At 38.0% G+C, this 62,434-nt stretch overlaps 1 protein-coding gene across 1 annotated transcript; it reads left to right on the forward strand.

Moving 5' to 3' along the window:
- The first annotated feature begins 5,084 nt into the window (after window positions 1-5,084).
- On the forward strand, window positions 5,085-39,489 carry LOC139736579 (MOB kinase activator 3B-like). Its single transcript, XM_071647325.1, has 7 exons — window positions 5,085-5,218; window positions 17,180-17,330; window positions 19,880-19,973; window positions 20,807-20,940; window positions 21,558-21,673; window positions 22,622-22,708; window positions 38,890-39,489. Exons 1-7 carry the CDS (start codon window positions 5,186-5,188, stop codon window positions 38,917-38,919), a joined length of 645 nt encoding a protein of 214 aa, XP_071503426.1. The 5' UTR covers window positions 5,085-5,185; the 3' UTR covers window positions 38,920-39,489.
- Window positions 39,490-62,434: the final 22,945 nt, after the last annotated feature.

The raw sequence follows: 62,434 nt of genomic DNA on the forward strand, positions 1-62,434 counted from the left end.
AGTGTATAATGTCCACCTACATACATACGTAGGTTGTAGTTTATTCATTATAAATCTAAAATGATAACCAGCAAAATGCTATCACAAAAAGCCTTCTAAAGTTCTATGCTCACATACATGTAATTGTAAAGATTGAATTGACAGTACCGGTAACTGATGAAATTTTCAGTAACAATCTCAGCAATTGTGGTGGTGTACTGTTACCAAAAATAACATTTATTCAAAAAAAAAAAAAAAAAAAAAAAAAAAACCTGCACCAAGGTTCAACCTCCCATGCCAAACACTGACCGCATGCGGTCAAATTTCAGGCAGTGTTATGGTCAAATAATTTATGGGCAGCTTGCTTACCCCCTGACCAGTCCTGACTGAATCTTTTACTTCACTGTAGGCTAATATAGTAATGGCATTAGAACAGAAGGCCAAAAAGTAATACACTTGTAGTCTTGTACTCTTGTAGAATTTAGATCAGATATCTAGGCCTAGGCCTACCTACAGATAGTGACACTTTGTTCGATGATTGATAGGCGGTAAAACATCGAATATTAAACAAAATAAATCAACATTTGCAGCAGAGAAGGATTGCTGATGCTGTTTAATGTTAAGTGGTATGCATAGGCCATAGCGTTAAAAGAATAAACATTGTGAAACATTGATAAATATCATCATCCAATATTAATTTATTTTTTAAATTAATTTGATCTGACTATTATATACAGAGGCACTAGATACTACTAGGATTACTTCACATGTAAAAACCAATTAAATTAGACATCTACATCAGGATGGTCCACAAGGGGTTTTAGCATGTCGCTGCAACATGCTAAAATTCTTGTGCAACATCCTAAAAAGCCAGCAACATGCTATGCAACATCCTTAAGAATTTGCAACAAGCTCAAAGCAAAAGTATTTAAAAATGTGCAAAACATGTGCATAACATAAGAAACATCAAACTACCAGGTACCATACTTTAGATTATATTTGTGTGCAAAACATGAGAGAGAACATTGAATGTAAGCAGCACAAAGAGAGATAAGCAGCAAAATATTGCGTACTACGTACTCATCGTGTGCGCTCCGCGTATTCAATTTCTGCAATATTCTCAGATTCTGAGCTTGCAACATGCTAAAATTTCAAGTTGTGGACCACCCTGCTACATAGGACTAGCGTTAGTAGTCAACTACCATACTGTAGCTGTTTAATAGGAGAAAGAGGGGGTAAAGGGTGGCTCCAAGAAATTCCATAAGTTGAAAATTCAAAAGAGGTGAGCAAAAATGACTTGCTCAGGTTAGTCAGAGTCAGGGCAGGCCCAAAAAAAAAAAAAAAAAAAAAAAAAAAAAAAAAACATGACACGGCCATGGAAAAGGAAATTTAAGTACTGGCGCAACGCTGCGTGCACAACTAACGTCAGATTTCTACATACAGTAACATGCCCCGGCCCCGGCACTGCAGCCAGGGCCTGGCCAGCCCACCACTGCGCTGCGAACATGGGTTTACGTACTAGTACACTATTCGGTACATCATCGTATGAATGTGTTGACTCCGCGTACTTACGATCAAATTCTGATGAAAGCTCGCTCCTTTTTTACCGCAAAATCCTTCCCTTCAGACGTCAGGGATACATCAAATGTCTGTTCACTCCCGTTGGGGTTACTGTCTTTGAGTGCTGCTGTTTAGCGTAAATAAATTAAACTGTCTTCGCGAAAGAACGGGCTTTTCCTTGGTTAAGAATCAGAGTGACAGAGTCCCATGACCAGTGTACAAAGAAGTGCTACAACACATCTCTCTAGTTATTTGACGTGGCACGTTTATTACGCTGCTCGAAACTCAACAACACGGCAGAGATAGTTAAAAGTGCAAATTGATGGGAGTTGAGTACGGTACCCGGGCGTGCGTGATCATTATTCTGGCAAAACAATAGTCATGCATTTTCGTTTTTTTTTTTTGTTTTTTTTTTCGCTTTTTAAGTTAAAGTGCTTGCTGTTTTTCATGCAACAATATACAAAACATGGACATGTTCCATAACAAATAGTGAACTTAATTTTTTTTTTTTTATGTAACTCAAGATTCTGACTAACTCATCACCAGCTGGCAAGATAATTATAGTTTCAAACAAAATAGTTTTGGCAGATTAATGCTGACAAATTAAACAACTTGAATAAAATAAACTGGCAAAACGTATACTTATGATTAAATAGAGGGGTTCACATTGATACCTTTGGTGCCTTTGTTGCTTAAAAAATGAAAAAAAAAAGTGACGATGATTTTGTTGAAGCAGCTATCTTTGTTTTCGTTGATGTGTGCATTGCAGCTGCTGAAGATAATTGTTGTTTTGGATGTTATCATGTGATGTTCCTTTTTTCAGTATGCTTCTGTTTTATCATTTCAGTTTCAGTTTTATCCATTTCCACATCGTTGTTGAATTCAGGTAAGGAATAGAAAAATAACCTTCAGTGGTTGTATTTTTTTTCTTTTTCCTAGCTCACTGTTTGTTTGAGTCAAAATGTGCACAAAGTTCACACACACAAACCTGTGGGCAGGTATTATGGGTGCACGTCACGAGATCGACACCCACGAGTCATACAGCCCACTTAAATCATACAGCTCACAAGTCATACAGCCCACGAGTCACTGTGACAGCTCACAAGTCATACAGCCCATGAGTTATACTGCTCACGAGTCATACAGCCCATTAGTTCGACACTAAACTAACAAGGCCCACGAGACCGACACATTAAGCCCCGTGTTGTGTCTGTCGAACTCGTGGGCTGTTTTCACCTAGTGTCAAACTCATGGGCTTTATTTGCCTAGTGTCGAACTCATGGGCTGTATATGACTCGTGAGCTGTATGACTCATGGACCTGTTTTCAATGTCGAACTCATGGGCTGTAGGCCTATGACTCGTGGGTGTCGGTCTACGGTGGGATGACCCCGGTATTATGATGTGGGAAGCAGGGGGGGGGGGGTTAATAGGCTTTTGTTTTTACCTTTCTTTGGGCCGGAGAGAGCACAAAGGACAAACGGAAGAAGACATGAGAAGAAGCCCTTGAAGAAGAAGAAGAAGAAGAAGAAGAAGAAGAAGAAAGAAAGAAAGAAAGAAAGAAAGAAAGAAGAAGAAGATAATAGTGATGAAACAACGATCTCAGTAAGAAAAACGTTTCGAATAATAGAATCAATTCCCACAGTTTAGCTGTGGATGACAATACTATGATAATTAATTTTCACTCACATTAGCTTGTCATCAGTGAGTAAATAACACGCTATTAATAGTTAGCAACAAAGTGATAGTCAGAATGCAGGACGCCTAGTGGAGGACTGGACGTCCATCTACTTTATTGTGCGACCTTCTTTTGATTTCTGCATGACATTTTCTTTATTCTCCTGCAATTTTTGTTTCATTATTCTTTCTTCATCACTATCTTTTTGTCTTCTTTTTTTTTGTTTTCAGATAGCAGCTCTCAAAGCTTATTGAGTCAGCTGTTAGACCTTTGCAGACAATGGGAAAAGAGTGACATGAGAATCACAAAAGCATACATTATGATCTATAGATCAGTGAGATAAACAACAAATTGGCACCACCTATAATACAGTGTATTTTGTTCGTTTGATTGTTTGTTTTGCCATCCATGTGCAGATTGTTGGCAATATTATAGGCCAGCCCCTTAAACGGGTTGTATAATATTTTGGTTACTGAGACCTAACTTCAGATTTCGAACATTTTTGTGAGATAATGAGAAACCTATTATGAATAATATTTATGAAAGAGCATTGTAATTCCAAGACCGATTCAACGTTTATCGATACTTAATGATTGGTTTTGAAACTGCTGAGATAAAAAAAAAAGAGAGAATAGAGCAATTCTAATACTAGTGAAAGGTGGGACCCACCTTTCATTAGGATCGCTTTGTTTTATTTTGTTTTTGGATGTCTCAGTCATTCCAAAACCGATTTCAATCTAACAAACTTTGAATTCCTCTTAAAATGGTAAGACTATGCTCTCTTTGAATCCTCATCTCAACCAATTTAATTTAAATACTTTGGAAACACAAACAGCTTCACACCATTGCACCGGCCAGCCTCATCTCCCGCAAGTAGCAGCTGACGATTCGCTCCCTCCGAAAGTCGCACAGCCTATACCTACCTATCTATTGAAACTTTTTTTTTTTATTATTCAAAATGAAGAAATGTTGGTAATTGTATTCTTATAGGGGATTCAGAAAAACAGCATGCAGTGTATGCAACCCGGAACAACACAAAGCTGAGTTACCGCGATTTAGCCATTCGCAGATTCTCCCTGAATATCCGCTTTTCTCAATTTTTTTTTTCCATAGAAAAAAAAATTTCACAAAATGTGTGCACCAGATCACCAAATTTCAGGTCTGAAAATACAAGAACTTCCTCGTGTATGTGGTGGGGGTGGGAGCCTGGGGTACCGGACGCGTCATTATACTCAACTCATTTTTATTTTTTTAATTTTTTTTAAGTGATTAATAACGGTGTCATACGATCTTTGCTGTAATCATCGACACTCTCTGGCGATGTCACGTTCGGGTGTAGCTGATGCTTATCTCAGTAAAAGCTTTAGCGTCTGACTCATAGACAATTTGACCTTTAGTGCCCTACTGGAGGTGGTTAACTCTAAGAAAAACTTATATCCTATAGAAATTATTATACATTTCAGATAATTATTATAACAGGTGAAGTACCAGTGGCGGATCCAGAGGGGGGCGCAACCGGCGCATGTCCCCCCTTAATTTTAGTTAAAAAAGAAAAAAAAAGAAATGGAACCCGGAAGTAGCACCAGAAATATTAGTTCCCCCCCCCCCCCCCCCTTTACAGAATTCCTGGATCCGCCCCTGAGTACTGTATCACACACCAAAGTTGTCGAAGAAATGCTGGACAGGTTGGAGAAAGATACAGTACCGTAAAATCCAGACTACGCTAGACGAGGGGCAGCTAGCTGCGAAGTCATTTAACTATAGATGGCGCTATCACCCAAACGTGAACTCGGCGCACACTGCACACTAGAAGGGGAAATACGTGGATTCTCTACGCGGTTGTGGTTTGATATCATTGTGTGAGACTTCCGTGTACTAATTACTGTGTATTGTGCACTGACGAAGATAAGGATTCACTCTGAAAAATCAACTTCATCGGTGCTAGTCCTAGTCGAGTTAAGAACATCGTCATGGAGTTTTCAGGATTTTTCGCCAAGAACAAAGTGAGTATGACATACCAGTGAATACACCCACATCTTCTATTTTTATCTCATTCTAGTAACATGCAGCATGATGAAGTTAGGGCAGTTAAAGTGAGACCTCGCACCAACAAAACACAGCGATCACATCACGATGGCTGTGGCAGTTCGAAGGGGCCCATGTGATTCAACACGCCAGTACAGTAGCAGTGAGTCTAGGCCCTACGCTGTTCGACACGATTACTAAATTGTAGGGTCTATTGTCTCTACAGTGCATTCTAAAGAGGCAGATTTGACCAGAATAAAGTTGACATAATGCCGAATGGGAAAATTGGGAGCGATCACAATCCAAAACCACTCTACGTGGTTGAGTGCTGCAATTATGTGAATGAGTAAACGTTTTTGGTTACATGTACATTGTAACGTTAGAAACTACATTGATTGTAGACGAAGACCGATGTTCCAACAAAACCAACCAAACATATTATTGACGGGCATCCTTATTAACAATAACATCGTGTAGGGCCTAATATAAAGTTTATTTAAATTTAATCTAACACCAATTGAACACATTACATGAACGTGGACATGAACGATGGTGTAGAAATAGCCTAATTCTACTATTTCTGGATCTATCTGTTTGTAAACTTATCATTACAATTCTAAAGTTAATGGCTAATATTTCAATCAAAATTTATTTATTTAGTAAATGTTAATTACCATGATGAATTTACCATGAGTTCCTGTACAAAAGGATCCACCACTGACTGTTATTGTGGGGTTAACCGTGGCAGCTAAGGCTTAGGCTAAGGGTCAGTATGAGTGTACACAAACTTTGAGTGAATTACATGATCGTAGTATTACAGTGATCAGTGTGTATGTGTGGTACAATTGTAACTCGGACTTGACTGAAAGATCGGTCTGTATCTGGTCGTCGGGATACGTGTACATGTATGTACACTGTATGTTCCACAGAGACTGTGTCTGGAATCCCCTCTTCCTAGACCTGATAAAGTCAAAAAATTTATCAAAGACTCCTCCGGACAGACAGATTTTTCTGTCTACTCTCATATCTATAGATGGTACATCATTGTAGAGTAGAGTAGAATTACAGTATTGGCCATCGGTACATACAACTAATTGTAATCTTAATTTTTTCTTCACTTTTATGTGTTACAAATTGTATAAGCAATTTATAACGTACAGAAATGAATAAAGATTTATTACTTTGTCTGCACACTGTGCCAGTCCGAAGAGAATTTCTCTCTGCATAGTTAATATCTGCTTGGTGTTAATAGAGGCAGAAGTTAATACGTGGATGGTAATCGCTGCACTTTTAATCATTCAAAGGTCATGCTGTTGGCTGTGCGGCGGTGCACTCTCAAGTGGCGCGCTATGGAAACAAATGCTGTAGCACTAGCAGATGATCAAAGGTGATGCACATGCAGCGCTTGCTGTAAAGTACTTTGAATTTACATAGTGCAGCGATGGACAAGTTTTGCTGTCAAAAATTGCAAATTCTTCCCCATGGACATTACGTTGTGGCTCACTGTCGATTGTTAATACCAAATTTTAGTGCAAGTAATCAATTTCATGTGATTGCTTATAAATCAAAAATTATTAATCCTGATCTTGACATCATACAACATTTCTCCTTTCATTGCTGGACTCCGTGATCATGAATATAACCACTCACATAATTGTTGTGAAGGCCTGATTCACATACTGTCATTTGACTAGACATTAAAATTAATGTACAATTTAGAATGTAGAAATGTTTAATGTTTTGGAGCTGTTTATTTATTGTGATGGGTGTCACTATAAAAGTGTTTACCAGGTACATGGATACATTGATTTTATTGTTGTCCGTTTAGAATGGGTATGTACATTTTATGATCAAATAAATGTCATTTTACTCTTTTTATTTTCAAAGCTGAAGGCATAACCTTATGTACATGTTGTATGGCTCTTTTTTTTATTGCTTGCAATTAGTGTGAAAAACTTTATAGTGAGTTTCAATTACATACGTACATTGTACACAAAGCACCTACATACTGTATGTAGGCATGCTTTTTACAGGAAGTACAACATAAAGCAAGAGCAAATTGTGATATCTTTGGAGTATTTTTGTACAGTTACAATTTGTAAGATGACTCATTTTCTCTAAAAGATTTTTTCTTAAACTCCAGTTGAAGCACAAGTTGTAGTTTTGGGACAACATCAGTGGACGTACAATCCTGTACAGAAATTTGTTCATGAAATGGCCTGCTGTTTTGATTTGCGTAGGTATGGGGTATGAAAGCAAATGTTCCAAGTTGCAGCTTTAATCCAATGTTGCACCCAATAGGTGATTCTGATGTGAAATTAATCATGAATGCTATTGACTTTCACTGTACATGTACTTTGTTTGCCAAGAAAGTACTTTTCTTCACGGATTCCCACACTACATTGTAGAAAGTCTTGTATTTAACCACTCGTAATCATTGTGATTAAAAGAGATTTTCTAATACCTAAAACCTACAATGTATTAAATTTCCGCAGAAGCATGGTAGTTACTGTAACTACATTTGTACATTGTAATCATTGTCAGTGAATAGAGATTTGCCTAATCCCCTAAGATATAAATCCCTAAATATTGTGATAATATCAAAATAACCTTTCCTAGACACATTGCTATACCTGAGTGAGCTACAATAAAGTAGGAATCTCAAGTTTGGATGGAATACTCAATGCCAAGGAAAATGCATAGCAAGTTTAATATTTAAAACTAAAACTACAACGTACACTCTGCATTAAAGTGCACTAGCACATAAATGGTTATTAACCCTCTCCGTGCCAGGGAAATTTGGACTGTGTATACAGCTCTATAAGGTTTTCAGTGCTGATCAGCATTCAAAAAACACAATTGGTTAAAGACGCCTTTATGCATTGTACAATATGAATTTTCCCCCTACCACTGTTGGTGTGGGTCTGACTTCCTCCTTTGCCGTATTACATGTATGATAAAATTGTGTACGAAGTCTAGAGGATTTGATTTCAGTCCCGCGGAAGTGGTGTCTTGTCCGTTTCCCTTTGTCGTTTCCTGATCCTCATCGCGATGAATAAAACTCCTTTGGAGCAGGACGGGAGCCTGTACATGGTAGTCGCAAAAAATGAATTAAAAAAAAAAGGAAAAAATTGTAATGAAACGACTCTCACTCTGTCTGAGTTTGTTCAGGGCTATAAATCTTGATTAAGGCGGCATCAATGTTTACTAGCCAACTTGACAGGAAGTGTGTATTTTGAAAGTATTCTTGACTTCGAGAGCTCATGACTCTGTAACGTGTACCTCATGGATGTGATCTGTTCAATTTTTTTATTTATTTTTTTTAGATACATAGCACAGGGAATAGTTTTCCAACTTTCATAAATTTGATTAGCAGTTTTGGCTTATGAATAATACCCAATACAATAGGAGGTTAACAAAACACAAAGGTCAAAAGGACAAAGTGTTAAAGTGTATTAAACATTATTTCCTGAAGATTCATGCCTTTCCTTAATCAACATCTTCAATGTGAACACACAAAGTTAGAAAGTGTTTGCAATATTTCTCGGAAGAAATGAGTTTCTGGTTTTGTTTTTTGTTTTTCCTGTTTTTAAGCTTGGACTTTCTCTTTGGTTTCCTTTTGTTTTGTTTGTCTCAAGTTATGAAAGAGAAAATGTTGGCGTTTCCCCAAACCACACAAGCTAACTTCAACAGAACTACACTGTATCCAGTTACAGTACCATCAAAAGAGAAACTGGCTGTGAATAGAATGCCATAATGTAACTATGTACAGTGTGAGCTTTTGTCTACTCAACTGAGCGTGGCAGTTCTTGTACAGAATAAATGGAGATAGGCCTATCAGAGGCTAGAAGGAAATTAATTAAATTCAGAACGCATCATACATTGTAGACTGAATGACCAGCACTGTCCATTGCGCTAGCTGCATACGCACAGTCAAGTCAGCAGGGTAACAACTGCAATCCAAATAATCTGGAGATTTTTGTTTTGTTGCAAGCATTCACATGGACAGAAATATTCCACTAATTGCCAATCGCGATAGTTTGCCACCGAATCTGTGCTTGCATGAAATCTGCCAAACTGGCGCATACATTTGTACACAGTGCGCTTCACACCATGCGCTTCTCTTCTCCCTTCTTTTCTTGGGCGTCATAGTGGTGTGCTGAGCGTGCTGTTTTAACGTGCGCTTTGAATGATGGAATATAAAATCTCGCGTGATTATTTGCTCCAGCATTCACATGGTTGCTGCAGGGCAAATTTTTCGCAGTAGCTCGAAAATAAACACAAGATTTCTTGGGATTTGCGGATTTTCGTCAATTACGTGTACCAAGGGGGATTTTTGTGTCCTCATCCAATGGGCAAAAATCTTGAGATTTCTATCGCAGTGGAAATGTCCAGATAGTGATCCCGCTACTGTGCAATAGCTCGAAATGAGATTTGTCATGTACACATTGACTGTAGAGCTGTACAATCGTGCACATCATACACTCCATTGAGCAGCAACTCAAGGGAGGCGAAAAAAGTGGCTGTTATTTACAGGTGGCTGCTATTAACAGGGTCACTTACATGATGTTTCTCTTGGAGAGAATTTGTTTGTTTGTTTTTTTTTGTGGCCGTATATGACAGGTGGCCACTATAGACAGGTGACCACCGAGGCAGGTTTGACTGTACTCAGTGATTCAACATCGGGTTACGATCTATTCTGACTCTAAAAAAGAAGGGTTCATTTCACAGATCTGCTTGAGTACCGCGTAGTCAAAGGCAAGACACAAACTTCGTTCTTTGGTGGCCTGACAATGAAATTTTGTAGCCAGAAAAGATGAAGACAAACATATGGAAATGTTTCACAAACATCAAAATGATAAAGTAAACCATGATGATTATATGAAACTGGGCAGGATTGATATTCAATGCAAATACTTAAAGTGCACTTGGAAGCATAAATATGATTTTTTCGTGGCATCATCTTTTCATGAAATTATTCATCTTCCAGGGGTCCATCTGCATACCGGGTTGCATTTTTAGATAGGGCTGTAATTTGGCCCGGAGAAAAACATGACTTGGCCAGTCGTGGCTGAAAAATAAACTGAATTGGCAATGAAGACCAGTAGCGATTTGGCAAGCCTGGTTGGCAGTACCTCACTGAAATGTGTGCAGTTTAGAATGATAGCAAGCACTGAGCTGTGAGCTATTTTCCCCTGTTCTGGATGAGAGAAACACACCAAAACAATGTATACATTCACAAATATTTGTTAGTCCGATTGGGCCACCAAAATATATCATTTCTTAAAAAATGGTAGCCTAACATCTTTCTGGTGGCCCCTGGCCACCATGCTACATCTCTATCGAGCTTTGATTTATCCAAGTACGCGATTGTACAACATGTATTAATTTTGCAAGCTACGTGTACACATTGTAGTTGAGGGTCTAATAAAATGGTGCATGCACCAACATATTTATAACACTTTGTAGATAACAATAAACATGCCATGCAGGTACACTCTGTTTTCTGTTTTCTTCTTCCTCTTCTTCGAGTCAGTTGAACTCAAGTTTAATCCCTTCCCCAGGGCCTCTATTCAACATTGCAGGAGGCTTCCTTTTTCTTCTAAACCTCTTCAATGTTTGCTATTTTGCTTGCTTTGTTTTGTTTTGTTTCTTTGGTGATTTGATGCAACTCATGCTACATATCGTCGCTGGGGCGACAAGACCTCGTATAGATCTACAAAATGTCAAATGTTCAGGAGAGCAAAAAAACATGGCGGCCAAAGCACCGTGGTGAAGGGGAAAGCCTTTCTTTTGACATGCCGTGGTGGCTTCATTTTTGGAGTGAGGCAGTTGGGATTTGGACAGGACATCACTTAATGCATTATTTGACCATTAATTAAAAATAGTCATTTTCCCCAAAATTGCAGATACAAGGTCTTGTCACCCCACCAGCGATATGTACTAATAACTCCAGCTACTGCCATACCTTGCAACACACCACACTTACCTGTACAGTAATTGTATTTCAATTTATACCTACCCCATATACAGCATTCTTATTCTCATCTCTCATTACAACCAACCCACTGTACCTGCCCCACCCTCCCCACCACCTGTACCCCTACCCCTACCCCCTCAAAACTCCCATGCACTCCCATACCCGACTCCAGTCTGCTTCACACACACCTTCATGTTCATATTGTTTTATAGTACATTCATAAAGCTGTCAGAATAGACCTGGTACAAGGTGATTATTTTCTACGTAGCTTGACAGCACTCCAACCTTCGACACCAGATGATAGTTACACATACAGTGTACTTCACACGATGTTTGTAGTCTAAGTGATAAAAGTTTATGATGAATTACAACTATGCTCCCACAGCACCTAACCTTAAAGATTAAATATTCGAGCAAAAGTTCCACTGAATTATTAAACCTCAGTTCTATTTAGAAATAGGAAGAATTATGCACACACAGAGCTAGTGGTAAACCCAATATTGTGTGTGACGTTGCAGTAGTGTACAACACGTACATTTGTACTTTAGGTTGATCCAGGAGCTGTGTGGGAAAGGATAATAATGCTAACTTTCCACCGGGTAGTTTATTGAACTTTATCGTTTAGATGTAAATACATGACGATTAACTACATGTATGAGTGGGGACCCGGGTGCAGAGCGTTTAAACCCTGACGAAATCTTGTGGTTCTAATTACTGTCTAATCTTTGATATAGAAAGCTCACTTTCAAGTGCATCGTCAAAGTTTAATGTGCTATACCAAGGAGGTTCTAGGCGACTTACCTCATTGGCTATACATTAAGGTTAGGAACGTCATGCCAATGTAAACTAATGTACATTTTAATGACCAGAGGATACACGCCATTCAAATACCTACATGTACAATTTTGTATAATGTGTAAATATTATTGAAGGAGTCATAAATTTGTTCACCCAGTTTTTCCCCTTCACTTCTTCTTTTGATTGGCAATCTTCCAGTCTGTGCCCTAACAAAATGTTATACATGTAGTTATCTCTCTTGGAAATTCACACATTTTATCCTCAATCAGCTTTCCAGACAAACTGGGTGTATTTTAATAACCCTGTAAATACAATTGTAGCATTTGAAGATTCCATACATTGTACATAATGGCCTGTGGTTCACTGGAAGGTACAGCAATATTGCTCTCATTTCGACAACTTTCTAAAATGATGTAAAATAGCTCACTGCCTGTTTATTTTTGTCTATTATAAGTTATGTTTATTTGAAAGCCTATTAAAAAAGACTGTTGATACCAAGAGAATGTTGTGTCACAGAAATGATTCTGACATACTTTTGTTGACCTTTGACCTCTTTCAAATTACTGTATTTTTTTTTATACAAATGTATTCTATATGAAAAGAGTAAAAATGGTAAAGCATAAAACTATAAAAAAGCGAACGGGCAGTTTTGGGCATTTCAGGGAGTAATAAAGATGGGCGTTTTCGGGCGGTTCAGTTACTAAAGAATTAAAGCAACCACTAATCTCCAGAATGTACCAGTAATCTGCATAGTGTATGTACAATGTAGCTCTCAACTATTTCTTTTATGTGTTAAAGGGATAGTACAGTTTTGGTTGAGATGAGAAATAGGCTTTCGAATTTCTGCAAGATACATTGTACCAAGAAAACACTTATGATATAGCACAGAGCATACCATTTTAAGAGGAATTCAAAGTTTATTTGGTGAAAATCAGGTTTGGAATAACTGAAACATCCAAAAACAAAGTAAAACAAAGCGATGGTTACAAAGTGTGGGTCCCACACTTTATTAGAATCGTTCTTTTTTTGATATCTCAGCCATTTCAAAACCAATTTTTATCAAATAAATGTTGAATTCCTCATAAAATTGCATGCTCTTTCATATTTCATATGAGATTTCTCATTATCTCACCTACATGTAAAAATGTTAGAAACCTGAAATTAGGTCTCAACCAGAACTGTACGATCCCTTTAAATACAGGAACATACATGTCTTTAAAGACATGTATTTCTTTACATGTAGGAAAGAAGAAGCATCATTCAAACTTTGCTTGTTTTTTTTTTAACACTAGTTAGTAGTGATGCATGGGAAATAGGTGAAGATTAATATGTTTGCATGATTTTCTCCCAGTTATTCCAATTTTATTTAATGAATTTTATGGTTAGCAGGCAAAAGTCTGGTTTCCTCATATGAAGCCATTGAATGATGTGTGTTTTTGTGTGTGACACTGTACATACGTACATATTGAGCAAGCAGTGGTGGACTGCAGAAGATCAATTTGCCTGAAGTGTAGAATTTCATTTTGTCGACCCACACACTTCAGTTTCCTTGACATTTAAAACCAAGACGAAACTGTGCGCAGGAATAGAAAATGAAAACTTGAAGTGTGGCAGTTTGTCTACTTTGAGTACATAGATACCGTAATGAGTTCATGTCATAATCAGGTATTCTCTTGAGTCATTGTTTTGTGTGCAAACATATTGATTGTATTTTATGTTTTTGGTTGATAATCTCACAACAACACCAATAAGACCCCCCCCAAAAAAAAAAAAAAACAAACAAACAAACAAAAAAGAAGAAAAAAACATCAAAAACAAAAACAAAACAAAACAAAAAAACCCAAATGCTATTTTAAAAAAAGAAATATGCTAGTTGCTTTCTCATAAAGACTGCAATAATTTTAATTTAAAAAAACATTATACACAACATGGAATTTATTTTTGGTTGAGTTCATGTCTAAACAGGAGGAAGTTGTATACATGGAATACTTTTTTTTTTTGTAGCACTTCAGGCGAATGGAGAGAATGGTATATGATTCTATACCATTCATCCTCTTGCATCCTATACAATGGATGTTTGGGTCTTCCATGCCCCTGTATAAAAGGCTGTTGGCTACATCTGCCTCCTGTGTGATTACTGCACTCTGAATTCAGTGACAAGGACTCTCTTTGTCTCCGGTGTAAACCCACCCTGTGATTGCCTGGCCAAATTTGGGTGAGAGGAGGTGGAGGCAGCGAGAATTTCTCTGATAAATCCATCAAAATTATGATCCTGTTTTCCCCTTCCAACCAACCATTCCTAGAAAAAGACGTTGTACAGTGTACAGTGTATGTGTACCTACAACTGCTGTATGTGTCACACTGTATACAGTATTTGTGTGTGTGTGTGTGTGTGTGTGTGTGTGTGTGTTTTACAACGTACATCATCCACACACTGCTTTAGAAGCCCTTCAGTATACAATTTGTAGTCCCAACAGAGTTTAATAACCCTGTCAATCTGACTTCGTACATAACACATCAGGGCTACAGGAACAGGTGATCATTCGTACTAAAGACAATCCTGTATTGATTTTCTATAGCATTTGAATCATCACAGTACATGTATGTTGCCGATTGATTCAGGATCGAATCCACCCACCCCTTCCCCCCCCCCCCCCCCCCCACAAAAAAAAGCCTCTTTCTGCAACATATGTACAGTATGTTATTGTATTTTCAGATATCAGAAATGGTTCTAATGTAAATATTAACCCCCCCTAAAAAAACAACAAAAACAAAACACAAAAACAAAAACACATACACACACACACACACAACAACAACAGCAATAACAAGAACAAAAACAACAGCAAAGCAAAGCTGAACTAAATTAAAAAACGAAGCAAAACATGTCTCATTTATAATCCGGAGGTACAGTATGGTACTTGCTATGGTACACGAACAAAAACTACACAATTTCATGTCGTGTGAAATATTAAAGAGAAATATTAGTCTAGAATGTTTACAAGTTGTCTATTAATGTTGTTCTGCTTTGCTCAAATGCAATGTTTCTCTGCATGAACGTGACATTGAGTCCAATTTGCTGCTGAGAGTCACATGTACATGCAAGAGCGTACACTACATTGTACCACATTACCCCATGCTTGGAAATATGACCAGTTTGTGTTAATTGTAGCACAATCAACCTGTCAAGTAAATAAGAAACAAACAAACAAAAGAGGGTTGTAAATCTTATGTGTGAAATACCAGTGTACCATGCTGTAGGGAATATTATTATTTCTACCGAGACATTCATTCTGGTGTAAATCAAATGTTCTCAATGCACATCTTATGTTTATTCACTTTCTTAGGATACAGGGTAAAATTAAAAAAGCCCACAGCTTTGAACTAAGACTAAGTGGCTCATGGCAAATCATCATGTGGAGAAAGTTATGTACCACACATGGTACCTCTATGATACAGGATGTATACACTATGACACTCAGTATCAGGTGTATTTGAAGGACTGTCTGTTTGCACTGGTGTAGGCCTACATGTGCACAATGTATTATTGAATACATCCTTGTATAGGGTGTCCCTTAAAAATGCACAATGTTTTAATAGCCATTGTACTGTATCCTGTACTTACTGTATGCTTGGTGACAAAAATGCAGATTCTGGTACTTTCATTTGTTTTAATATGAAATAGATATTGATGCTGGAATCATTATCATGGTTTTACAATCAACATTGTGCATATAACATTATAATGTACAAACTTTGTATGTATAGGCCTACAATGTACCCAATTGTACTGTATTTTTATATAAGTTATAATATGCACTGTAATATAGCACACAGTATCCATCTGGAAATATAATACTCACTAGCCCTTCTTCTGCCTCACTGTGTACAGTATTAATGAAGATACATTTGTATACAGTCTGTTTTGTATTAACTTTCAAGGAAAGGGTGCCATTTACAATGTATTTAAAAAACAAACAAACAAACAAAACTAACTAACAAACATTCAGTGCATGCACATACACTTTTGTACAAATTGTACGTGTACATGTAATAGAATAGAAGACTGCTAGTAAAGCCCGAAAGCTTGCTGTTCATGCTATACAGAATACCACATGCCCTATTAAAAACTCCAGCGTACATTGTATTTGTAACAGAAACAAGTTTTTTATTTTCTGTTAATTAGCATGCATTCTTTTATTCTTTTTGTTGGGGTGGTGGGGGGGGGGGGGGGGCTTGATGCTGTGATTTGTTTGTTTGTTTTCTACGTGAAATGAGTGCATGCTATTAAACAGGATCATTTTGTACAGGTTCTAATGACTTGTGTGTGTACATGTAGCATTATTGAGGCCATCATGTTTTGTGTTACCAGTAACTCTTTGGAAACTCTATCCCTTTTAATACGTGTTTACCCACTGGACATTGGTAGGGCATGTCCAGGTGGGATGTTTACAAAATTTGTACTCTGCTTCAGCTCAAGTTCTTCTAGCAGATTTTTGAATTCACGAAAGACATACTGTACAACACTGTACCATAGCAAAATAAAGCTTGTGTGAATGATTTCATCGGTTATGGGTTCCATAAGACATGTAATAAATAATAAAATTATTTTGTTGTTGTTGTTTTGTTTTGTTTTTTTGTTTTTTGTTTTGTTTTTTTTTTTTTGGGGGGGGGGGGGGGTCGGGTTTAAAAGTGGAGATTAAACAGTAATGTCTAGTTGTGATGGTTTGCTATTAAATTGTTCAGCCAAATAAGGCATTCAGAAGACAAACCCTACAGATCTGATTCTTTTTCTTCTTCTGGTCGGGGAGGTGTAAACCCCTGTACTGGTTTATATTAAAGTCGGCCTCCTTCAATAGGCTGAAGATTCTTGTAGATTGTTTTATTTACGTTATAATACAGTTTATTTGAACAGATATTAACAAGCGCATAACAAATTCGAAGACAATGACTGGCTAATGTGGTCAACCGTTTAATAGTCGGTTACAGATTTTGATAGTTCTCTGTTTGTGTAAAGTTCCGCCCTTTCTGCATCACCTTGACTTTGCTATTAATTGTTTATACATGCTGTTCTGTGACATTTGTGTGTGTGTGAAATGGAGCAAATCTTCCACTTTGGCAAGCTAAGACTTAACTGGCTGTTCCTCCTTGCATCTTGCAGACATTCCGCCCCAAGAAGAAGGTGGAGCAGGGAACGATGCGGTACAACCTCCACAAGAAGGCCCAGGCGTCCCTCAACTCAGGCCTAGACCTACGGGTAGTGGTCAAGCTCCCTGCTGAAGAAGATTTCAACGACTGGCTGGCGGTACATGGTGAGAAAGCTGTTGTCCATTGCTGTAAAATGAGGAATGTTCGCATGCGTTTTAATTTCACAAATTTCGCGAGAGCCAAGATTCGCAAAGTTAGAATGCATGCGAAAGTTCTTGTCTACATTGTACGCATTGAATGTTAGTGGCAACTCGCGAAAATTTCATGCCGCGAAAAAGGCCGTCGGCTCCAATTTGCGAAAATTTCATGCCGCGAAAATATCATATCTTACAGTATCAAATTCAATGTTTGGTGGTTTACTGGGATGGTACAGTTTTGGTTGAAAAAGGGCTTCAGGTTTACGATTTTTTTTAATGATGATTTTTTGAGCTACGCGTGTAATTAAAAACCTCTTAGATAAAATGAAAGGTCATAATTCTCACAAGAGTTCAACGTTTATTTGATGAAAGTTGGTTTTTAAATGGCTGAGATATATCCAAAATGAAATGATCCTCATCAAAGGTGGGACCTGCCCTTCATTAGGATCGCGTTGTTATACTTTGTTTTTGGACATCTTGACCATTTCAAAAATGATTTTCATCAAATAAACTTTGACTTCCTCTTAGAATTGTATTGTTTGGAACATTTCATAAAGCGGTTACCGAGTATCTCACAAAAAGTTCAGAGCTGTCCTCCTTTCACGTACCCTTCTGAAAATATTTTGGATGTGATTTTATGCAATGAAGCTCTAGCTTGAAACTGATTAAAAGAGCTAATGGTTGTCATGACTACAGGGTGCTAGATTTATGGATAAGTTTGTGTCTTTCTTTCTTCACTCGTTTGTTTCTTTTATGTATGAATTTCGTCATCCATTTACAAATCTATTTGAGTAGTGTCATAATAAAATAAATGGATTGATTTGATTCTTTCTTCACATCTTCTGCCTTGTATTGTAAGTAAATTAATACTTTCATGGAGATTGCTTCTCAATCACAGTGTACTGTGCTCTCTCAAAACCTTGTGCTCTGTTCGCCAGTTGGGAACTTCCGCTAGAGAGCTCACTGTACTGATTGGTACAGATCTTGAAACTGATTGTCAATGAATAACAATTACTGGTACCCTATCCCCATTAATCCTCATTGTGTCACTGTGGCCTTTCTGTTGGGACTGAGACACGTGCCTGAAAAGGCTACAGCTTGTAGCTACATTGTGAACTACTAGTGTATTAATACAGTTTGGTCCAGTATGGAGGAATGATATAAAGTTCTGATGAAAACAAATTGACAGTGAAAACATGTCTAGTTACAGTTTATAGTGCTTGAGCATGTGAAGGGTTGATTATAAATGCACTGCAGGTACACGTTTGTATGTAGTTTTTAGTACCACTGCCTTGAAGTACATGTTGGAGGCATTGTATCATTGACTTGAGGCTGTCCTTCAGGCATCTGTCTGTGTGTCTGTCCATCTGTCCTTTTATCTGTCCATCCAACCATCCCTCTATCTGTCTCTCTCAAATAATATTAGTATGAATTTACACTGTAAAGAGATCAAAGGTCACTGAACTTTTGCAACTTTGTCGAACTGAAACTTGAGCTAGTCATATGATATTGTATTGCAAGCTGAATTTGTTTTGTTGTGACAGCTTCTGGCCAGATCAATATTTATTTCACTCACATTGGATTGTTAAAAAAATATATATATACATGCTTTTGATCATTATAGGTCTTTGGGTCATCCACCCAGTGATATCAAGACAGATTTGACCAGCTTTTTGTACATGGGCATTTTCACAGTAATGGGGTCCATGTCAAAGGCACTAGGTAATCTTATGTTTCCAATGTGAATAACCCACCAAACACTTTAGCACTGTATAAAGCTCACCTAGGAGAGATAACTTTGTCCAGATTTTGCTCCAAGCAGGCTATCTATAAAAATTTATTTAAAAAAACATAAAAATAGTGAACGTATGTAACAGGTGGACAGACATTTGTGTACTAATGCATGACAGTCAAATTAAATACCTTCTATGGTAAGTGAGCTTTTCTTTACTAAAACAACTGATATGGATAAGAAGATACAATATCACCTTCAAAATTTAAATTAACTGTGCACTATAGTACACTTGTAGAAAAAACGAACGTATGTAACATGTGGACAGATGTGGACGTTACATTTTTGTCCGTCCATGTTACATACGTTCAGCCTAAACTCTAGAAATGTACCTTAATGCACAGGTAATTTGATTTCTTTGGATGATGTTATCTCTTATCATCCATATCAGTTCATTTAGTAAAGAAAGGATCATTTTCCATGGAAGATACTTAATTTGACCGTCATACATTAGTACACTAATGTCTGTCCACCGGTTACATACGTTCACATGAAATTTTCATCTTCAATTTTCAGAAATAAAAAAATATATAAGTGACTCATTTAAAGAAAAAAATATTATTCAGGAATCACTTAAAGCCATTGTATTTCATTTAGAATGTAAAGCACTGTGGATATGTCCGAAACACCAAATGTAACGTTGGGGGGTCCCATTACCTTGAAAATGCCCACATGCTTCATTATTCTTCCCTCCTCTCACATTTCTTTTTGTGTCTCCCTCTAGTGGTCGACTTCTTCAACAGAATCAACCTGATCTACGGCACAGTGTGTGAATATTGCAACAAGGAGACATGTCCAATCATGAGCGGAGGACCGAAGTAAGTACATCGTACAAAAGTCTTTCCCAGAGAAAGAGAAAATACAAGATGCTGCAAACACAGCCAAGTTTTCACGTCAGTCCATCCAGGAAAAAAAACAACAACACTTCATGTTAGGATGTTTTTGAGCGCTCTAAAGCAAACCAAATTGAACCGAACCAAAGGGAACCGTACTGTACTATGTAATATTTGATGCGTTTGCGCTCTCTGTTGAGAAAGCGTATATTATGAGTTATTTTTAGAGGAGGTCACACATTTTGTAGCAACAGGGTCATTCACCTGGCGCGCTTGAACTACTGACAGGTGTCTCAAATAAAGAGAAACTCTTTGAATTATGAGGTATTTGCCTGATATGCGCATTCTCACATGCAAACTTTTGGTACGCTTTTGGTACCCTTTTTGAAGCACATTGTTCAGTGGTCCACTTTTGGCTCAGTTCAGTTTGGTGTGGTACACTATAGGAGTGTTTGAGCGCTCCTCTGGCGCGGGTTCAGTACGGTATGGCTCACTTTAAAAGGAGAGTGCTTGAAGGCAACCATAGATAGAGCTATTTATCATACCATGCTCTGTTCCCCACTTGGCATACAAGCAAATATTACCTAGATTAAAGCTGTGTTTGTGTTGGGTTGCACGCATTTGCGCAGTCAAACTTTTACATAATCCATGAACCAGATTAAAACTGTGTTTCAAGTTTTAAATGAATTTGGGCGTAAATGTTCATATCTGGTGAGCACCATCTTCAATATCTTCTCCTGTAGAATTTGACTATTGATGAAAAGCGCCCTCTAGAGATCACAAGAGTGACTTCAATCTATCTATTCTGTGGTCAACAGGTACGAGTACATGTGGATGGATGGTGACAAGTACAAGAAGCCGACGGCACTTCCCGCCACAGACTACATCAACAATCTCATGGACTGGGTAGAGCATCTCATTAACAATGAGACTTTATTTCCAGTTAATGTTGGTGAGTTTCTGAGTGTGAACAACTCTGAGACATTGCAGTGTCCTGCGCACATGATGACTGGGCCGTTTCACACTATTATGCTGACCATGTTTCTGCTTCACATTGTCTAATTTGCCACATGGGATGTAGACAAATGCATTTTATCAAAGCTTTTTGGGGAGGTACAAGAAACCAGATTAGATTTTTGATGTGAGCAGTTTCCATTTGATACTCAGCTGTTATGAAGGAACTATTCAAAATTTTGCAATAAGAACACACAAGGTAGTCTGTTCAAGCAGTCTGCAGTTTAGGACTTCATTTTGGGATTGGGATACCCAGGTTGAATGATATTAAGTTTTCAAATACATGTATAACGTGATAGGGTAAAAAGCACAGACAAAGAAATCAGTGTAGATACAAAATGTAGTAAAAGCCAATCTTGGAAATGGGATATTTACATTTGATAGTAATAGCAATCTAATGTACATGAAAATTTAAGGTCAGAGCAAAAAAGAAAAAAAAAAAGAAAAATACATGGGAAATCAGCTTCATGTGTCAGTGAGACTGGGATGAAAACGTAAAAATGTGTTTTATAGAAAAGTTCTCTCTCATGTTGCTGTACAATGCTCTCCTTGCAGATGTCGGTTTCCCCAAGAACTTTGTCCCAACGTGCAAGAAAATTCTGACCAGGTTACACAGAGTGTTTGTCCACGTCTACATCCACCACTTCGACAAGCTGGTCGAGATCGGAGCGGTGAGTGGGCTGGCCCAGAGGACTTGGGATGATATAGCAACGTCTGTGCCTCGTTTCATAGATAATGTTTAGGAAAGACTAGCACCTTTTTGTAGCAACAGCCAATCAAGAAGTGGAATTCTTGTCGTTAGTGTGGCACTTACCATTCCAACTAAAGTGTTATGACAGGAGCATTCTATGAAATGGAGCGTAGGGCAACATTGTATAGAAAGGTGTAATGATAGCAGTTCTTACAGCAGTGGCATTGTATTGACCAGAATCCAGTGTCCTGATTGGCTGTAGGTCACTCCCGATAAAAGCTCTTGCACTTTCATTTTTAAGTAGCCGGACACGTGTTTATGACCATGTGACTCATTGGACCTTTTCCCAAATAGACAGAGATTTGGAGTATGTGTGTGTGTGTGTGTGTGTGTGCTTTTTGAGTGTAAAGAAAGAATAGAAAGGTCTTGTCATTGGTGATGTCACTGCACAGCTGCGTTGCGCCATTTGACCCAGGAAGTTAAGGTCAACTGCCTACCACCATACATGCCTCATCATTCACACTCAAGTAATGGCTAGAAAACACAACCGGAAACAGCTTGGAGTCAACCTTGAGATATAACGACAGTGCATTTATCTACTCACAGAAAGGCGACCGTGGTCTCAAAAGATTTTCAAAATGCCCTTTGAATGGCGTTTCAAAACAGCATTTCTTATTAAACACGTTTTAAAACATGGTTGCATTTATCTAACCCAAGAAAATGCTTTTAGTGTGTGTTTGTTAAAATGGTACCCTTGCCTTCCCCTGCAGTTTTCTTGCCCGAGGCGAAGAATTTCGTTTTCCGGACATTGTCCTGACGTTGCATGTGTAAGGTCTGTAAAAACAGGGCTTGAATGTGCTAATGTAGAAGTCAATATCAAGTTTGTTTCATTTTGTTTTTGAATGAATTTTTTTTCCCCTTTTCACAGGAGGCACACATAAACACCTGCTACAAACACTTTTACTTCTTCGTCACAGAGTTCAACCTCGTCGAACACAGAGAGTTAGAACCATTGGTAAGTTGTGCCTTTTGTCAGGAAGTAAAATCAAATCTTATATTTATAAATTGCACATTATGTTGGCAGATGGGGAAGGGAATGGGTTAATTATTGTGATTTGCACGTACTGCTGCCACTGACTCTTAACCCTATTACCCACCGGGTTTTTTGAGGGACTTGAAACCACCGGGGTGGGGCCTTTTTGGCCTCCCTTCAGATCTCGGTTGTGGATCGCACGATCCTCACGAAAATTTGCACTAAGGTAGAGGCCAATGTAATCTACAAAATTGTATACTTAGATTTTTCAAACTTTAATTTATGTATTTTGTATTAATTTATGCTAGTTTATGCAAAATCATGTTTTTTTGCTTATAAATCAAAACATAAAGCTCCAAGACTTCTAATTTTTGGCGAACATATTCTTTTCAATATCCTCAACAATGATATTGAAACAAAAATTCGGCTTCATAATTTTTTCTTATGTATTTTATTGTTTATTGAATTTCTTATGTATTTCCATGTTTTTCACTTTTTGTTTTGTTGTTTTTTCATCAAAATTTGTCGTAGAAACTTTTTAGGCGCACCTGGTAAACTAGGGACGGCGAGCGACGCGGTGCGACGCTTCTGCAAATTTCTTTCAATTTCCGACGTCAAAGGACACCCAGCGACGGTTAGCGACGGCGTACAATCACTAGTTTAGACTGCGTGTCGGCGGGCGCCGCCGAGCGTCGCAAAGCGTCGGCTAACTCCCAAGTATACTTGTAAAAGACGAGCCCTCACAAATGGACCGTTGCATGTACGAAAAGGAGCTTACCTGGTGGCCGTCTCGCTGCGTCCGCAAAATAAGCTCCTTCCCTCTACCCTGCCGATGCGTCCCGATGCGTCTCGAGGCGTCCCTCGTTGAATGGCGACTATTGTTTCGTAATGAATAGAAAGCTGAAGTGCTACTACTACACTAGTGCTAGGCGGAGAAGCCACCGGCAATCCAGGATTTGGGGCCACGCACTGTTTTGACATGAAAATTACACTTAGGCCTACTGATACATGTGCAAATGTATTTTAGGTTACAGAAATGAATTGTGACATGATTCAACTCCTCAGCAATGCAACTGCGAACCAAATTCGGCAATTAGTATTAAGGAAGAAATGCCATAAATATACTATTGCTTGATGCTTAAAAAAATCGCGAGTTTACCGTTTAATTCGCGCTACTCGCTCGCTACTCATGATCCGAATCCCGGACGCGTGCGTGTACGTAGTGCAGCGTCCGAGTATACTTGGGCACACAATCTGCGCCCTGGGCTTGAGATGAAATTTTATGAAGCACAGCTGTGACTTGTGAGAGCTAAAACATCAAATGCAAGTCCCCGCACCGTACGTAAATTTTCATTTAAACGCAAGGAAGTTCATTGCTAAAAGCAAGCGTGATTCCGTAGGTAAATATCGAACGCAACCTTCACTAATCAAATGGAATAGAAAGTGCTACATATTACTAGCAGACAAAGCGGAGAAGCCATCGGCAATAGGACAGGGTTTGGGGCCACGCACTGTTTTGACCTGAAAATTACACTTACTGATTTTCTAGGTTACAGAAATGAATTCTGACATGATTCAGCTCCTCAGCAGTGCAGTTTCGAACCAAATTCGGCATTAAGTATGAAGGTAGAATTGCTGCCCGATGCTTACAAAAATCGCGAATTTGCCGTTTCGCGCTACTCGTTCGCTACAACTCCCGATATCGATCCGAAAATCCCCGATACGCATAGCGTACACGTGGTATATAGTGCACATAATCTGAAAGCACCGAGCTTGGGAAATTTCAGTAGTTGTGAGAGGTAAAGCATCAACAAATGCAAGTTCCCGCCCGAGAGCGAGCCGTACGCAAATTTGCATTTTATTACAAGCAAGTTCATTGCTAAGCGGACGCTCGATTTCGTAGGGAAAATATCGAACGCAACCTTGACTAATCCAATGCCAATTTGCGTTTGTTTCTAATTCAACGCAAAGTTTCAGGCAAAACTGTATTACTTATTTGCAGGCAAAACTGTATTACTTATTTGCAGTTGCAAGTCAAATCTCTCACAGGGCCAGCGAGCCCTGGTCCCAACAACTTTTAAAGGCACGACGGACATCGATATCCACTCGATGGTATTCCAAAATGCGTTCGGAATACCTTTTATCTCGTGGCATGCACTCGAGAATGCCCGCATTCTATACCCATTCCGGCCGTCGCCTGGGAATGCTCAGCTTAACAGGGCCTAGAAATAAGCCGGGCATTCCGGAATGAAACTGAGAATGCATCAACAATGAGGGTGACTTTGTCTAATCTCTCTATTGTCTGTTAAAACCTAACGGTAACACTACCAACAGGATTAATTTGCCAGGGTTCACAGCCTTTGTCTTCTAGAATGCATTCGATCAGCCCCACGCTTTCACCAATGAGGTGCATTTTGTATACGTACATGCCGCTAGGCTAGCTCACCGTTTTGCTTCCTTCGCTAGCTCTCAACGATCGAACATGTGGCTCTAGCTAGCTGGCCTGGTACATTGCGAAGGTACCAAGGTAGTCTTTATCCAGGCATGCTAGATTTCGAATTTTCTATCAAAGGACATTTAATTCAGTTTTCGCCTAGAAGGGATAAATCAATCCTTTTGCATGGCTACGTGAACATTTGTGATATCAGGGAGGTGAGGTCTGTTCGCTATATGCTTTTTTTTTAGGCGAAAAGAAAGACAAAACAGTATCATATGACGTTTACAGGAACTCAAAAGGGGCTTTTACTCAAGACTAGTGCTAGAGACATGTCCCTGGCTCACTCCCACTCCCAGGCCAGACTGTCTAATTGATATCTACACGTGGTTTACAACAAGGGTGGGGTGTGAAGGAATGCATACGCGCATTCCTTTGCTGGCAGGCAACACTAACTTATTGATTGATCCACTCTGCTTTCATGGAAATTTCCACAAGCTTGGCCTGGCTGGGGCATAGGTATCATTCCCATTTATTCAGCTAGCACATGTTCCTTTGTTTGTTTTAGTTTTAGTTTAGTTTTGTTTTTGTTTTTGTATTGTACCGAACTTCTTCTTTGTCGGGTGGGCTGGGGAGAGGAAAGATCAAAGTGAGCTGAGAGGGAATGAGACAGGGAGAGGGGAATCAAAAGGAGGAATCGTCTGCTAAGCATGTTGTCTCCTATACTTTTGCACAGTTCCATAGATTGTCCTCAAATGCCAATCATGTGAAATTAACCGGTTTTGGATCAAATAGAATTGAACTGATATGAATAATAATATGAAAATCAGTGCTGTTGCTACAATACAAACGCATTCTACGTCACTACGAATGATTACAAGTTACTGATCTTATACTGCAGGACCTATAATGTATTACAAAGCGTTTTTAAAGCGACAGGGCTGTGTATGAAATTACAGACCAGCGTGGCTATAACGAGCTACCCTCACAACCATGAAGCAAACGGACAAATTACAGATAGGAAAATTATTCGACATGTATTCTAGCATGTTCCGGAGCTGCATGTTATTGCTATTTACTTTCGAACGTAAAAGTAAACATCAGACATCTATTTTATCATCGTACGGAGTTGAATATTATCGTTATTAATTTCCGAAAGTTAAAGGAAACCTTCGACATTTATTTTAGCATCTTCCGGAGCCGAAGGGAATGTTATTGCTTTTTACTTTCGAACATAAAAGCAAACATCAGACATGTATTTTATCATCGTACGGAGTTGAATATTATCGTTATTAATTTCCGAAAGTTAAAGGAAACATTCCACATTTATTTTAGCATTTTCCGGGCCCGAATGTTATTGCTATTTACTTTCGAACATAAAAGCAAACATCCGGCATTTATTTTACCATCGTACGGAGTTGAATATCATTATTATTCATTTCCCAACGTCAAAGCAAACGTGCGATATTTATTTCAGCATCTTACACAGCCGAATGATATCCTTATTCATTTCCCAACGCAAAATCGAATACTCGACATTAAATTTAGCACCGTACGGAGCTGAATATTACCGTTATTCATTTCCAAAAGTAGATAAGAAAACATCCGACATTTATTTTAGTATCATACAAAGTCAAATATTACCGTTATTAATTTCCCAAAATTAAAAACAAATATCCGACATCTATTTTAGCATCTTTCGGCGGTAAATGTTATTGCTACAGATTCGAACATAAAAGCAAACATCAGACATTTATTTCATCGTCGTACGGAGTTGAATATTACTGTTATTCATTTCCGAACGTCAAAGGGATCATTCGACATTCATTTTAGCATCTTCCGGAGCTGACTGTTATTGCTATTTACTTTCGAACGTATAAAAGCAAACATCCGGTATTTAACTTTCATCGTATACGGAGTTGATTTTTTTTTATTATTCATTTCCGAACGTCAAAGCAAACATGCGACATTTATTTCAGCATCTACCAGAGCCGAATCTTACTGTATTCATTTCCAATAGTATAAGCAAACACCCGACATTAATTTTAGTATCATACAAAGTCGAATATTACCGTTATTCATTTCTCGAAAATAAAAACAAATATCCGACATTTATTTTAGCATCTTACGGAGTCGATTGTTCATAATATTATATGAAATTTTGGTGCCCGACGTGCGTTTTTGATGGCCCCGGGCCACCGCTAGTGTCGAGACCTGACAGTATACCTGGTATAGGTACCTCCTATAGCAACAGGGTTGGCGTCTCATTCAGGCAAGAAAAAATACGAATGTATCGAACTGCGGTACGAAACGCAACTTTAGGCGACGAGTATTATGTCGTAAAAAAACAAACTAACCAACATACAGAAAAATCGAACAAAAACAAAATCTCTGTGTTAGAAATTCGTTTCCAGAGACACTTTTACTCATTTTTTTTTCACACTGAAACTGAAATACAACGTGTATAATATGGCGCGACTTTTCTTTCTCACAACGCAACAGGGCGGCGTGTCGTTCTTTTGAAGGTCAAAGACGATCGTGATAGAGGTGCACGAGGCCGCGATCATTCTTCGTGAATGAATGGTTTCAGTAACGCGTCTGCCTTCTCGGACGCATTCCGGACGCCTTGAACAGATGATTTTATAATCCCTATTCTCGGAATACGACGGAATGCCTCTATTCACAAGGCTGAGGGGAGGAACAATAGGGCATTCTCAGTGCAGGCAGAATGCGTGGACCGGGAATGAAGTAGAGAATGCGTGCATGCCGGACGCATTCTGGATTACCAGCGACTGGATGTCCGTCGTCACAGCATACAATTCATCACATTTTAGTTTGCTTTCTGCAGTCCCGAGGCGTCCCTCTCTGAATGGCGACTGCTGTTTTTTAATGAATAGAAAGCGCTACTGTACTGGCAAACAAAGAAGAGAAGATTAATCATTATCTTACAATGTCTTCATGAAGTGTAAAGTTACTCTAAATACTACGGATTTGGAAGTAAAACGTGATTCGTTTTCTTCTCTTAAATACGTTCTTTGAGACCTTCAGCAAAATGTGATAGTCCCTTACGTGCTACAAAGTAGGTTATAGCTCGTTATTCCGAAGGTTCGTTATACCCGAATTTCATTTTCGTATTAACGAATCTCCGGAATAACGCCACAAATGTTCGGATTAACGAACCTCTAGGTATAGGGAATTTGCGTGTTTCGGATCAACGAACCTTCGGAATAACGAACCTTCAGAATAGCGAACCTTCTGAATTTTGAATTGATTTGATTTGATTAATTTCATTCTCATTTTCATTTTCATTTTTTTCTTTCATTCCACAAAACATAACACAAAGTAAATCTCAAATTCAATCATAAGCATATATACATTACAAAGTATAACGATCAATGGTAATCAACAAACTTACAAAGATATGCACACATACTGGAATTACAAAGTTATGTTTGAAGGATAAAAAAAAAATGAGAACTGAGGGGTCCACTAAAAACCATTGCTTGTAGATTGTGGACCACTCTAAAATATCTTCAAAAATACTTATTGTAATTACAAGTACATGTACATAATACAGAAAATAAGACAATGAAACAAAGAACAGAGACACAACAACATGACATGACTAAACTGAGGGAGATACGATTGAAAGGAATATAGCAAAAAACAAATTTAAGGGAAGAAGGAAAAGAAAGAGATAAAGAGAGTGCCTACACGCTGGACAGAGAAACGGAAAAGGGGATTGTGGAAGTATTTCGGACAGCTGGTGACTGCACGCAGCTGTGGAAAAGTTAAGGATATATGCCGAATTTCTTTACTTTATAATGCCATTCTTTACTTTATAATGAATAACGAACAGCAGTTTCTTTTCCTCCGTCATGGCTGAAATCAGAAAGTCTGCCATAACAATGATTATCGCTAAATGCCACGCTGTGTTTGGACGTGCCAGTGTGCGAAACACGTGGTTTTACTTTCAAGTTCAAAGGAAGGCTCTATGTGCTTCTGGCTTCTTTGAGGTTTGTATACTGCAAGTTCCATGGATCGAATGCGCCGTAGTAGCTGTGCTTAATGGCTTGGTTACGGTAAACAGTTTACGTTCGATACGAAGAAATATTTTTGAATCCAGTGATTAGCAAATCCCTTTTTATAGTTCAGTGAACATTTGAAATGCCTGATTTAATACACTATACAGACAACTGTTCGATATTTCTGCTATGGGCCAAAAAGATAGGCTATATAGAACCATTTGTGGTGTGTAGCGTAGAATCATGAGATCACGAGCTAGTTCTTCCATCGATATAACTTCCAGGCTATTTACACGTTCTTTACTACCAGAATTCCAGTGCGCGCATTCTTTCGTCTGGCCAGCACCTGGGGTCTGGTGCATGCTCCTTTGGAAATTTCCCACAACGGGGGCCGGGGGGGGGGGGGGGGGGGTGTCGACCGCATACAATCCGTTCGTGTTTTTCCCCTTATTTTTTCCCTTTGCTGGTAATGAACATTTAGTTTTAACTTAACGAAGGTGAGATGTATGTATTTTTCCATCATTCATGGGAAGAGAAGAAGAGTGAAAGAGTGAAAGAGGGAGAAATGAAATCAGACGGAGGACACGTAGCTCAACAAGCTGTCTTTTACACCAGCATCGGTAATTATCATTACCATCACTCAGATCATTTGGCCTTTTTCGTATCAAAATTAAGGAACACGACCACCATCATCACTCGAGATAAAACCTAAGCAAACTAATCACAAAGTACCAACAACCTCTCAGACAACAACACAAACACTACAAAATATCACACCGCACACCGAAGAGGCTGGGATCGAACTTCCTTCGAAATATATACACTACAGCAAATTGGAGAAATCGCCGTTACGAAAATGCATGTGCAGTCAACGAGACACCTGAAAGAATTTTTACATACCGGTACTTCGAAACAAAGGGAACGAATAGAGTGACATTAAACGAAAGAAATCGTACCAAACGAGGTATGAGAAACAGCGGAAATAAAACAATGAGTAGGCACTCGCCGAAGTTCGCAGCACCGAACACCACGCGAAAATTATACAAAGTCAACACGTGGCAACTCGCTATGACGAGATCTTTGAGACAGACATATTTTGTTCTTTGAAATCTTTATCAGTAGACAATAAACAACACAAAACAGAAAATGAATTCGTTGGGACCGGATAAATTAGTTTGTTATATCGGGTATTATTTTGTTATATCAGGATCTCCTATGCCTATATCGAGTTTCCACGGTACACTGGAAACAAAGTTCGAACGCTTTTTCACATGCACAAAATACATGCAAGAACAATTATCGCAGGAGCAAATGTGTCATCATCCAGTTCATTCCCAAAATTGATTTTTTTTTTTCAGTCACAAATTATCTTAAATTGTTGTGAAAATCGTCCCGAAACGGGAGAGTGCCACAGAACTTCTTTTAGAGTTCTGTGGAGAGTGCCCGTCACCTTCTTCTGAGGGAATTGCTAGTAAGCCCGACCAGACGCAGTGCAATTTTATGCAGCGACAGGGCTGGGTAGTTAGTGAATGAGTTGCCTCCTAATCCGTCTTTTGTTCGCACGAGGCATGGCGTGGACATTCTGTTTTGAAATCGGCAAGCCTTAATACCATTGTCTTTGATCAAAGTTACTCTGTACAATGTACTTGAAAGTCTGTGGTGTAGGGGTCATTGAGACACCTTCCTTGCAAGACACAGTGCGATGCGTGAAAAAAAAAGAAAAAAAAAGATTAGTGCTTGTTCGTTGATTTTCTATGCCACCACGCCAATGTGCTGAATACGCATTGTATCACGTTACGTGCACCATCTTGTTGATGAACCCTATGAATTTGTTTATCAAATCGTTGCTGACCGTAAAAGAGAGGTGGAGATTGTAAGTCACGAACTGCCAGCCGCATGACAGAAATGTACCAAGCAAGCAAACAAGCAAGCACCAGTGAATGCCGTTTACAAACGCAAAAACTTGAACTCGTGTTCATAGCAAAATCGACTGAAATCGTGTTTAGACTAAGTAAGAAGGTATAAGGGCCTACTCGTACATTAATATTGCAGAGATCAGTTACATGATTTCTAACAGAAAAAAAAAAAAACTCGCCTTTTAAAATGCAAGGTAAAACTCGCTCCACATCACAATAGGGCAACGAATAAGTTCAGATTGTCTTTATTCACTTACTGTTGTCATATCACTACCCTGATTCAATTTTGGCTAGTCCGCAAAAAAAAAAAAAAAAAAAAAAAAATGACTAAACAAACATTACGACATATTAGTATGCCTTAGTAATAGTATCGTCCAGCTTGTGTACCAGCAGCACGATTATAAAGATTCTCGACTACGTGTACCGAGCTACTGTACGCGATGTACATGTCTGTTGATTTATAGATCAGCAGTTGCGATCTTAACAAATTAATTTGTAGAGGGAGAAAAAGTGAAGAAACTCGCATCTGAACCTTCACCCCTCTGAATAATATCTTTCAATGCAAAAATTTGTTAGGTATATTCAGTTATTGTTTACTATAAAACATAGTCATGTGTTATTTTTCAGGCTTTTTCATGTTATTTATTGGATTCTAAACATCTTAACTATTCCAGTTTCTTTTCCCCTGACTGATATCACAAAGTCTGCCATAACGATGTTCGCTAAACAGTTTACGTTCCATTCGAAGAAATCATGTCTTTTAAACGAGGAAAAAACAAAAACAAAACAAAAAACAAAAACGAACGAATGTTGATAGCCAAATAACTTCACAGTTCGTACGTGAAGTTCCTTCAAACTTTCCAAAGTTATACGTAGTTTTGAGCGTGAAATTGTCAGGATTTTGCTGTCTAACCGGGTAGTGGCTGCATCACATACTCGTAGTGAATTTGTCTGGGCATAATATGAGGTCTTTCGTATATTTCTGTGAGTAATAAATCCCTTCCTATACAATTTGTAGTTCAGTAAACATTTAAAATACTCAATTAAGTACACAATAATAAACTGTTCGATATTTCTACTAACGGTCAAAAGAAAGGCTATAATTAGAATCATGATCTTTGCGATGACAACTCATGAGCTATAGTTCTTCGATTGATATTTCCAGGCTATGTACACGCGGTTTATTCCAGTGCGCGCATTCTTTCGTCTGGCACCTTGGGTCTGGCACCTGGTTTTGTGGAAATTTTCCACAAGGAGGGGAGAAGGGTGGGGTGTCAAGTTTCTCGTAATGCCAGAGACTGCATACACAATCTCTTTGCTTCAGCTACGGTTGTGTTTTTCCCCTTTGCTGGCAATGAACGTCTAGATTTAACTTTACGAAGGTTGCTAGCACGTGGTTCTTTTTGTTATGAGGTGTATGTATTTTTTCCCCATCATTCATGGGCCGGAAGCTGTCTTTTACACTCGCATTAGTAATAACTTATCATCACCATCACTCGGATCACTCAGCCTTTTTCTATAAACATTAAGAAACATGACCAACATCATCATCAATCAAAGATTATTCCTCCCGTCTATATTTCTTTTCTGAATTATCCTCCACTGCTCGCTTTAATGATTAACAGAAAATCGTAACTGTTCGTTACTTTGAGCGTTTGCAATTTCCGAAGTCTCGTTATTCGAAAAAAAATAAAAGCAACAACAAAATTGTGTTGCTGTTTTGAAGATTCGTCAATTCAAAAACGAAGGAAGGTTTGGTTTTCTAAATGCTGTTAATCCGAAAACAAAACAATTTTTTGACCACGTTATTCGTTTTTAGATTAACGAACCGTATTTCCCATTTTCAGATTAACGAACCTTCGGAATGTCACAAAATGTTCGGATTAACAAACCCTAGTACATTTTCAGATTACTATAGTAACAAACATGGAATTTGCGTTTTTCGGATACGGAAGAACGAACCATCGGAATATAAGTACACCTAGTATCATCATACCTGACTCTTTTTGGAATAATAACCACCACGCAAAGAAATTAACAATGTCAAACTGAGAAACTGATTTCTTGCCTCAAAATTTTCCCTGATGCCGTCTATATATTTCTTTTCTGAATTACCCTTCCCCCTCCACTGCTCGACTAAAAAAACAAACAAACAAACAAAACAAAACACAAAGTTACAGTTCGTTACTTAAAGTTCGTTATTCCGAAGGCTAAGATTCGGAAGAACGAACCAACGGAATAAGTATATATGACTCTTTCCAGAATACAAACATCACGCAAAAAAAATTAACGATATCAAACTGAGAATTTCACTGACTTGTATTTCTTGCCTCAAGATTTTCACTCCCTTTTATATTTATTTTCTGAATTACCTCCCCCCCCCCCCATCCCCTAATCGACTGAAAAAAAAAGAAAAACAAACATAGTTACAGTCATTCCGAAGGCTCGTAAATCCCAAATTGACGAAGGGGGAAAAAAGTATCGTTTTTTGAAGAATCGTCCACTCGAAAACGAAACGGGGGTCGATACTCTCAACGTTGTTAAACTCCAAAGATGAATGAATAAATAAATAGATAAATAGATAGATAGATAGATAGATACATAAATAAATAAACAAATAAATAAATTTTCGCGTCGGATTAAGAGTTTTCAGAGTAAAGCACCTTCGGAATAATCCCACACACTGTTAGTTAGGTAAAAGTTGATGCCTATTTAGGTGGTCAAAACTTACGTTTGAAATGAGAAAGTGGGAGCATTTGCAGACATTTAAAACATTTAAAACAACGTTTTAGCACTATAAAAAGAGCCGAAAGTTACCGTTATTCATTTCCGATTGTAAGAGCAATCATGCAACATTCACTAGTAATTTAGCACCTTACGGAGCCGAATATTACCGTTAATCATTTTCAAATATAAAAGCAAACTACCGACATTCATTTTAGCATCTTTAGGGAGCTGAATGTTATCCTTATTCATTTCCGAACGTGAAAGCAAACATCCGCTATCTATTTTAGCATCTAACTGAGCCGATTGATACCGTTAATCATTTCCAAATGTAAAAGTAACAATCTCTTATCATTTTAGCATCGTACGGAGCAGAATATTACTGGTATTCATTTCCAAATTTAAAAGCAAACATCCGACATTTATTTCATTATCATACGGAGCCGAATGTTATTTGCTGCTGTCCACTTCCGAAAGTGAAATGAATCATCTGACAATATTGTTTTAGCATCGTACGGAGCCGAATAGTAGGGCCTACTGTTGTTCATTTTTAACGTCAAGGCAGATATCAGACATTTACTTTCCCATCAAACGCAGCTGAATGTTACTGTTATTCATTTCGAAATGTAAAAGCAAATATCCAACACTTATTTTAGCATCGTATGGAGCAGAATGTTACTTCTATTCACTTCCGAACGTAAAAGCAATCATCTGACTTTTATTTCAGCATCTTCCGGAGCCGAATGTCATTGCTATTTACTTTCGAAAGTAAAAGCAAACATCCGACATTCATTTGATCATAGTACGGAATTGAATATTATTGTTATTCACTTCCGAACGTCAAAGGGATCATTCGACATTTATTTTAGCATCTTCCGGAGCTGAATGTTATTGATATTTACTTTCGAACATTAAAGCAAACATCCGGCATTTATTTCACCATCACACGAAGTTGAATATTATTGGTATTCATTTCCAAACGTCAAAGGGATCATTCAATATTTACTTTAGCATCTTCCAGAGCTGAATGTTATCATCGCTAATTTACTTTCGAACGTTAAAGTAAACATCCGGCATTTATAGCATCTTCCGGTGCTGAATGTTATTGCTATTTACTATCAAACATAAAAGCAAACATCAGACATTTATTTTATCATCGTACGGAGTTGAATATATAATTGTTATTCATTTCCGAACGTCAAAGCAAACATCAAACATCAATTTTAATGAATCAATGTTACTGTTATTCATTTCGAAATTTAAAAAGCAGACATCCGACAATTATTTTAGCATCGTATGGAGCAGAATATTACTGCTATTCGCTTCCGAACGTAAAAGCAATCATGTGATAGTTATTTTAGCATCTTCTGGAGCCGAATGTTGATATTTACTTTCGAAAGTAAAAGCGAACATGCGGCGTTTATTTTATCATCGTACGGAGTTGAATATTATTGTTAGTCATTTCCGAAAGTCAAAGCAAACATTCGACATTTATTTCTTTATCTATTATCTTCCGGAGCCAAATGTTATCCTTACGCATTTCCGATCGCAAAATCAAATATCTGACATCAATTTTAGCACCGTATGGAGCTGAATCTTACCGTTATTCATTTCCAAAAGTATAAACAAACATCCGACGTTTATTTTAGTATCATACGAATATTACCATTATTCATTTCCAAAAATTAAAACGAAACATCTGACATTAATTTTAGCATCTCGCGGAGCCGATTGTTACCGCTGTTCATTTCCAAAAGTAAAGGCAAACATCTGACTTTTTCCTACGGGAGAAATGGGACGACTTCGTAATACACTATTCAGTTCTTGAGTCACTTGACAGATAAAAACAAGATCTCACCTCATGCATGCAAAATTTTACATGTATGGAGCTGCCTAATTAAGGCATACATTCGCGTATGAGTGTAGACCTACATGTGTTTTCATAAACCCTCTTCGATCGCTATTTAAAGTGTTCCCCGTTCAGTGAGATCACACCCCATAATTACGTTTTCTTTTCACCGTCTTATAGCCAAACGAAACGCAAATCAACTCATAACCAATGTTGAGACAAAGGAAAGCGTCGGGACACGTCGCTCATCGTCGGGCTATCACGAGCATCATTTGTAATCAGGAGAGGTGCGTCTAGACACGTCGCTCGCTATTCAATTTGAGCACTGGCCGTGACCATTCAGAAATCTCGCTACATCTCAAGCGCCATGTCCCGAAACGTCGGCACTATTACTTGCGTGATCGGAGGTCACGCAACATAGAAATAATCAACAGCTTCTTTTGAGGGTGTCGGCAAGTGTCAGCAAGCGTCGGCAAGCGTCGCGGTGTCATGAAAATGATGGCGCGTGATGCTTTGACCGACGCTTAGCGACGGAGTAAAAACATACTGGGACGCACTTCATTGTTCTCGCAATAAGTCCCCGTCGCTGAGTGTCGCTCTCCGTCGCTCGCAGTCCCTACTTTACCAGGTGCGCCTTAAAGCGTAATCAGGCTACAATAAATCATTATCAGCCATTGAAAGTAAAAATATTTATTTCTATACGAATTAATTGCAAAAACACAATTTACACTGCATTTGTACATAAAATCACGTTTTTGAGCAATTTTGGGGTGGACAAATTTTTTTCAAAGGGGCGTGGCTTCAAAACGACGGTATGCCGGGGAGCGACAAATTTGGTCTCAAAAATTGCGCGATACTTGAAAGAATAATATTGTTTTACCCCCAATTCATAAGGGTGGGATTTCACGGAGCACGCGAACGATTTGCGAAGGACGCGAATGGCAAATCCAGCATTCGTATTTTGGTCTGCAAAAGTTCGCCAAACGAACGTGAGGGTTCGGAAGCGTCGTCAATTGTTCGCGAACGTCATTTTTACTTCGGCGAGAATTTCAAAAAAGTTTGAAATTTTCTGCGAACCTTTTCCGCACACTTGGTCGTGATTTGCTCGTGAATTGTTCTCGAAAGTGTCTTTAAAGCCTCGTCATATGCGCAAGACCTTCGCAAGACATGCGCGATGTTCGCAAAATGTTCGTGAAACCCCAAACAGACTCCGAAACTTTGGAGAATGTCTCGCGTATGTTACGTGAAATCTGCGAAGTTTTTCCGATCATTTTACGACGTAATCGCAAACTGTTCGCGTACCTTTTGAGACATTCTCGCGAACGCTTAGCGCACGTTTTGGGGATGTATAACCTATACGTTTTCTACAAATAAAAATCGTAGCATACACCTAAACATCAAACAATTGTTAACAACTATAGTAACAAAAGAAATTAAAGACTAGCAAAGAGAAAGAAATGTTTGATATACAAAAAAAATCGCAGAATACACTTAGAATTAATCTAAAGTATGTAAAATTTCATTTGAAGTATGGAGATTATGTGTTGGAGGAACTGCAAAAAAAAAAGTCAAAAGTGTAATGCTTTACTAGTGGAGATACGTCCTAGGGAAAAAAATGTAGGCAAGCACACGATAGAGAGATGAGAGAAAAAGAAAGGAGAAATAGAGGAAAGAAAAGAAGTCAACTCAAGACAGCTTCCACCTCTCCTTGGGTACATTTTCTCCCATGATTATTGAAAATTTTTCGTTGTTCGCATTTCCGTCGCGTGTTCTTCGTGTACGTAACATGCTGTACTTCAGCAATGATACACACGACATTCGCACATACGTCGGGGAAACTTCGCACAAATTGCGCAAGAATAGTTTTCGGCTTCATTGTCGGAAAACATTCGGAGAAAAACTCTTCCGAATGTTGGATTTTGTCATTCGCGTCCTTCGCAAATCGTTCGCGTGCTCCATGAAATCCCACCCTAAGGAATACAAGTCATGAAGTATGATACAGAATACAGTGCACAGTTGTATATAAAATTGAAAATATAATGAGAGAAGTAATGCATAATTTGCAAGATTGACCAAGAAACAAATGCAGCTATGGAAAAGAGTGGTCTAGTGAAAAGCGAAGCTTGTCAGATGTTGGTCACTTGATAATCATTGATATGTAAATAACATATAAAATCTGAAATTTTTCAATGTACAGCTAGAGGATGTGCTAATAAACTGAATTTAATAAAAGCAGATTGTAGGCCTAAGTAGGGATTGTAGTACTTGAAAAATTTTATTAAAAAGTAAGAGGAAATACTAGTGAAAATGAGATATCAGTGTTTAATACTGCACATACACTATTCAGTGAGAGGCTGGCTACTGGTAACAAGTGGCCCTATATCACTGAACATCATGTGTGTTTCAAAATTGGGTTAGTGTTTAAAAAAGGTTCATCAAAGTGGGAAGGGGAGGTTGTTGGTCCAATATTGAATCAATTTTCATTCACTGTCCACCGCTAGACTTACTTTCACAAATCACAAATAGCACAGACCTGCCGGAGTAGAACTGCCCGTCAGTGAATATGCATATCGTAGCAGACACTCATAGGTACAATGTGTGCTCAGACTGCAGTGAAAATTCTTCATCTGCGGGTGTACTCACTCTAGAGATTAGTGGTAAAGCTGTACACAGTTTGTTACAGGGGTTCCTGAATATATCACGAGTTGGGCCAGTCTTCCCACTGCATTGTATCCCATCCCTACTAGGTTTCTATAAAAGGTGGATTGTTTTCCCAATCAGCTTGAAGAGAGGTCTGTCTCCTGTAATCCACTAGCAGACTGTAAAAGTGGACATATTTGCAGGGTGGAAATTTTTGTGCATTTTGTGCAGCCAGAAGCTAGCCCGCAAAATGATAGCATGTGAATATTTTTGAATGCCATATGTTCCAGTAGTTAATGTCCTGATTCTGCAGAATTGAAAACATGCAAAATTCATCTTACCTGGCTGAGAGTAAAAAATTACTGTAGCAAAAATATCCACTTTTACAATTACTCTCGCAAAAATATCCACTTTTACAATAGTATTTTTTTCTGTGTGTTGAAATTCTTCAAAATCATGTCTGCTTTAGATTACATTTTGTGTAACTGTTTGAATTCGAAAGATGTCATGCAAATACGGCTATTAATCTTACAACAAAACTGTTTTCCTTTCCTGTTTCTGTTTGATGTTTGCAGAGAGAAATGATCCAGAAGATCTGTGTATGAATGTTGTCCAACTCACCGACCTTTGACCTTCTATCCTGATTCTGGAGATGTGCAGCAAACTTCATTATCCATCTTGTTTCTTTGTCTTATTTTGTTATCGCATGGATAACCCATCCAATGGAGTTCAGTCGAGTACCTCACATATTTCATGTTTATCTGAGCACCATATGCAGTCTGCGACAAGGAAGAATGGATTTTTTTTTTTATACCTCCGATCTGATGGTTGATGGAGGTCAAAGGTTAAACATCAAACAATCACCAAAAGAAAAAAAAAAATGTAAAAGCTGTTTGCGGTGGACCAGGGTCAACCCTGCCCAGACTGGTTTTGCACGTTTAATGTTGGTTTATGTTGGGCTGCAAAATTTGTTCTCGTCTGTTGAGAATTCCGTTCCCATGTCATCCTCATTCATCTCCCATTGTTTTCATCAACGCTCTGATCATCACCTTCTTCGTGCCAGCTGTCATCGGCCTGGTTGCGATTCTTTCCGCTGTTACCACTACGCCGAATGAGTGCAACAAAGCAGCTACTCGCAACTCTAGCAGGCAAATAGAACTCTATGGCCGGAATTTACAAAGGTGGTACAAATGAAACCATGGTTTAAACCATGGACAAAAGCCATGGAGCGCCAAGTGTCGCACGGAATATTTGGTTACGAAATTGGTCATTTCGTTGACACGATGACCGTTTCATTAACAAAATTATCGTTTCGTGGACAAAATGTTCATTTAGTTAGAAAATTTTGTCATTTCGTTTATACAAAATGATCATTTCATCGACGAAATGACTGATTTCGTAACGAAATATTCTATGCGACACTTGGCGCTCCATGGTTTTTGTCCATGGTTTAAACCATGGTTTCATTTGTACCACCTTCGTGGATTCGGGCCATTGTTTATCACTTCATGTCATTCTCTTCACATGAATATACAATGTACAGCCTAAATGTTATTTTATTATAACTGCATACATGTACTTTTCAAGCCATAGCATCTACCATTTTGTGAATAATTTTATTTTTATAATACTGTAAAACCAGAAACATTTTGCATCATGAAACTTTTGCAAATTTGAGCCGACAGCCTTTTTTTTTTTTTTCAGCACAAAACTTTCTTGAAAATGTAGACAAGATTTTTTTTCTGCATTTTGTGTACTTTTGTGAACCTTAGCTCCTTCAAATTTTGCGAAAGTTTCATGCACGTGAAAAAGTTCAGGTTTTACAGTATAGAATGTCTCCATTGTGCAAATTCCACATTTCGCCAAGATCAGAATGTCTGGTCCTGTAGTGATTATTACTTTAAAATATGATTTTGTTTTGTTTTGTTTTGTTTTTTATGTTGGAGCATAGGAGTAGGGCACAGTTATTCATTTGCTATTACCATGACAATGTGGACTTTAAGAGAATGTTCACTTTTCTCTTTTCGTGCTCCCAGTGGACAAACTTTTGTAGTTGTTATTTCTCTGTATGTCATTATTCCTGGATGTCAACATTATCAACAGATGGTTTGTTTGTGCAAGTATTTGACCAGTGCGCATTTCGTCTAAGCCGAGCAGACAATCTCCGAAGTATTGAACGTTACAGTTTGTAGACCATATTATACTTGCCATTTCTTCAGTCGTCAGTCTAAACTGTATCGCGCTTACGTATTTATCAGACAAATGAGATTCCAGTCAGTTGCAAAATCTCGTCCAAAAGTGTAGTTAGTGTTCATTTAAAAATATTTTACGTGACGTAATGCAGAAACAGGGATATATTTTGTATAGTTAACTTAGAACTGAAAGTCAGCTCATTGATAATTAAAACTTATCTCATTTTCCCATAAAGTTGGGGGAATATTGATGAGGATTATCATCTTACCATAAAAATGACACCTCTGAATTTGTTTGCATATTTCATGTTCTAGAAAGATTAAATAGAACTGATTCAAGTGATAAAATTTGCACAAAATCAGAGAGAAATGTGATAAAATGTGTTCCAAAGTGAGCAAGAAACGGCAGTTTAAATCTCGATGTGTTGTCAATGTAAATCTCCTCCAATGTGTTAAAAGTGTACCAATCTTTAGGCTCTCTGCTGTTCTGCAACCAAAGCAAAAACAAAACAAAAAAACGATTATACGGAAAGTGAATGGGCTCAAATAAATGATATTGAATAGTTTGCTTTACCTTTGTATGAAACACTAATAATGTATAGTGAATGTTATACAACACCTGAAAAGATTCTAGCTCTCTAATTGGTTGATCGCTCATCATGTGACATATGCAGTTACGAAATGTACCACTGCACGCTGTGGCTGGTGCAGTTTTTTTGATCAAAAATGAATATTGCACAGCTGACAGCTCAATTTACATGGACATCCGTGTCAGGCTTTTGGTCAAGTGGTAGGTTTTGCACTATTGCATGCCTGTGATGTCACAATACTGTAAAAGTGGATATTTTATCAAGGTGACTAATTTTTTGCGCTCGGCCCGGAAAGAAGAGTTTCACATGTTTTTAATTTCACAGAATCATGACAGTGAGTGCAGGAACATATGGCATGCTAACATATTCTCCTGCTTACATTTTCACGCTAGTTTCTGGTTGCGTGAAATGGGCGAAAATTTCTACACTGCGAAAATTTCCACTTTTACAGTGTATGTGACCGTGCACCTCAAAACGAACATAAAGTCGCACACACTGATTTTGCGTGAGGACTGAAAATAAGTGAAATGGGTCAACCTAGCCGAACTTTACTTTTTCGTATTTTCTGAAAGAGCGGGTCTTCTTTTACATTATGCTAAAATTTGGTATCGTAAAACAGGCAGGAAAGTGTGTTTTTTTAGCAGTTTATCTCGAACATTTTTGGTAGAATAGTGTGATTAGGTGTGTCTTCAGAATCTCTTTTTCATTTCTGAAAAACCTCGTCCACACTCTTCACTTTCAACTCTAATAACTTTTGAAAGGATAGTGCTACTGCTTTGAAAGTTGGCATTGATTATGGACAGAATGTATTAATGAGGCATGCTTAATTTCAGCCTAATCCAATAATCCCTTCATTGTTGTTACTCTGGGGGTGTACTTCCTGCTTTTTGTCCCATTCATGGCACAGCCAGCATGGTTTGGAAAAGATTAAGCGCTTGAATAGACACTGTACTTCAGAGCCTCTTTTCTCAGTTCACACTTTTCCTGAGTTTGTGCTTTCTTTCCAATATTTATAGGAGAGTCGATTTGATTTGAGTTATACATAATTCAGAATATGGTCTTAACTAAAAATTCATGTCTGGCGACTTTGTTTATTTTGAGGTGCAGGGTCACATATGTTATACATTTGCTACCCTAGATAAGGGAGACCATATCATATTATTATTGCAAATCGCACATATCATACAGTAGTGTCACTCTTTCCGATACCCAGGAGGTGTTATGACAGAGTAGGTCAGGTCTGAGGTCAAAGGTCAAGATGCCTGGCAACTTCCTGCTCCGCAGTGACATCTTTGTCATCGCTCTAGAAAAAAAGAAAGTGTTTATTTAATATCTCAATGCCATCCCTAGATAATTATGCTTTGTAAATTGTATGACGACATTGTTCCTTGAGTTACAAGGAAATTGTACCTGTAATGTGTTTGATACTTGTTCGTGCTATGTATTTTTATTTATATTGTTATTTCGGTGGATACATGTGTCTATCCATCCGTATATTATATATGTAATATCATGTTCGTTACTCCAAAGAAGCTTGTTTACACTTCTTTGCTTCTGAATGTTGGACAAAACATTCATTTGAACCATGAATTGTAACGTTAATGATAGCATTAATTTCCCTTCTAAGCGTGGAATATGAATGACAAACTGAAACAAAGAAAGAACGAACGTGAGCAGATTTTTTTTCTGCACTTGTAAGATGTGAAAAGAAAGTCTGCATTATGATTTTTTGGGGGGGCATCAAAATTGCTTTCATGTAAATGCCTCACAGAAGAAAAGAGAGGAATATAATTGGTGATCATTACAGACGCCTATCATCATTAAGGATTACAAAAATCTAATTTGACACTTTTGAAGGAATGGTGTGACTTTAATCATTCATTGACAAACATAATATCCAGACTAACAGGTACCTTATTCTCTCATTAGTCCAGAGTTATTTTCATTGTGTATTCAGAGCCTATATCTCACCAGAAACATTCTGTTTCGAGCAGCGTCGATTAAATTTGTTCTTAGAGGTTGCTTGGGCATACATGTTGATGAATGCTTGAATACAAGGGTGACGAATATTAACTCTTGTGTGCTTTATGTGCTAATTGGCATGTAAGACCTCACACTATTGTACACACACTGTCCAAAGTCCATGGCACAGAAATGGTTAAAGTTCATGTGCCCCTTTTGTAACCCTAAAAAGTAGTTTGCTTTCATAAGCTGGTATATTGTAGAGACCATGTAATTCAAACCTTTCCTCAGAAAATTAAAGCTGGAAATTTCTTTATTATGGAAAGGGGAGTAAAACCATGGATTTCAAGTGAATTTATTTGGACCCCCCCCCCCAAAAAAAAAAAAAAAGAAAAAGAAAAAAAAAGAAGAAGAATATATAACCGTTATTCTTGATAGAAAAGAGGAGCATGTTCCAGAGTGACATAGGGTTAGTTTTTCATTTCTAAAATAAAAAACAAACCTCAAGTGTATTAGTACCTTAAGATTTTGTTCATGATGTTGGAAGACATTATTTTGCAACCTTGCAGAATTTCATGATGTTTGCAAAAGGGAGATACGACTTTCAAAGCAGATTAAGCAAGATTTGGAAAGTTGATGTGTGCTAGCAAGATTCCTCACCAATACCGATATTGAGAAGAAATAGGTGGGTGATTTTATTCAATAATATGGGGATTACCTTATGATTTTACAGCAAGTTTTCTATTACCCTTCCTTGCATAAAACTGTATGAAGATTTCTTTCATACGCCCAAATGAGAAGAGGTACATTAATGTCTATCCCAATTTCAGCTCGTGCGGTGATTGTTCTGTTGTACGGGTATTCAGAAGCTTGTACACAGACCTTTTTTTTTCTCTCTCATTTGTTTGTAGTAATAGTCTTTGATTATGAAGTCAAAACTGCAATGAAATCTGCTGATTAAGAATGGCTGTATATCTCCTGTGTCAAGCACAGATTTTATTTCTTCAATCTGTGGCTAGAATATACTCTGACTTTTCATTTTAGCCCAAAATTGTTTAAGAATGTCAATAATGGATTGCAAATACTAATTTCTTCATGTTGTTTGGTCTTCAAGGATACCATAGGCAAGCATTCAGTGTGTGTTGTGTGATGTTCATATGAAGGATATGTAGACAAACTATTTTGAATACATATTGGCAATAAGGTATACTGTGGTACACATGAGAATGGCCCAGTTTGAAGGTGTGATTTTCTATAAGAGAAGACTTGCAATTTGTTAAAGTCAAGATGATTTATGTTTCAGCTTTTTGATCATGATTTTTTGTTTTTTTTATCTCTGCATCATTGAGTTTTAGGCTAATTTATGTGTGTGTGTCTCTGTACTTTTTTTTTTCAGATGTACCGCTTGAGATATATTTTGATTCTTTAATTAAAGATCAACTCACGAAAAGAAGCATTCGAATAGCTTCCAAATCTCTTACTCTATAAGCTGTTATTTTTCGAGGATTTAATATTTATGAATTTCGCAAATTACTGTTGGACCGCAAAAATATCTCTAACTGACAAAAATTATTGCACTTATGACAGCGACGAAGTCAGAATCGTGGAAACAACATCTCGCAAAAATGTCTGTGACCTCATCATTCGCGAAAATATCTGTATGCGAAAATAACAGCTTAACACAGTATTTTTTATCATATGCTCGAAATTATTGAAGTGTAGCACTGAAAAATAATGTGGATTTTTCAAGTTGATCAAGTGCTCCTTGTGGAAGAAGATTGCCACCTTGGTTATAAAAGTGACTCCTCTAGTTCTAATATCTTGGCTGTCAGATCCTGATTGTGGAATAATAAAAGGTTTTAATGGATAGCTCTTTCAGAATTCATCGTAAATTTCAATTTATTCATTTATTTTTTAATTATGTGACCTGTTACTATGTGTGTAGTGATGTTTCTTTACTTGAAATTTTTTACTCCAAAACTTCTAACCATGTCACTGCATTAGAAGTGGGTAACATATTATCAATGAAGTCAATGAAAAGCAATGACATGGTGTAACATTTATGATTAAAATCATTCAGAGCATGATTTTATTTTAAGATTTTCAATGATGTTTTTGAAGGTTTGTCAAGTTACTGTTTTGTTTGTTTGTTTGTTTGTTTGTTTTGGTTGTTTGTTTGTTTGTTTGATTTTTTTTTTTTTTGGGGGGGGTGTTTTTTGTGTCAAATATGGTGGTTTGGATGGTAGTGTGTTGAACAAAAGAGGGCTGTATTGTGTCAGAGCACAATGCTGTAGATTTATCCTTATCTATGAAGGATCCTGGATATAGGTACATGTAGATTCTGATACATTTTTTTTTTTTTTGGAATGATGATTCATGGGCCTGTCTCATAACAATTACCCGTCAAGTGTTGAAGATTCTTATCTGCGTTGTCAAAATCTTTGCACATTTTGTGGGCTGCGACATTTCATGAAAGTAATTGTGTGGAAATGTTTTGTTCAATATGCTTTGTATGCATGAGTTAATGTTCTAAGAAAATGTCTGCAGAAGAAGGAAGAAACCACTTGAAATTTTAAATATCAGACATAACAGAGTGCAAAACCTTAGATCACATAAAAATGTCCACACTACATGCGAGTTTCTCCTTTCTTATTTCAAGAATATAGCGGAGAGAGTCTAAAGGCCTGTTTGATTTTTACATTGGAGGTGTGTCAGCTGACTTTAGTAATATAATTTGATACGTAAGTGATATGATGAGAGTTACAATGTAATATGCAGGAATGACTGAAGATTGTTCTATTTAATACTGCAAGAGAAATGCAAGCAGAAGCATACTGCACCAGTAAGAACAGGATGTAATGGAGAAACATGTGCATTTTAACAAGTAAGATTATTGAAGCTACAGATAATTACACATTTTGTAATGTGAAAGAATGATGTCTCTAAAGTCGATTTTTCCAAAAAAAGAAAGAAAAAGGCTTGTAATACAAATGTATGTACAATCTATTCGAGATGATGATGATTTTTGGATAGACAAAACGATGTGTACAAGACTGTCTAATGAGAGTGACACTTTTTTCCATCGCTGTACTTTGCTCATCAGGTAGTCATTTTTTTTAAATAGATGCAATTATTTTATCATTTGTATCATTATTATTATTATTATCATTATTATTATTATTATTGTATATCATTATTGTTATTGTTATTATTGCTATTACTATTATTGTTATATTATTACAATGTACTCTTATTGTTATTATTAGTATCATCATGATTACAGACATTATGATCAATTGTTTTTTATTCTTATATTTATTATTATTATTATTTTACTCTTTTTGTAGTGAGAGCTTGCTGGAATATTGGTCAAAATTGCACATCATTTTGATTGTCTTTGATAGAAGTCAATAACATTTTGAATTTCCCCATGTGACACTTGAAATATGTACCAAGGAGCATTACACACGGTTTTGTCATGCTAGTAGTAGTTGTACATAACTCTATTATACAGGCACTTTCTACCATTGTACAATGTACTTTTTTGGAAGAAATATTTGCAAATATGAGAGAAACAGTTAGATTTCTTTGGTATAAAAAATAATAAAAACATGAAAAAAGACAAATATTTTGGTATGTTGTGTATGATTTCTTGTATTGTGTAGATGTGTGCACAGTTAGTAATGACATCAGTAATCATGTTAACCAAGTAAATTATAATCATAAATACTTCAATACATGAAGTAGAAGTAGAAAGCTTTATAAAGATGACACTAGCAAAATGATAGTGTTTTCATCAAATTTTTGACCCAAAATCAAGTATGCTCTAGAAAATCTGGATTTCTCATGATTTCATTACATACAGGATTAGTTGCAGCCACATTTAAATTTTAGGAATAATGATGTCATAATAATTGCACTAAATCTTCACTAAGTCACCTGATTTACTGTATACAAACCTGTAAAGTAGCAGTACAACACATTATCCCCAGCCTTATCATAACCTATGTGTATATCACTGATCAGTTACTTTTGGGAATGGTGAACTTAACCCGTTGAGGACGGTTTGATATTGCTACAACATGCATTTCCCATAGACGCTTGCCCGAGTATACTCGGGACTCGTCTTCAACAAGTTAAAGGGAACGTAAACCCAAAGAGCAATGTGGATTGAGTGAAAGCAGTAACATTAGTAGAACACATCTGATCAGTGAAGGTTTGAGGAAAATCGGGCAATCGATGCAAAAGTTATGAATTTTTAAAGTTTTGGTGTTGGAACTGCTGGGTAAGGAGACTACTAGAGGTTGTGACATATGAATGGACTACAATATAAAAAAAATATAAAGGGAATTCAATAGAAATTCATTTTTCGTGAAAATTACACATTCTATCAACTTCATACTGACATATGTTAGGGGTAGCACTTATTTCCCCTGCTTTCTGAAAGCGGTTAGTCAAGTACTCTTTCATTTTGCTAGAAAAGTGAATTTTTGTGGAATTCCTTTTATATTTTCTTTACATTGTTGTCCACTCATACATCATCACCTCTAGTAGTCTCCTCATCCAGCGGTTCCAACACCAAAACTTAAAAAGTTCATAACTTTTGCATCGATTGTCCGATTTTCCTCAAACTTTCACTGATGTGTTCTACTAATGTTAATGCATTTACTCAATCCACATTGCTCTTTGGGTTTGCGTTCCCTCTAGATATAGAATGCCTTCTTTTTTTTTGTATTCAACCAACCAATGAGAGATCTATAATGTGATGACATCATCACCTCTTCCAATTTGCATAGTTGGTCATGACCAAAATCTCTACTAGTACTTGATGTAAACATGTGAAACTGTGAAATTCTGTGAAATAATGTCTTGATTTATGCCCACTTTTGATGATGTTCTACCAACTGTGTTTAAACGAGATTCTACACAATTTTTTTTTTTTCAAAATCATCAAATTTTCTTGGTGGCACAACAATGAAGTATGGTGACCCAAACACACCTGTTCATGAAAGGACAAGTCCACCTTCATATACATAAGGATTGAGAGAATGCAGCAATATTAGTAGAACACATCAGTGAAAGTTTGAGGGAAATTGGACAATCCGTTCAAAAGTTACGAATATTTTAAGTATCTGCGCAGTCACTGCTGGAAGAGATGACTACTACAGTGTATGATGTCACATGCGTACAACTATAATTATAAAGAAAATAAAAAGAGGATTTCACAAAACTTTACTTTTTGAATAAAGTGCACATTTCTGCGACTTGCTACTGACGTATGTTAAGGGTAATATTATTCCCCATGCCTTCTGAAAGAGAGAAGTCGAGTGTTCTTTTGTTATGCGAGAAAAATGGAAATATGTTGAATTTTCTTTATTCTTTCTTTATATCGTTGTACTCATGTGACATCACAAGCTATAGTAGTCTTTTCATCCAGCCGTGACTGAGCAGAAACTTCAAAAATTCATAACTTTTTAACGGATTGTCCGATTTTGCTCAAACTCTCACTGATGTGTTCTACTAATATTGCTGCATTCACTCAACCCACTTGTCTATGAAGGTGGACTTGTCCTTTAAGTCAGTTTAGTTTCCAGATATTAGGTGTCTGTCAATGAAGATGGTAAAGGAAAATTATACAGGGAGGGTGGCTTTAAAGGTAATGTTTACCTTTGGGAGCAGCGATTTAAAAAATATTCCAGTAATCACATTTAATTGCTGCATATGTGTAGGTTATAGTTGTATCACAAAACATCCTACCATATAACAATTTTGCAATAAAACCTAAAATATAGGGAGATATCACAGTTTTTCTCACTAAAAACCATAACTGTAGTGTAGACGGTTTAGTCTAGAAACAATTTTACTATAACTAAGATATTGTTCACATTTTTGATTAACTTTTTTACACTGGTTGTTTCTATCCCTAACTCACATTTCAGAACTATTTTGAAGCACACTAAAGCTGGGTTTCTGTTTCATGTGCAATTGATAGCAAACAATGCCTTTAACCCATTGAGGATGGTTTGATTTTGCTACAACATGCATTTCCCATAGACACCTGCCCAAGTATACTCAGGACTCGTCCTCTATGGGTTAAAGGGACTGTACATAATACTGGTTGAGGCAGGGATTCATGTTTTGAACATTCCTAAGTGAGATAGTGAAAAGTCTCTTATGAAATATGAAAGAGCATGTAATTTTAAGAAGGATTCAACATTTATTTGATGAAAATTTGTTTTCAAATGAGATATCCAAAAAGTGATTATAATAAAAGGCGACATGCCACAACTTTATTAAGATATTTTTGTTTCACCTTGTTTTTGGATATCTCAGCCTTTTCAAAACCGATTTTCATCGAATAAACTTTTAATACCCCTTAGAACTGCATGCTCTTTGACATCTCATAGAGAACTTTCTGAATATCTCGCAAAACGTTATAAGCTAAATCTTCACCTCGACCAGAACTGTACACACCCTTTAAAGGTAGGGGATACCTTTTACAGACCTCCCAAAATGCAGCAAAACATTAGATATGAACCTCAGGGGACTTGCTTAGGCCACTGCTTAGAAATTTGGAAGTCAACAGTTATCTAAAATTTGAATAATGCACAAAACTCAACTACTCAGTAGTTCTGTGTGTCAGCCACACTTAAGCCTTTTTGTTGCATTCTTCTGTATTTGTGATCTATAAACAAAAATCTAAAAGTACAAGAGCTGATGTAATAACATATAGAGTGTGTGGTAAGAATGTATATAGAAATGTTTGTAAGTGTTGATGAACTTTCTTCACAAAATATACATGATGGACACACATGCAGTACATGGGTCTGCAAAGGTAGCCTAGTAATGTACTGGAATTTACGGTGAGCCCCGAAAACAATTCAATTCAAAATCTAACCGTCAAAAAAATGTATAAATGTTACCTTCCACTTTCAATACTTTATGGGAGTTTCTAAAATGATATTCTCTTCAACATACCACTGTATTTATACAACTCTTCATTTAAGGCGTGCAAATGGGATTCCCTACCTTTAAGCAATGTAAATGATGTGTATGTGATGTCATACAGAGGAGTGTGTTGTGTATGATAGATGCAAGAAAAAAATAAATGCTGATTAAAACAAGTTATATACCAAAAGCTAATTCAATCTATTTCGAAAGAGATAACAGACGCAAAGATATATTCTTTGTTTGTCTTTCTTCCAACAACAACAGCCACAGCACAAATAAAAGATAATTGCCATCCAAGTGAAAATGAATCTAAACAGATATAACTATATAACATAGTTTGGACATAATACATAAACTTTGAAAGAAATTATAATTAAGTCATATACGTTCACACTGATCATAATTCATAATAAAAAACAAATTGAAAATAAGCTATCTAAATGTTTCTATCCCATATAAATGGTACTGTAATGTGGAAGAGACACTAAGATATTATAGAGGAACATATATTTCAAAGGTGAAATAAATATCTTCATTACAAAAATGACAATGGAATTAAAACAAAAGAAAATATATGTCCTTTTAAAAAAAGTCGACTATGGTTATTAAAAATCAACTCACCTCCTTGGTCATTATTATGTTTCACCACCGTTTCTTCAATTTCTCATTTTATAACTTCCTCTGCTCTGCTACTTTTCTCCTACTTATTTTAATCTCCTCTTTTTTTTTCCTCTTTTTTTTTCCTCTTCAGTTACTAGTACTATTCCTGCTCGTCCCCCTCCTTATTTTTTTCCTAATCCTGCTTCTTCTCGATTCGTTGACAACCTTTCTTTTCTTAAATCCTTTCCTTCTGCCTTTTCGTCTTCCTTTTCTTCTTCTTCAGCTGCTTTATAATTCTTCATTTTCATTTCTTTCTTTTTCATCTCAAAAATCTCAAAAATGAAGACGTTCTGTTACAACATTACAGTCCGGTATATGGGAACTGGGTACAGTACGATAATCATTCTACCGTCATCACTCACTACTACATTGACGTCATTGTATTTTGCTGCTTCCCATATGTGTTCGTTGTGAGGGGTATCCCTCGTTATAAAGCAAAGCCGGGAGAGAGTCAACGAACATACATTCTTGATGTGTTTATCCTGCCTGCATGCAGTAGCTAGCTTGTGTGTACAACCAAAGATCGTACGTACACACGATCGACCTGACATTTGCCGGTCTGATGAGCTGTAGAACCCTATGTACCCGCACCGAGAGTGACTAATCTTGGTAAATATGATGAATTGATGAAATATTCGAAACGTGCCATTTCTGAAGAGTCATATAAATCCGTAGACGGGACCTGACTGCTTGATTTGGAGGAGGTTTCCGAAAAGGTGAGATGAATGTGTTGCTGGCATGGCAAACTTACCAAATAATAGCAATCATCAGACGTGTGAAGTGCGTTGCGTTGCGGCATATGTTTTCCTGAGCTGCGATCTTCTACTAACTAGCCTATTTATTGTACCTGGGTCTTCATGTCTCCCTCCCCCGTCTGCCCTTGGCCTAGCTAGAGACCGACCACGTTGCAGTCACCACACAGTTGACAGTGCAGTCATTATGAGAGTTTAGACATTCATTTAGACCAAGGAAGGTGTCGAGTTTATTGCCAATATTGGGGACAAAAGTGAATTAGTAAACATACTCGTGAGTCGACGAAACCGGTGGCGTCTGTGCCTATGGCATATGATGGACACAGACAGAAAGATCCGTCTGTCCGGAGGAGTCTTTTTTATTTATTAATTTATTTATTTAACAGTTAGGCCCCCTAGCCCTATATTATTATTTTTTTTTGTTGACGTTATCACTCTCCTCCTAACGTTAGTTACAGCAGTGTAGGACCTTTTTAGGAGGGGATCCGTGAAGCCAGACGCAGTCTCCGCAGAACATATCCCCGTCGACGACCAGATACAGACTGATCTTTCGGTCAACCTCTGGTATTTTCTGCCTGGGCAGTCTGGCATGGCCATTATACAGTAGGGGTGCTGGTCCGAGAATGAGGATCGTATTTGTATATGAGGGTCGTCTTCGTATACGGTGACGACGTCGCAAGCTGCCGACTTCTCGGCGAACGGCGTCCCGATAAATGAGGACGCGTCCTTAAAAACCGATATAAGCTTAGAAAACTATGATTGTCCCCAAAAGTAAGGACGCAGAAGCGCGACTGTTCACTGCTTCTTGCTTTGACCCTCGTAAATAAGGACGATGTGCAATAAACAGAGATCACTGCTTTCCCCGTTTTCTGTGTGCCCATGCGTATGTTTTGTTGTAAGTTGAAGCTGACATACATGTAATACGTTGTACATGTATGATATAGGGCTATCTCTATAATACACTGTACAAACGTACCTTCGTTGTACCGCTGCATGCTGCGCATTGTGACATCAACAAGTCGAGCAAATTTTGCGTTTCTAGGACCAATATGGATCGAGTGTTATTAATGAAATGCTCTTCAACCTAAATGTGAGTATCGATGTCCTACTATCATTGTGATGTTTAGGTTCTATACAGCTACATGTACAAGCATAACATTGTACCTACAATCGTAGCTCTATGTAAAATTTAGAAGATCTCTAGATCTAGTTTCTAGATGAGCTTGGATTCATGGACGTTTCAGAATATACTGTAAATTGTGAATAATTCTTGCAAGCGGCCTATTGTGGCATGTTGACTTGTATGTGAAAGGCAGACGAGTTTCACGTCAGTTTACGTCTATCATTTAATTACTACAATTTTTAATTGAAAACGACACACATTTAGTATTTTCCATTCAATGTTATAGCGCTGACGAAACCTGCATGTATTAGAAGTCTTGTGTGGGTATGCATGTGTAACTGGGGGTGTTTGAGATACCCAAATGCCAGGAAATTGTTATCATACATCAAGAACAAACAAACAAACAAAACAAGCGCCAAGAAATCGGGTACCGGTACCAATTAATCACAAACGCACACACACACAAATCTTCACATTTTATTGCCAATTCTATAGACAAAAAAATCAGCTTTTAAACAAAAATAGGCACAGGTATCACAGTACACGATACATGCATGTATCCTTTCTGTGCTGACAATAATGCTATAGACTAGAATTATAATACAAAAAAAAAAGACAAAGCCTAATTATATTGTACGCCTAGAATAATGAAACATTCAGCAGTAAGATAACGTACTGGAAAGCAAAAAAAAAAAGAGAAACAAATAGATCAGTGACAATTTAAGTATAACAGACATAATAATAAACTTAGTAAATTGTAAAAGATTTTAGAGTATTGAACGTGAAATTGCACTTTAATTGTTATTAAACAGTTACCAAACGGTTTGGCACAGACAGAGCTTGGCCTTGGAGTTGCCGAGGAGGGCACAAACAAAAGTATGACTTTATTATAGGAGCTGATGTCAAGACTTTTTATCTTTTGTCCTCGGAAAAAGATAGTTTGGTGACTTTTTTTCAGTTACAAACAGAATGGGCAGATGCTAAGCACATAGCTGTTCATACACAGCAACATATCAGGAAGGAATGTCCCTTAACATTATAAACAACACCGTTGGTCAAGTACACAATATTTTAACATTATGCGTACACTTTATGATCTTACTTTGATATCACACAAGTTTTCCCCGTTTCGAAATAAAAATGTCATTTTCTTTTTCTACAGAATTAATTCATGAGAAGTTAAGGTTACAGCATCATTCCCATCAAGAACAAGCTGAAGGAAAGTCATTGAGCAGTACTTCTGGATGTTAATTGCATGACAACAAGTGCAAGCTATGCTTCATGACGCCGTGACACTGGTACTGAGAGCCGCCGGGAAAGCCGACATTCGTGAGGAGCAAGCCGAACATGCGAACATGAATTGAGAGTAGCCCAACTTGCATGAACACGTGCCCTTCAACATCAATTTCTAGAACTGCTGTCGTGTTCTGTCCACCAAGATCATTCCCTAAATCAAAGAGAAGAACAAATACTATAATTAATGTGTACAACAAAAGTAACTCGGCAGTTTAGAGTGTAGTGGGCAGAATTATACATGAAATAAACACATCTGCACACTAAAAGGTATCTTGCCGAAGTACAGTGTACTGACGTTAGAACAAAGTCTTTGGGATCGGCAGTTTTGTGTACAACAACACACACACACACAAAAAAAACAACACTCAAATATGTGATTATCGACTACACTGTGTACTCATAATACGCAAAAAAGCAATATTAAATGCAATGCTATCACTTTAATTTCATCGATATTGTACATTTAATAGAGAAAGTTGTTTGTACTTCATGCTTAGTTTGAAATCACATCAAAGTAGTTGAGGATTCGAGTACTATTCTAAAGGTTTGTTGTTCCTAATTTCCGTTGTACTATAAAAGGTTTGCCGTTTCGACGGGTCGTCGGTTTTACGGCTCGCTATTCCCAAGGTTCGTATTTAAACAGTTGTTCAAAAGGTTCTTTTTTAAATGAAAGGAAATTTATGGTTATTCTGAAAGTCCATTAATCCGAAATGAAGTATCATTCGATTTTTAGCTCACCTGAGCCAAAGGCTCAAGTGAGCTATTGCGATCGCCCTTTGTCCGGCGTCCGTCGTGCGTCGTGCGTCGTGCGTCGTCCGTCGTCCGTCGTCCGTCGTCCGTCGTCCGTCGTCCATCGTGCGTCGTCCGTCGTGCGTCGTGCGTAAACTTTTTACATTTTCATCTTCTTCTTGAAAACCCCAAGACCGATTTTCATCAAACTTGGCAGGTAGCATCCCTAGGGGGTTAGGAACTCAATTTGTTAAAATGGGCACCATGACCCACCCAGGGGGCCCCCAGGGGGGCCCAAACCCCCCAAAATTAAGGAATCTTTAAAAATCTTCTTCTCTAGAACCAGAAGTGATAGAGCTAAGTTAATACTATGAGTTAGTTCATTGATGACTGTAGTTTCAAGTTTGTTCATGGCAGAATCAGGGATGCCCCCCTTGGGACCCAGGGGAGGGGGGGTGGGGAGGGGTTCTAATGGGGCCTAAATTGTACATTTTCATCTTCTTCTTGAGAACCCCATGACCCATTTTCACCAAACTTGGCAGGTAGCATCCCTAGGGGGTTAGGAACTCAATTTGTTAAAATGGGCACCATGCCCCACCCAGGGGCCCCCAGGGGACCCCCAGGGGGCCCAAATCCCCCAAAATTAAGGAATCTTTAAAAATCTTCTTCTCTAGAACCAGAAGTGATGGAGCTAAGTTAATACTATGAGTTAGTACATTGATGACTGCAGTTTCAAGTTTGTTCATGGCAGAATCAGGGGTGCCCCCCTTGGGACCCAGGGGAGGGAGGTGAGGAGGGGTCCTAATGGGGCCTAAATTGTACATTTTTATCTTCTTTTTTAGAACCCCATGACCCGTTTTCACCAAACTTGGCAGGTAGCATCCCTAAGGGGTTAGGATCTCAATTTGTTAAAATGGGCACCATGTCCCACCCAGGGGGCCCCCAGGGGGGCCCAAACCCCCCAAATGAAGGAACCGTTACAAATTTTCTCTAGAATCAGAAGTTATACAGCTAAGATAATACTATGAGTGAGTACATTAATGACTGTAGTTTCGAGTTTGTTCATAGGAGATCCAGGGGTGCCCCTCTTGGGGGCAGGGGTGGGGGGGGGGGGGGGGGGGGGGGTTGGTTAGGAAGGTCCAAATGGGGGCCTGAATCGTACATTGTCATCTTCTTCCTGAAAACCTCACGATAGATTTTCGTCAAACTTGGCAGGTAGCATCCTTAGGGGGTCAGGATCTCAATTTATCAAAATGGGCACCATGCCCCACCCAGAGGGCCCCAGGGGGCCCCCAATTCCCCAAATTAAGGAATCTTTAAAAATTTGGGCCCTTATTGTACATTTTCATCTTCTACTTCAGAATGCCTGGTCAAATTTTGGTAGAGCTGTGAATAATTTAGATTAGTGACTGCGTGAAAGGTGAACTTGCGATACTCAGGTGAGCGCTAGACCCGCGGGTCTCTTGTTTTCGAAGGTTTGTTCATCTTCAATGAAAGATTCTTTTTATATGAAAAGGAAATTTAAGGTTTGCTATGCTGAAAGTCCATTAATCCGAAATGAAGTACCGGTATCATTCGTTTTTTCCGAAGGTTTGTTCATCCGTCAATGAGAAAATGTTAGTTATTTCATTTCGTTTATCATAAAATGGAAATAAGGTTCATTGTTCATAAAAAAGATCGTTCATCCGTAAATGAAAACGGTTCATTATCTGAAGACTTGTTGATCTAAAAACAATGATGTATGTTTTTGTTAGCAGTCCTATAATCACCTCTTCATTTTCGGATTAACAAACGATTTTCATTTCCGATTAACGAACCTTGAAACACAAAGATTCCAAACATTTTTAGGTTAAGGAACATTCGTAATAGCGAACCTTATTTCATTTTCGGATTACTGAACGCAAGGAAAAATGAATCTTCGCAGTAACGTCATATGCTATACAAACTATGTCGCAATGACGGACAGTAGTTTATTTCGGATTTGCAACGAACATCTAGGTACACTGCAAACAGAATTTGTGTGTTTTGGAATTGCGAACCTTCGGAAAAAACGATCGTTATTTCATTTCGGATTATCTTATAATATGGCCTAATGCAAGTTCCCTGAAACGCAGAGCGATTGCTATTTAAACCCACAAAAATGTGATGCGTTCTTCATCAAAGAGACGCTCGCTAAATTTGTCTTGTGCTGAAGTCATGCTGTATATCGTAAGCGTCCCGCATTTCGTTATAGGACCTTATAGAATAAATTTCGTTCATTTTTCTTTTTCAATGTCGCCCGGAAATTACTTCGTTCAATCGAAAATTTAGCTATAAACGTTTTACTTTTGAGCGACTCAATGACGTTTATTTTTAGATCTTAATTTTTGCATGTGCTTCGACGTTGTAACAATATGTCGTTCGTGGTAACGCAAGTGCACCATATCAGCTCCTCTTGCCAACGCAACATGCAGAATCATTGTTGAGCATTAATAATGATTCAGGGAAGAGTGGAGAGCCTATTTCAGGGCTGCCATTATCCTACACATCGTACGATCTTACCTTGCTCAACTTCGATTGTGCTGTTGGGATCTGTGCCATAAGACAAGGAAAGAAAATATATAAAAAACTCTTACGAAATGTTCCAGTTTCACAGAGAGAAATACAAATATGCAGTGTGATATTAATACTGAATCAGATTGGTAGCAATATATCAATGTTACTTTTATGTGTAACGTTGCTTACCTTGTTCGTTTTGGCCTTCATTACGCAACTCCGTCATTTCCTGAATGTGAACATCCATCAGTTCTTGGAGGTCATCTTTATGAAATTAACAGATGTAATTTGGTTAGTATACTTGCATCTAGATTCAAACAGAATTGATGTGGCACACGTGTAACACTTCTAAAGAAGTACGCATGTAATTTGTTTCTGCTTATGATGCGCTTATGATGCAATAACCAATAAAACAAATGTGATACAATTGTATCATCATTCACCGACCAATTAATGAAGCATGCGTGTGGGCCATCATGTGAGAAGTTCTGGTAACTTTTCTTACCATAGCACTGGCCTCTCCCCTCACTTGACTCCACGATGACGGGCGTGCTACCGCCGGACCTACAGGTGAGAGCTCACCCTCATAGATACAATGATTCATAAAATCAAACACAGTTTGGTTAAACTATCAGCACTGCATACTCTATAACTGTAGTGCGACCAGTCTTTAAAATCGCTGCAGTACTCGCTTACGGGAGCCATTTTCAAGTTTATTTTATAATCATTTGATCATAAGGATTTTAAAAATGGGAATATCATTTAGATGCGATCGAAAGAAGTATCTTTGATAATTTCGTTTCCACTGTTTCACAATTATTTTTTTTTCGTTTGTTTTTGTTTTGTTTTGTTTATAGAGTTTTGTTGTTAGTTTTATTCAACCGTTCCTTGAATATTAAAGCACTTCCCGTTTTGTCTTTGATCATTTAAATGCCCATGTGCATGCATACATTATACATGGGAAACTAGCGTCGGTAGCTGCGCACGTGCAGTCGGACATACATCGATACTAGTAAGTAGTTTTCGACACAACGATGTGTTCACAACGGGATTTGTAGGTACCGGCATACAGTCGCCAAACCAGACAATCGGAAATCGGAATATTAATTAACAATAATTAGAATTAATATTTTATTCATAAGAAATATTCATACCGTTCAAATTTGCCGTAATTCCACTGCAAAGTGCATTGGTGACTTCGTAGGTGTGTTAAGTTGCTCCATGATGCACATGTGTTGCCATTGAATCATTGACAGCACAGCGACTTTCACATTTCGCGCGATGAATCCACGGGAAGACGGACAACCCACAAAAGTAGACGGTGAACTAGGGGTATTTGTACACGAGGAATCCGTTTATCGCATCTAGAACGTGCGGTTCGGTACCCCTAAGTATGGAAGCAGGAGCCCGTCAAAAACATGGATATACGTCGCGTAGCAATTCGAATTACTACGCGACGTAAATAATTACGTCGCGTCGTAATTCGAATTACTACGCGACGTAATTATTTACGTCGCGTAGTAATTCGAATTGCTACGCGACGTAATTCCGAATTACTGCTCAACGACTTAACGTCACGACATAAAATGAATTAGTGTCATGTTGTAATTCCCAGTTCTACACAACGTAAATAATTACGTCGCGTAGTAATTCCAATTACGACGCGACGCAAATAATTACGCTGTGTTGTAAATAATTACAACACGACGTAATTCCGAATTACTGCTCAACGACTAACGCAGCGAATTAACGTAGCGACGTTAAATCAACCAATGGGATCGTTCGTAAAGTGAAGCGCATGCAATATCCGCTCACTGCGTGCTGGTGAAAACCGGAGCTGACTGACTATACAGCAGGGTGGTGGAAGTTCCTTTCCACCTCCCTGCTACTAGTATACAGCGAGCCATATGCCATTCCGTTGACAGTACAATCCTATGAAATGTTTATAACCTAAATTATTGGGCCTACATTGCATCAGAAATATATGTATGCAAGGTATACCAGCTAACCAAGTACTCTGTACTGACAAACATGCTGTAGGAAATGAGTGTCTAGCCCTTTGGCACGCGCACCGTGATGCATCACTGAGCAAATAACGAACGTTTTCATTGGTTGATTTAACGTCGCTACGTTAATTCGCTGCGTTAGTCGTTGAGCAGTAATTCGGAATTGCGTCGCGTTGTAATTATTTACAACACTACGTAATTATTTGCGTCGCGTCGTAATTGGAATTACTACGCAACGTAATTATTTACGTTGCGTAGCATTAGGAATTACAACATGACACTAATTCATTAAATGTCGTGACGTTAAGTCGTTGAGCAGTAATTCGGAATTACGTCGCGTAGCAATTCGAATTACTACGCGACGTAAATAATTACGTCGCGTAGTAATTCGAATTACGACGCGTAGTAATTCGAATAACGACGCGACGTAATTATTTACGTCGCGTAGCAATTCGAATTACTACGCGACGTATATCCGTGTTTTTGACGGGCTCCTGCTTCCATACCTAAGCCCGCAAAGCCCCGAGGAAAAAGATCGTCCGCGAAAAAGCTACCGATCCCGATTTTCGCGGACGCGATTTGTCCGCGTTTACGAAGATACCCTCGTTTGTGCGGACGATCCGCATTCTCGGACCAGCACCCCTACTGTTATATGGCATGGGATGGCAGAGACTGCCTGATTCTCTCTATGAAACGTTAGAAATACACATATTTTTAACAAGGTTCTATTTCTAACATTAGTTGGGTGTCCAACACTTCGACACTATAGTATTAGTAATGGTAATAGGCCTAACGTTAGAGTTCTAGTGGCCCTAGTCTACATATTTTGTCTAGTCAACTTCCATTACTTGATAGAGGATAGTGATAGGTAGGTTCTACTTAAAATATCTCGCAATTTGCCTGAAATTTTACTCACATGTAAGTTTAACTGTCAAAGAAAATACTCTGAATTCACAGGCGGTTTGCGGTATATGCTCCAAGATATAAACTGCTTTCGAACGAACGCACAGTGGAACATCGAGCAAAGAAAATGGGATTCTATCGGGATTCGAACCCGAGACCTCCGGATTGCTAGCCCGGTGCTCTACCGACTGAGCTGTAGAAAGCCCTAGTTCAGTGTTCGTCCCAGAAACCCTAAATTCTCAATGGCAATGCTCAGTCGGTAGAGCACCGGGCTAGCAATCTGGAGGTCTCGGGTACGCGGTTCGAATCCCGATAGAATCCCATTTTCTTTGCTCAGTTTTCCACTAATAGATATTATTAATTTCTGGTCAGTTTTTCTGTTTGCGGTTGTTATTTTGATGCGGTTGTTATTTTGATGCACTCAGTTGCGCCATAGTTTTGAAACCAACACCCCTACCCTCCATTGACAATACGTGTACGTGTGAAATGCATGTACAGTGTAGGACCTAGTAATGCGTAGTGGTGCTTTTATAATCCACAATGTCATTGTTTGCTGTTGATCTTGTTTATTATAGGGTCTTTCAGTCATATTTCGGCATCATCAAATCCCCAGTTAAAAATGCAAAACCACTGCGCGTACACATGTAGTCTCATCCGTGAATGTTCATTCAGTACGCGCAGTGCTGAATAAAAGGGGTGTCAGTTTCAATGTACAGTGTCGATGTGTTGGACACCTTCTATACAAACTTGTACCTAAGGCCAAGTAAAAAAAGAAACCAGTTTCTCGTCCTCGCGCGCATCGATTTTGGCCGCCGCATCAATTTTTTTACTATTTACTATTTTCAAAATGGCGCTGAAAATACCAAGAAATTCATAATTCTCGTCCCAGCCCGCTCCCCGCCCGCATCAATTTTCAGTTGCCGCATCGACTTGTTTGATATTTACTATTTTTTCGGCCGCCGAAAAAAAAAATCGACAATTCACCTACCAATCGTGATGTCTCATTTCTATTTACGGCTTGCGTCCTCTACTTAGCTGGAGTACAGCTGTAGCTTCTGTGGTGCGTATGTAATAACGCATGCATTTCACACTGCGAGCTCGGCAAGAAGGAATGACCCACAAAGCAGTCTAACTGTAGTTGGATGAGCGCGCGGGCCTGGGCTGTGATGTACAGCGCACTCGGTACGTCGTGAACGCGATAGCGGCAACATTTTTTGCGAACAATCGCTGATATTCCACGCATATTTCGCGCATTGTTCGTATTTTTCCCCGTTTCTCATATCTTAAGCGGATGAATTGTACTGTACAAATGCTTGTGAGGATTGTATCGAGTTTGTATGTATACATTTTCATGTCATTGTGACTATGTGCATGTGTGTTCAGTGTCGGAAGGTACGGTGCCAGTGCAGTGGCCGTGCTGGCCGCGTATGCGTGTCTGTAGCTGTCGACAGGGTCCCCATCCCCCTGGTCTGTCAGCTGTCTGCACGCACGCATTCACATTCAAATGTGTAGAGGCCCAAACACTCTGCTCTTATAACGTTGCATCTGACGGCGATGTATTGTTCTATTTTGAAGAGAAATTGAATGCGCTTTTCCAGCAAATGTAGAATTATTAAATGGGTGTATCTACAAAATAAATAACTTTTGCACGGATTCTGGTTTGTCTCGTATTTCTGCGGGATACTTTTCTTTACGATGTAAATTCACGGACACGGCCGTGAGTCGTATCATCTGTAGTGTGGTATACAATCATTCATCATCCAAATGATGAGTGATTATCAAATGTCTTTTTAGAACATGGAGAAACATCTTTAAATGTTTAATGCTATAATGCCATATCAGTATCATTTTGACATCCATCTGCAATTGTACCAGCCAGTTTCCAGTTGAATGTGCTACAATTGTGCTGTGAAGAGATGCAGATACATACCAGCTGTGTGGACACAAAAAGTCACAAACACCAATGATAAATAAAGCAGTGTTTTGAATATCATGGAATTTATTTCAGTCGTACATTTGTTGATTGAATGTTTTATACCTGTTTCAATTAATAGTACAATACATCAGAATTGCAAGTACATTGGTATCAGAAATGCCATTACAACACTAAATACCAGTATTAAGATGGTCATTTTCCCTTGGCATCTGTAGTGGAAAGAAAAAGCAAATGTATTTCTGCATGCATGAAGTTTCATTTCAAGTATGGTACATATTATATCTATTTGTTTGAAAATGCACAGAGTGCAGGCAAGACATACACTTGGGACCTGGTCTCTCATAACACAGCTACCATGCAGAGTGATATTTCATTTCATAAATTGGATGGAAAATAGTAAAGCCCTCTCTCGTTACCTTTCTCAGAATTACCGGACGAGAAACACATATTACTTTCATTTTGACAATCCTCGAAAAAATAGTAAG

The sequence above is a fragment of the Diadema antillarum genome, unplaced genomic scaffold (assembly GCF_040938485.1).
Source record: "Diadema antillarum isolate AM-2024a unplaced genomic scaffold, OU_Dant_1.0 seq00000656_RagTag, whole genome shotgun sequence".
In the NCBI taxonomy this organism is placed as follows: domain Eukaryota; kingdom Metazoa; phylum Echinodermata; class Echinoidea; order Diadematoida; family Diadematidae; genus Diadema; species Diadema antillarum.

Excerpts from the sequence above, each read along its gene's own strand:
- LOC139736579 (XM_071647325.1), top strand. The coding sequence starts at position 5,186 with ATGGAGTTTTCAGGATTTTTCGCCAAGAACAAA. Across the intron at positions 5,219-17,179 it reads GATTTTTCGCCAAGAACAAA|ACATTCCGCCCCAAGAAGAA; the intron begins GTGAGTATGACA and ends TGCATCTTGCAG. Across the intron at positions 20,941-21,557 it reads TTTATTTCCAGTTAATGTTG|ATGTCGGTTTCCCCAAGAAC; the intron begins GTGAGTTTCTGA and ends CTCTCCTTGCAG.